Source organism: Lithobates pipiens, unplaced genomic scaffold, assembly GCF_037356315.1.
Source record: "Lithobates pipiens isolate NorthernLeopardFrog02 unplaced genomic scaffold, aLitPip1_a1.2 Scaffold_16, whole genome shotgun sequence".
NCBI lineage: Eukaryota > Metazoa > Chordata > Amphibia > Anura > Ranidae > Lithobates > Lithobates pipiens.
Window position 1 is genome coordinate 319,819,941 of NW_027507748.1, and position 66,252 is coordinate 319,886,192.

The following is a 66,252-nucleotide window of genomic DNA, read 5'->3' on the forward strand; positions in this document are numbered from 1 at the left end:
CATTTGGGTGGAAAAAAACATGAATGCAATCTATACACTGGGGAGGCGGGGGGAAGAACCTCTGGGGGAATCTAGGATGGAAAAGGACCTGGGGGTCCCAGTAGATGATAGGTTCAGCAATGGCATGCAATGCTAAGCTGCTGCTAAAAAAAAAACAAACAGAATATTGGCATGGATTAAAAAAGGGATCAAATCCAGAGATAAAACGATAATTCTCCCGCTCTACAAGACTCTGGTCTGGCCACACCTACAGTATGCTATCCAGTTCTGGGCACCGGTCCTCAGGAAGGATGTACTGTAAATGAAGCAAATACAAAGAAGGGCAACAAAGCTAATAAAGGGTCTGGAGGATATTAGTTATGAGGAAAGGTTACGAGCACTGAACTTATTCTCTCTGGAAAAAAGACGCTTGAGAGGGGATATGATTTCAATTTATAAATACCGTACTGGTGACCCCACAATTGGAATAAAACTTTTTTGCAGAAGGGAGTTTAACAAGACACATGGGCACTCATTAAAATTAGAAGAAAAGAGGATTAACCTTAAACTACATAGAGGGTTATTTACTTTAAGAGTGGCAAGGATGTGGAATTCCCTTCCACAGGCGGTGGTATCGGCAGGGGGGGCATTGATAGTTTAAAAAAACTATTAGATAAGCACCTGAACGAGCACAACATACAGGGCTATACAATGTAATAATGACATATAATCACACACATAGGTTGGACTTGATGGACTTGTGTCTTCTTTTCAACCTCACCCACTATGTAACTTGCTTATAAGCTTGTTGATGTGCGGCATTATTTTGGAGCAAGGCCCTTATCAAGTCCTCCATGTTAAAGATTTAGAAATCACATCATGGTGTTCCACGCCTTTAAGTGGTATACACACAGTCTGCTGTTCTTTTAACACAAGTAGGGATGAGCCGAACACCCCCCGGTTCGGTTCGCACCAGAACTTTCGAACGGACCCCAAATTCGTATGAATGTTAGAACCCCATTGAAGTCTAAGGCCGCGTACACACGGGCGGATTGTCTGCCCAACTAAGTTCGTCAGACAATCCGACAGACAGTCCATTCAACTTTTGAATGAACGGACTTGACCACACACGATGAACAGACAGTCCGCTGAAAACTTGCATGATGTCGTGTACAGCACGTACGACGGGACTAGAAAAACGACGTCCAATACACTGCAATGCAACCTTCGGCCGTGTAAATCCTTTCTGAGCATGCGCCATACTTAGTCCGTCCAACTTGCCTACACACGAGCGGACTGTCCGCTGAAACCAAGTTTGGACGGACAAAACCAAGTTTGGACGGACAAAACCAAGTTTGGACAGACAAAACCAAGTTTGGACGGACAAAACCAAGTTTGGACGGACAAAATTACGGAAATTCCGAAAGACTAAGTCCGTCAGACTGTCCGCTGAAAAAGTCAGCTGAAGCCCACACACGAGCGGATTGTCCGCTGAAACACGGTTCAGCGGACTAAGTTGGGCAGACAATCCGCCCGTGTGTACGCGACCTAAGGGACTCGAACTTTCGAAATTAAAAGTGCTAATTTTAACGGCTAATATGCAAGATGCTGTCCTAAAAAGGGTTTGGGGACCTGGCTCCTGCCCCAGGGGACATGGGTCAATGCCTAAAATGTTTTAACAAAATGGCAGTTTTAGCGGGAGCACTGATTTTAATGATGATTAAAGTGAAAAAAAAAGTGAAATATTCCTTTAAATATCGTGCCGGGGGGGGGGGGGGGGGGTGTCTATAGTATGCCTGTGAAGTGCCACGTGTTTCCCGTGTTTAGAACAGTCCCTGCACAAAATGACATTTAACGGAAATAACGTCATTTCAAACTGCTTGCGGTTTTAATGTTATATCTGGTTCCTGCAATATGGTTGAAAATCATTGAGAAAAATGGCATGGGTAGCCCTCCCTGCCCATTACCAGCCCCTTTGGGTCTTGTACGGATATTAAGGGGAACCCCGTACCCATATTAAAAAAAGGAAATACGTGTGGCCCCCAGGCCCTATATACTCAGAACAGCAGTATACAAGACAGGGACTGTGTAGATTTGTTGTGTTAAGTTGAATCTGTTTGTAATTTTCAACTGGTACATTTTTAAAGTGTAGCTCCAGTCAAAAAAAACTATTTTTAAGCTTTTTGGAAAACATAGGGAAGGGTTATCACCCCTGTATAATTTGTTTTGCCGTCCGTCTTTTTTCATCTCACTTGATGTTGTCTCCTTCCGTTTGCAGTAGGAGATGTTTGTAAGTTGGATGTTTGAAAGTAGGGGCCTGCCCTATATGCTCTGCAGAAATGGCGGAACAAGATGTTGGTTTTGCCACAACATTGTAAGCCCTCAAAGTGACTCTTGGTGGGCGCTGGAGCGCCCTGCTGTGAACGATTATATCAAGAATTGTAATTACATGCCATTGTTGAACAGTGGTAGAAAAATTGACCTTTGGTGGTTGTGGTGCTGGTGCCACAACACTATAAGTCCTCACAGTTACTCTGGGTGGGCACAGGAACGGGCCCTCCTGTGAAATATTATATCAAGAATTGTAATTACATGTCCCTGTTAAACAGGGGCAGAAAAATTGGGCCTTGGGCACTGGTCCTGGTGCCACGACACTGCAACCTCTCCCATATACTCTAGTTTTAGTGCAGGAATTAGCCCTGCCGCAAAGCATTGCATCAAAAATTGTAATTAAACGCCCTGTTAAACAGGTGCAGAAAAATTGGGCCTTAGGCACTGGTGCTGGTGCCACAACACTGCAACCTCTCCCATATACTCTAGTTTTAGTGCAGGAATTAGCCCTGCTGCAAAGCATTGCATCAAAAATTGTAATTAAATGCCCCTGTTAAACAGGGGCAGAAAAATTGGGCCTTAGGCACTGGTGCTGGTGCCATGACACTGCAACCTCTCCCATATACTCTAGTTTTAGTGCAGGAATTAGCCCTGCTGCAAAGCATTGCATCAAAAATTGTAATTAAACAACCCTGTTAAACAGGGGCAGAAAAATTGGGCCTTAGGCACTGGTGCTGGTGCCACGACACTGCAACCTCTCCCATATATTCTAGTTTTAGTGCAGGAATTAGCCCTGCTGCAAAGCATTGCATCAAAAATTGTAATTAAACGCCCCTGTTAAACAGGGGCAGAAAATTTGGGCTGATGGCATCACCCAGAACCAAAAATGTTCTTCCAACATATCAGCGGAGCAGGAAGAGGATAGACAATCAACATAACAGGACAGTCACTCAGCATCAGCATAGGCAGTCTTGAAGGGATGTGATATTTCATAAAAAATTATTCGGTTACATCAGCTTCAGGTGCTTGGTAGCTGTGGGTGATCCAAGACTGATTCATCTTGATGAAGGTCAGTCGATCAACTGATTCGGTGGACAGGCGCACCCTGTGATCGGTAACAAAGCCACCAGCAGCACTGAAGGTGCGTTCCGAAAGAACGCTGGATGCAGGACAGGCCAGTAGCTCAATTGCATACTGTGCAAGCTCTGGCCAGTGATCCATCCTCAAGACCCAGTAAGCCAGAGGATTTTCGGTGGGAAAGGTGTCCAAGTCTGACCTTGCCCCTAGGTATTCCTGCACCATGTAAATCAGACGCTGGCGATGGTTGCTGGAACCGATCATACCTTGGGGCTGCGGACTAAAAAATTGCCTGAAAGCATCGGTCAGATGGCCACCTTCTCCACCGCTCCTCATGGCCGATGCCTCAGCAACACGTTGTCCAGGACCAGGAGTTTGTAACCTCCCAGTCTCTGGAAACGCATTGCACAGACCTTTCTGCAAGGCCTCCCGGAGATGTCTCATCCTCTGCTCCCTCTGCGATGGCAAGATAAGGTCGGCAACCTTACCCTTGTACCGTGGATCAAGGAGAGTGGCCAGCCAGTAATGGTCCCTCTCCTTGATCCTGCAGGATCAGGGAGGCCATGCAGCGTAGGTTAGCTGAGGCATTCGGTCCGGAGTCCTCTGGGTCACTAAGGACAACATTATCCGCAGCTACCTCCTCCCAGCCACGTACAAGTCCACGGGTTTCTTGGGACTGTAAATCATCCCTACAAGACTGCTGCTGCTGCTGATGCTGAGTGCCAGCCTCCACCTCCATGCTGACACAATCATCCTCCTCCTTCTCCTCCTCATCCTCTTCCTGTGTGATGGGTGGCACAGCAGGAACACTGTCTGGATAAAGGGGGCCTTGAGAGGCAAGGAAGTCCTCCTCTTCCTGCCTCTGTTCTGCCTCAAGTGCCCTGTCCATTATTCCACGCAGCTTATGCTCCAAGAGGTGGACAAGAGGTACAGTGTCACTGATGCATGCACTGTCACTGCTCACCATCCTTGTGGCCTCCTCAAACGGTGACAGGACAGTGCATGCATCCCTGATCATGCCCCACTGGGGTGGTGAGAAAAAACCGAGCTCCCCTGACCCTGTCCTGGTGCCGTAGTCGCACAGGTACTCATTGATGGCCCTCTGCTGCGTGTGCAGCCGCTGCAGCATGGCCAACGTTGAGTTCCTCCTGGTGGGCATGTCACATATAAGGCGGTTCTTGGGCAGGTTCAACTCCTTTTGGAGCTCAGCCAGCCAGCACAGGCATTAAATGATCGGCGGAAATGCACACAGACTTTCCTGGCCTGCTTCAGGACATCCTGTAAGCCTGGGTACCTGCTCAAGAACCGCTGCACCACCAGGTTAAGGACTTGAGCCACACAGGGCACATGGGTCAGTTGTCCCTGTCGGAGGGCGGAGAAGAGGTTGGTGCCATTGTCGCAAACCACCATTCCTGGCTTAAGCTGGCGTGGCGTCAACCACCTCTCGGCCTGCCCCTGCAGAGCTGACAAAACATCCGCCCCAGTATGGCTCCTGTCCCCCAAACAAACCAGCGCAAGCACGGCATGGCATCGTTTTGCCTGCGTACTTGCGTAGCCCCTGGAACGCCTATGGAGCACCGCTGGTTCTGAGGACAGAGCACTGGAAGAGGCCATAGAGGAAGAAGAAGAGGAGGGGTTGGAGGAGAGAGGTGTGTCACAACCAATAGTAGCATTTTGGAGGCGTGGTGGCGGAACAACCTCCAACACTACTGCACCTTGTCCTGCATCCTTCCCAGCTGCCAGAAGAGTGACCCAATGGGCCGTGAAAGACAGGTAACGTCCCTGTCCATGCCTGCTGGACCATGAGTCAGCGGTAATATGCACCTTACCGCTGACCGCCCTGTCCAGCGAGGCAAGGACATTGCCTTCCACATGCCGGTAGAGAGCCGGAATCGCCTTCCGTGAGAAAAAGTGGCATTTGGGGACCTGCCACTGAGGAATCGCACATTGTACAAACTCACGGAAGGGGGTCTACCAACTGAAAAGGCAGCAGTTGAAGTGCTAGCAATTTAGCCAAGCTAGCATTCAACCGCTGGGCATGTGGATGGTTGGGAGTGAACTTCTTTCGCTGGTCCAGCAGCTGGGGTAGGGACATTTGCCTGCTATAATCGGACGTGGGTGTACTGCTAGCAGAGTGCCCAGAAGCACTTGGCTGTGACACACCTAATTGTACACCTTCATTCCTCTCAGAGCAGGTTTCAGAGAGGACTGAAGGTCTAGTGGGGTTGGAGATCCCAGCTGATGAGGAGCAAGGAGAGGTCCGCTTTGTTCTTTGGTGTGGGTCTTTGAGGTACGCTTGCCAATGAGCTGCATGGCAGGTCAACATATGTCTGGTCAAGCATGTGGTGCCCAAGCGGCTAATGTTTTGGCCACGCGAGATACGCTTGAGACATATGTTGCAAATAGCAGCGGTGCGATCTGATGCACTCGTCTTAAAAAAGGCCCACACCAAAGAACTTTTAGAATAACGCGCAGAGGCAGCGCCCTGCACAGGCGGAGCTCTGCGGTGTGATTCAGTCGGTGTGCTGCCCCTAAGCTGGCCCCCAGAGGGCATCCTGCCTCGTTGGACATGTGCCTCCTCCTCCTCCTCTCTCCTACCAGGCACCCACGTGGAGTCAGTGCCCTCATCATCCCCTCCCTCTTCATCGCTGGAGCAAACCTGGCAGTATGCTGCAGCTTGTGGAACATGACTGCCAGATTGCTGTCCTTCTTGAGCATCCCCTCTCTCTGCATTCAGGCTACTGCCTTCCTCTAGCTGAGTATCATCATCAGAGCCTACAAAACACTGGGCATCCTCCTGGAGCATGTACCCAACACTGTGCTCAAAGAGTTCAGGAGACTCCTCAGGAGGACGCGGTGGGTCTAGGGAAGGAGTCACTGATGATGACATTGAGAGGAGGGAAGACGATGCGTTGGCAGCTGCGTTGCTAGTACCCTGAGCCTGGGTGAGAGAGGATGAGGAGGATGAAGAGGGCTTGGTCATCCACTCTACCAAGTCGTTGGCATGTTGCGGCTCAACATGTCCAGCTGCCGAAAAGAAGGACAAGCGTGTCCCATGGCCACGTGCTGATGATGACGATGCACCGCATCCACGACCAGCACTGTTGTCTCTAGACACAGAGCCTGCTTGCCCTCTTTTATCGGCTTGCGCCTGTCTGCCTCTCCTACCAGACATGGTAATGGCCTGAAGGGAGTTGGGAAAACCAGCAATTGGGTAGTGTATATTGTGCTGGAGGCACACACAACTTCCACTAACTCCTGCAGATGGCAGATGGCTCAAATAGAGAAGAGCTATGTAGGTGGATATAGCGGTGTATACTGGGTTCAGAGCACGCAGACAGCACACACAATCTCCTATCACTGACTGCAAGCTCTATTAAAAAAGAGAAATATAGCTGGCTATATAGTTGAATATAGCGGTGTATACTGCGGTCAGGGCACGCAGACAGCACACACAATCTCCTACCACTGAATGCAAGCTCTATTTAAAACGAGCAAGATAGTTAGCTATATAGGTGGATATAGCGGTGTATACTGGGTTCAGAGCACGCAGACAGCATGCACAATCTCCTACCACTGACTGCAAGCTCTATTTAAAATGAGAAAGATAGTTAGCTATATAGGTGGATATAGCGGTGTATACTGGGTTCAGAGCACGCACACAGCACGCACAATCTCCTACCACTGACTGCAAGCTCTATTTAAAACGAGCAAGATAGTTAGCTATATAGGTGGGTATATAGCGGTGTATACTGGGTTCAGAGCACGCAGACAGCACGCACAATCTCCTACCACTGACTGCAAGCTCTATTAAAAAAGAGAAATATAACTGGCTATATAGTTGAATATAGCGGTGTATACTGCGGTTAGGTCATGCAGACAGTGCGCACAATCTCCTACCACTGAATGTAAGCTCTATTTAAAACGAGCAAGATAGTTAGCTATATAGGTGGATATAGCGGTGTATACTGGGTTCAGAGCACGCAGACAGCACGCACAATCTCCTACCACTGACTGCGAGCTCTATTTAAAATGAGCAAGATAGTTAGCTATATAGGTGGATATAGCGGTGTATACTGGGTTCAGAGCACGCAGACAGCACGCACAATCTCCTACCACTGACTGCAAGCTCTATTTAAAACGAGCAAGATAGTTAGCTATATAGGTGGATATAGCGGTGTATACTTGGTTCAGAGCACGCAGACAGAACGCACAATCTCCTACCACTGACTGCAAGCTCTATTTAAAATGAGAAAGATAGTTAGCTATATAGGTGGCTATAGCGGTGTATACTGGGTTCAGAGCACGCAGACAGCACGCACAATCTCCTACCACTGACTGCAAGCTCTATTAAAAAAGAGAAATATAGCTAGCTATATAGGTGAATATAGCGGTGTATACTGCGGTCAGGGCACGCAGACAGCACGCACAATCTCCTACCACTGACTGCAAGCTCTATTAAAAAAGAGAAATATAGCTAGCTATATAGGTGAATATAGCGGTGTATACTGCGGTCAGGGCACGCAGACAACAACCACTACAGAAGAGCAAGAACGAAAAATCAGCCGATAACGATCGGTGTATACTGTGTTGAAGGTACACAGAACACCCACTAACTCCTACAGACGCCAACACACTACACAAGGCCGCCGCGCTGGCGGACTTATATAGTGTGGGGCGTGTACTACACAGCCTGAGCTATGATTGGCCACAGGCATCCTGCCTGTGGCCAATCATGGCTCTCCTCGCTGCTGGCGCTGTGATTGGCCAACCATGCAGGGTCATAGTGCATGCTTGACCAATCATGAGCCAGCAATGCACTGCGATGGCGCAGTGCATTGTGGGCCGTGAGCGCCACACGAATTTTGCGCGAACGGCCCATAACGTTCGGAATTCGCCGAACGGGCGAACAGCCGATGTTCGAGTCGAACGTATGCTCGACTCGAACACGAAGCTCATCCCTAAACACAAGGTTCACACAGCTTTTCTCAATGCAGGTTTAACAGCAGGTACATAGTGTAGCCAGCACACTTGCCTGTTGACATGGATCAATAGAGGAATTGCCCGCATCCTCCATCAATTCAGTTGGTGCTTCAAGTGCAGAGTTTTTAAAGAGGTAATCCAAGCCGCATGGAAGGTTAAAGGGATTCCTGCCTGTGTTTATTGGTCAGTGTGTATAACAAAAAAAAAGGATTCTCGCCCGGGGTAGGAAACATAGTTCAAAAGACAAAAGTCCAGGCCTTCTGGTTAGTACATAGACCTCACTGGGTCTGCTCCAGTCCTGCAGGCATGTTCCCTCACAGCCTGCTTGTCTCCTTTCTCAGCACCCACTCTGATTAACCCAGGAAAGACAAATAATACTCCAGGTAGATCGCAAGGTGTGGCCAGTGCTTAACCCCATGCATCCTCTTACTGCCACCCATTTATCTTATGAACCTCAAACTTCTTTGTGACAGATACACACTATCAACAACTGACAGGGGCTGTCTGTCACACTATGTAAAACATTAAAAATAAGTGCCTATATTGTTTTAAATCTACTAATACACTGCTTTGCACATGCTCAGTTGCTCTCTAATTTTAGGTACTGCCAAATTCCTAGAGGGTGATCTGCTGACAGCCTTACAACAGAATTTAACCCTCCTATACTTTACACCCAAGGAAATTGCTTCTGTTTGATTTGCAACTGCCATGGTGCTGCACACTGTGATCAGTTATGACACCAGCCACTTGATGGTTTGACAGTTTGGTTGAGGACACAAGCAAATGTGACAGTTAGCAATCCCGGCATTCCAGAAATGCAAGTGGTTTGTGAAACAGTCAAATCGATGGGTTTAGTTCTGCTTTATGATTTTAAGACACTTTTGCACTGCGGTGGCCATGTTAGCGTAAAGTGCCGCTTGTTTTACTGGAGCTTTAGCGCTGTTTAAGCAGCGCCTTTTGGCCATTAGCGGGGCACTTTTAACCCCAAAGGAGTTAAAGACTCCCGTTTGCGGCACTTCCGAATCGATTTTCAAGCTCTGCAGAAGCGTTGCCCATTAATTCCAATGGGCAGGGTGTTTTGGGAGTGCTAAATACAGCGCTCCCAAACCACCCCAAAGATGCTCCTTGCAGGAATTTTCAGAATGTCCCGCAAGCGCAAAAAAAGGCTGACAATTTTGAAATAAAAAGGCAATATTTATTATGCTACAAAAAAAATTGAAAATTCAAGTGTGAAAAGTCACACTTTAATGAATGTGAGGCGGTTTTCAGGTGCTTAGCAGAGGCTATTTCCAGCGCTAAAGTGCCTGAAAACCACTTCAGTGGGTCAGTTTGGGGTCTTGATTCTAATGAGTGATGACTAGGTCTTAAAGAGGGATTCCACCAAAAAAAAAATATTAAAAGCCAGCAGCTATAAATACTACAGCTGCTGACTTTTAATAAATGGACACTCACCTGTCCCGGGTTCCAGCGATGCCGGCAGCCGAGGCCGATCGATCGCTCGGCTCTCGGCTGCTGTCGCCACCATTCTAGGTGAGGGAATCAGGAAGTGAAGCGAATCGGCTTCACTTCCCGGTTCCCTACTGCGCATGTGCGAGCCGCGCCGCGCAATAGGAAATCTCCGCGCTGTCACTGGGACCCGTGTGTGTCCCAGCAGACAGCGCGGCAGGGCAGGAAATGGCGTAGACTCCCATGGGAGTCTATGCCCGGAAGTGGGTGAAAATACCTGTCTTTGGAGGGATCCGTTCAGCGGAGGTTCCACTTTAGGGTGGAATCCCGCTTTAAAATAAGATTTTGGGTTTATTTGCAAATAGGGAAGTAATACAGTTACACCAATGCCACGTGTTGCGCTACTTCCAATATATCAAACAAGATGTACCGTATGTCATTTTTTCCCCCACAAATAGAGCTTTCTTTTGGTGGTATTTGATAACCTCTGCGGTCTTTATTTTTTGCGCCAATATGTATTCTTCTACATGTTTTTGGTAAAAAAAATCCCAATAAGCGTATATTGATTGGTTTAAGCAAATGTAATAGCATCTACAAAATAGTGTATATATTTAGGGGCTTTTATTTTTTTTAATTGTTTTTACTGGTAATGGCGGCGATCCGTGTTTTTTAGTGGGACTGTGACATTGCTGTAGACAAATCCCTAAGTGACACTTTTTAGAGACCAGTGACACCAATACAGTGATCAGTGCTCTAAAAATGCACTGATCAATGTATAAATTACACTGGCAGGGAAGGGGTTAACACTAGGGGGTGATCAAAGGGTTAACTGTGTTCCCTCAGTGTGTGTTCTAACTATGTGGGGAATGGGCTTACTGGGACAACACAGAGATCGCTGTTCCTGATTATTACGCCAATCTCAGTGTTGTCCCGTCAGAACGGTGACCAGCCCTGTTTACATGCCTGTTCTGTCTCTCCGTGGAGCGATCGCCAGACCCGCATGTGCGCTCCCTCGGCGTGCAGTGTGCATGCCCACAGTATCTTATGCACGAAAGGTACCTTGTTTTGTGCAATCAGGGTGCCTTGCTGCAGTATATTGTGCGGTGGGCAGACCAGAAGTGGTTCTGGTGGAAGTAAATTTTCATCTCTGAATTTTACCAATATTTACTGTACATGCAGCCAGTGACATCACTGGCGCATGCACTCTGAAGGAACTGCCACCCTGGCCGTTCGTTCAGAGACGTAAAACCATTATTTAAAATAGTAACACACATTGGTAATAAAATGGCTTCCCGCAAACTTCCAGTTTTGCAATGACGTCACAGCAGGCCCCGCCCTATGTGTTTCATCACACCTGATGTCTTTCAGGGCACAGACGCCATGCTGGGTCATAATTATTTCCAGAATATGTATTCCTTTAACAAGTAAGGAGTATGGCTATCCAAAGGATATAAAACAAGAACAATATAAAACAAGAAATCTATATTAAAAAATACTGTTTTCCTTAAGACTACTGCAGTGTTAGTCTTACTGTAGATTAAAGGCAGTCTTCCTGGGGATCCAATTAATACCCAAGTATTTCATTTACCTTCTAAGTACCATGGCATGAGGATCTTGATGTGCGATGGTCAATGCAATATCTACAGTACATTGGTTACTTGGTTATGAGAATGAGATGCAGCAAGGTTTTGTTGCTTTTTAAATGTTTTATTTTTATATGCTTTGCAATACCAACACTAGGTTGATATCTCTATTAGAGGTGCGTGAGATCTGTTTAACCATTTTCCTTTTCTATACAAACAACCTGCTGTTACTGTTTTGAGATGTCACTGTTCTTAATGATTTGTCTCTCATATAGATGTGAGATTAATAAGCTAACCGATTGGTGGTTGTGCAGGTTGATCACCCTCTTGTTTTCCTTTTCTTTTTTATTGTGCATGTTTTGTACAAATTTGAAAAAATGTCAATAAAAAGTACTTGTTAAAAAGAAAAATACTGTATTTGTTAATAAAAAAATTAAGAGCATATATAAAAAAGAAATATAAATATAAGTGCTCTGCAAAATTCCCAGGGCTCAATTTTGCCCATAAACCACAAGTTGAATAATAACAGCGCCATCTAGTGACTAAAATAAATAATGCAGTTCACAAAAAATTTAAGTATGGACAATAAAAAGCAGAAACCAAGGGGGTCCAAATATGCATATATCACAAAAATCTGAAAAGTAACACTAAAAGTTACACCCAATAATACAAGTATATTCAAAATTATTATGTGCAAATATATGAAAAAATAATAAAAATACAACTAAAGATGAAAAGGATGTGAAAAAATAGAAAAAAATGACAAAAGAATATATATATATATATATATATATATATATATATATATATATATATATATATACATACAGTGCATCTGGAAAGTATTCACAGTGCTTCACTTCTTTCACATTTTGTTATGTTGCAGCTTTATTCCAAAATTGATTAAATTGACTGTTTTCCTAAAAATTCTACAAACACTAACCCATAATGATGAATGACAGCATGAAAGAAGTTTGTTTGAAATCTTTAGTATTTTTTACTTTTATTAAAAGTAAAATAATAAAAAAATCCCATGTACATAAGTATTCACAGTCTTTGCTCAATACTTTGTTGAAGCACCTTTGGCACCAATTACAGCCTCAAGTTTTTTTTGAGTATGATGCTACAAGATTTAGCATACCTCTTTTTGGGCAGTTTCTTCCATTCACCAGATGATGAGCGGTGCCTGGTTTCCTCCAGACATCACGTTTGCCATTTAGACCAAAGAGTTCAATCCTTGTTTCATCAGACCAGAGAATTTTGTTTCTCATGGTCTGAGAGTCCTTCAGGTGCCTTTTGGCAAACTCATGTGCCTTTTACTGAGGAGTGGCTTCCATCTAGTCACTCTACCATATAGGCCCGATTGGTGGAGTGCTGCAGAGATGGTTTTTCTTCTGTAAGGTTTTCCTCTCTCCACGGAGAAACGCTGGAGCTCTGTCAGAATGACCATTGGGTTCTTGGTCACCGTTCTAAGACCCTTCTCCAAGGATCGCTCAGTTTGGCCAGGCAGCCCGTCCTAGGGAGAGTCCTGGTAGTTCCAAACTTCCTCCATTCATGGATGATGGAGGCCACTGTGCTTGTTGGGACCTTCAATGCTGCAGAAATGTTTCTGTACCCTTCCTCAGATCTGTGAATCAATACAATCCTGTCTCGGAGGTCTACAGACAATCCCTTGGACTTCATGGCTTGGTTTGTGCTCTGACAGGCACTGTTTACTATGGGACCTTATATAGACAAGTGCCTTTCCAAATCATGTCCAATCAACTGAATTTACCACAGGTTGACTCCAATCAAGCTCGGGACACCCACTAATTGGCATAGCAGTTCCTTATAGGCCTCCACCGCGCTGCGTTCCAGCTTGGGCAGACAACATAATTCGTGCATTGACGGTGTGATGACGCGTGATGCAGTCCTGCCCCTCTGTGTGGGGGTGGAATTGCGCAGCACACCGTGATGCCGAGGGACTCCAGGGAGGGTGATCGTGTGATGTCTTTGCACAGTCCCTCCCACCCACTGCACCAGCTGATGGCAATCGTGATCAACATCATGATTGAATGTCAACTATCTCATATGTGCTCTTATACCTCATATGGCCTCTTTTTAGACTCTGAAGGAGCGCTCAGTTAAGAGGCAGCACATTTCATCTTCCGGGTTGGTCTATTTAATCTTACTGTTATCAGCACATATTTCCCTGCGTCCATACTCTTTCTGGATGCAGGGGTAATTGAATGCTCCAACTTTTGACCTTTTTTTTTGGGCACACTCTAAGCCCTTGTACACACGGTCGGAGAATCTGTCAGAATGAGTCTTATCGGACCGTGTCGTCAGATAATCCGACTGTGTGTGGTATGTATCGGACTGATTCCGTCCGAATCTCCGTCCGACCCAATTTTCCAACATGTTGGAAATATTTCCCGACCAACTGGGCCGGACGGACCTAATCCGATCATGTGTAGAGCATTTTCATCAGACCAAGTGCCACGCATGCTCAGATCAAATTCCTACATCGAAGCTATTGGCTACTAGCCTGAATGTAGTCCCATCGTAACGAAATTACGTCATCACGTTCTGAAAGATCGGATTTTTCGCCAACTTCAATGTGCAGTGAAAAATAAAATTAACAATTAAAAAAAAAAAAAAAAAGTAAAACGCCCCTGTCCCCATGAGCTCGTACACAGAAGCGAACGCATACATGAGTCCCGCCCACATATGAAAACGGTGTTCAAACCACACATGTGAGGTATCACCGCGAACGTTAGAGCGAGAGCAATAATTCTAGCTCTAGACCTCCTCTGTAACCCAAAACATGTAACCAGTAAAAAAAATTAAAGCGTCGCTTATGGGGATTTTTAAATACCAAAGTTTGGCGCCATTTCACGAGCATGCAATTTTGAAGCGTGACATGTTGGGTATCTATTTACTCGGCGTATCCTCCTCTTTCACATTATGCAAAAAAATTGGGCTAACTTTACTGTTTTTTTTTTTTTAAGCATGAAACAGTTTTTTTTCCTGAAGAAAAAACGTGTTCGAAAAATTGCTGCGCAAATACCGTGCGAGATAAAAAGTTGCAACGACCGCCATTGTATTCTCTAGGGTCTTTTCTAAAAAAACATATATAATTTTTGGGGGTTCTATGTAATTTTCTAGCAAAAAAATTAGGAATATTACATGTAGGAGAGAAATGTCAGAATTGGCCTGGGCGCGAAGTGGTTAAAGGCTTATATGCAAGTTATTGTGATGAAAGGTGTTTGAGGACCTGGGTCCTGCCCCACGGGACATCTATCAATGCAAACATTTTTTTTTTCGGGAGCAGTGATTTTTTTAATGCTTAAAGTGAAACAATAAAAATGAAATATTCTTTTAAATATCGTTTCTGGGGGGTATCTATAGTATGCCTGTAAAGTGACACATTTTTCCCGTGAAGAACAGTACCACAGCAAAATGACATTTCTAAAGGAAAAATTGTCATTTAAAACTGATCGTGACTGTAATTAATTGTCGGGTCTTGGCAATATAGATAAAACTCATTGAAAAAACGGCATGGGGTCCCCCCCCCCCCAGTCCATTACCATTATTATTTTTTTTCAGCATGTCTCTTCCTCTGCAGCTCCACTCAACTCTGCTAATTCTCTCCATGTGGTCTGATGGATCATTTATATTGTCCCTATCTCCTTACCACCTTCAATAGAGGGTACACAAATAATGTATTAACTACATCTAATTAAGATAGTGTGATTTTAGACTTTAGATCTCAATACACAAATACAAGATACATCAACACATTTATTAATATAAAGCATTTATTTGTAAAAAAAAAAGAAAAAGAAAATGAAGATTCAGTTTTACAGTTCCTTCTTAGGGAGTACTCCAATAGTCTGGAGGATTTCTCTTGTGGTTGCATTCTGCTAGCAGCCTGAAAGTGCAAAAAAAAAAAAAAAAAATACATAATTGATAGCAAGTATGAGGACAGTACATGTAATAAAGAAAGGTAAGTTAGTTGCTCCATAGAAAGTAGACCTTTGGCAGACCTCCAAACCTCATCTCAATCAATAAAGCGATCATACTGGATATCAGCACACTAAAAAGTTTTATTGCGACTGTACAATGAGATAAACAGCAATATCACTCTTTGTCAACCATAAAAGCAGAACTAAAATCTCACAATCAACATTAACTCTTTTTAATCCTTATGCTGCTAGCATTAGAGTCCATTCACACAGGGGCAACTTTGGATACGACTTGAAGTCATCCCTAGTTGCCTCAAGTCGTGCAACATTATAAATTCAATGTAAGTGAATGAGAGCCGTCTTAATGCACACTACTTCAGAAAAGGTTCCTGTACTACTTCAATCCGACTTCTAGGCAACTTGTACCCATTGATTTCAATGGAAGTTTCTCCTAAGTCGGATCCCCTGTCTTAAAGCGGAGCTCCACCCTAAAGTGGACCTTCCGCTCATCGGAACCCTCCTCCCCTCCGGCGCCACAATTGGCACCTTTCAGGGGGGAGGGGGGTGCAGGTACCTGTACAGTACAGGTATCTGCACCCACTTCCGGGATAGCTCTCTGCGGAAAGGGGCGTAGATTACGCCCCTTTCCGAAAGTCCCCCGCTGCCTGCTGGGAAACACACAGATCCCAGAGGCAGCGGGTCCATCCTTATTGCGCAGCGCGACTCGCGCATGCGCAGTAGGGAACCAGGAAATGAAGCCGAAAGGCTCCACTTCCTGTTTCCCATACCCAAGATGGCGGCGGCAGCACCCGAGAGACGATCGAGAGATCGGCTTCGGGTGCCGACATCGCGGGCGCGCTGGACAGGTAAGTGTCACTATTTTAAAAGTCAGCAGCTGCAGTATTTGTAGCTGCTGGCTTTAAAAAAAAAAAAAAAAACGCGGAGTCCCGGCGGACCCCCTGCTTTAACTGAAGCAACTTTCCAGGAAGTAAAAATAGTTTTCTAGGCAAACCCCTCCCTCCCACAGGGCTGATTATTATGTGATTGGCCACTGGTAAAGTCTCCTATTCTGGAGGCAACTTCAAGTTGCCTGCCTTGTAAGTTGCCTCAAGTCGCGCTGTGATTCATACTCAAGTCGTGTCCAAGTTGCCTCCCAAAGTCTCGCTGGAAGTCGTGTTGCCCCTGTGTGAATGGCGTCTTGTCGTGTTGCCCCTGTGTGAATGGAGTCTTGTCGTGTTGCCCCTGTGTGAATGGAGTCTTGATAAACGGAAAAATGAGGGATATCTCAATCACTTTGTGGTACAAGTGGATATCCCAAATATATTTACTGGGTGAACAAGTGCCATCGTCCGCAATGAATGTATACAAAGAACGAGACTGGAGGGACTTATGGACTTTATAGACACCAATATAGCACAAATGTTTTTCATTAAATAATTTATTGTTATTCCAAAAATATACAAAAATAATAAAAAATCAGAAATAGATGGTACATTCATTCACCGAGACCTTAATCAGCAAAAAATATATCATACTACAACTCATATAATTATTTAGTATAGTAAAATAGCCAACAAGAAGCCATTGAGAATTAGAGTGTAGATATAAATTCACAGTGATGATATGCTGATATAGGGTTCCGTGCTCATGCCCAGCATGAGCACGGGACCCTATATTTTTTGCTGATTAAGGTCTCGGTGAATGAATGTACCATCTATTTCAGATTTTTAATCATTTTTGTATATTTTTGGAATAACAATAAATTATTTAATGAAAAACATTTGTGCTATATTGGTGCCTATAAAGTCCATAAGTCCCTCCAGTCTCGTTCTGTGAATGGAGTCTTGTCGTGTTGCCCCTGTGCGAATGGAGTCTTAGTAATGTAGCACCCTCCTCTAGTCAGACTGCTGGCTACATTTAGTTCTTGGCTTCACTGCAGTCAGTGGAGCAGCAATTGATTGTTTTTGTCTGGTCAAGGTTTTCAGGCTGGGTGTTTGATTTCTTCAACCTGCTTCTGCAAGATGAATATATAGGACAGTGATGGCGAACCTTGGCACCCCAGATGTTTTGCAACTACGTTTCCCATGATTCTCAACTACACTGCAGTGAGCAAGAGCATCATGGGAAATGTAGTTCCAAAACATCTGGGGTGCCAAGGTTCGCCATCACTGATATAGGACATGGAGAGTCAAATGACCAGCATGAGGTTCCAGTTCTTCCAGGGCTGCTGCTCCTAGGAAAGAGCTACTGAGACAAGAGATTTTGGCCTGGGCCTCAGCAGGAGCTGAGCTGAGGACCTGGAGGAGTTTGCTAATGGACTTTTTCTGGAGGGCACATTCCTGTAGCCCTGGTCTGGAGAAGGATTTTTTTTATCTCTCTCACTGACAATGATGGGTGGCAGACAGCTCCTGAGACATTGTAAGACCTAATTTGGGATTGTAGTGTGTGCTGCTCCCGTAAGGATTTTCTACTAAGTAGTGCATCCTCCCCTTGATTGCTATTAATGTTTTGGACTAGTATCCTGTGGCCTAAAAACCCTCTCATGTTTCAAGTTCTTCAGCATCCCTTAGACTGATCTTCTATTGTTGGTTTTCATGGAACTGTGCTTGTAGATGGCAGCCTCTGTACTAGGGAGACCCGGGTCATATTTAGCAGTCCCCCTGGGAATAAGCACTACAGTAAAAAGATAGAAAGGTATCTTATACTTATTTGTTTTTTTTTTGCAGTTGCTTCTTGGTTTCTGGTAATTTCAGACAATCGCTCCAAAAAAATTTTTTTTGTTTGCGCAAACAAACTGTATTTCGATTTCTGACCAAAAAAGAATGTTAAAGTGGGGATATTAAAGTAGGGATAGGATACATTTTAAGGCTTATGTGCACCTTTATCCACTGCCTTTCCAGCTTAAGGGGAAGTGGTTGGGTGCAGTAAAAATATGGCTCAGCCCAATGTTTTTACTGCCCCCTCAACTATAAGTGTAAACAAAGCCTTAGGCCCCTTTCTCACTTGTGTGACCTGAAAGACAAAACTTGTAAAGTATGTGCATTTTAATATTCTAATTGAGTTACATAAAAAAAATTATCTTTTCATTTGACTGAAATTGTGGAAGCAGATGTTTGCCAAAGATGCAACCGCACGAGTTTTGATGCTGTATATTTTAAAGAGTTTGATGTCTTTTGGAACTTTGAAAGCCTGCACAAAGCAGTTCCCATACGTTTGAGGCCCATCATGACAAAAGAGCGCCACCAGTGACAAGAATTTTTACAAGTCGCTACAAAGCCATGCCATTGAAAGGTAAGAGAGAACATTGAACAAATAATCATTCACATGTTTTAAATGTTGCTTAAAGAGGAAGTAAACCCTGATGAGTTTACTTCCTCTTTCATTCCCTGCAAAGGTAAAGCATAATGGGCTACTATGCATCGCTTAACTGACACAGGAGCCAGCGATGTCACCGCTGTGTCCCCTGTAGTCCGGCGCATCCATCTTCTCGGTGGGTCTCGCTGCTCCGCCGCTGTCATTCGGCGAAGCCGCGATGATGTCATTCCCACGCATGCGCACGGGAGCCGCCACACGCGGCGTATCACCGTTGACGGGTGCCGCGTTCAGTGCGCCTGCGCGCCGCTGTCTACGCCGCATGCGCCGTAGACAGCGGTGCCTGTCTTTCGGCAAATATCTCCTAAACCGTGTAGGTTTAGGAGATATTTCTTGGACCTACAGGTAAGCCTTAATCTGTAAGGGTTTAAAACCACTTTAACATACCATCCAAAATGTTTATTTTATTTGCCGATTAATATCTTTATAATAAATGGACATATACGTCCATTGTATACACCTATTAAGACAACTCACTTGTGCGCATGCAAAGTTTGCACTTATTGCATTCTGCAGAACGCAACCAAAATGCAGGGTGAGGGAACGGCAGTTGTTAGGCTTAAAAACTATTTTGTACCACAAAAATGAATGTTTCAGCTGGTTTGGTTTTGGGGACTGATGTGAATAAACAATGTATATGTAAAGCGCTCCGTAAATTGACGGTGCTATATAAGTACTTGAAATAAATAAGTTAATGTATGTGTTCCTAACTTAAACTTTTCTTGAAACTGGAAAAATTGAGTTGGCTTTACTTGAACCTCTGGTCTATAAACTGGAAAAATTTAATTGGCTTTACTTAGACCCCTTTCACACTGGGGCGCTTTGCAGGCGCTATAGCGTTATAAATAGTGCATGCAAAGCACCCTGAAACAGCAGCTCCATTCACTCCAGTGTGAAAGCCGAGGGCTTTCACACTGGAGCGGTGTGCTGGCAGGGTGTCAGAAAAAGTCCTGCCAGCAGCTTCTTTGGAGCGCATTATAAGCCCTGAACTGCAGATATCGGGTGAAAATTGCAGCTAAAACAACGGTCGATAGCGGGGCTGCTCAGTGTGAAAGGGGTCTTAAACCTATGGTCTATAAACTTGAAAAATTGAGTTGGCTTTACTTAAAAATATAGTTCCAGACAAGTTAAGGTATGCATTCCTAACTTAAAACACTATGGTCTATGAATTGAAAAAAAATTCAGTTGGCTTTACTTAAAACAACTAAGTTTAAAACATGAAAAGTCTAATGAGTCAGACAAAAATAAGTTTAGTTGACTTAAAAAGCTAATACAAAAAGTTGCCTCAATTTTTTTTGAGTAGATCCAGCACAATGTTTTTTATAGTGTAGATATGAACGCGCATCATGGGAAAGCATGTTAAATGGACTGTAGTGCGTTTCTGAAAACTGCAAAACACACTAAAAAATGCATAGGTGTGAACCTAGGGTAAATACATGTATTATATTACAAAGAAAGGATTGTGACATGGGGCTGTGCAGTGCCAAGGATGCCACACAACTGACATTTTTAGCAGATCAGCAACAGAGGTGTAAAAGATGGGCTGAGTGTGAGAGACAGTTATAGTTATACGAGGCTTTAATAAATCTGCTTGATACTTTGCAAATTCTTGTTCAATCTGAGGCTTATTGGTGTGTTTAAAACCCACAATTAAATATTGTCTATGTTTTCTTATAGTATACATGTTCCTAGAACTGCGTCAGCCATATATATACTTATACATTATAGGAACACAAGGGTAAAAGCCGATTAACCTGTCAGTATATTTTTGGATTGTAGGGAAAATTTCACACAAGTAGGTTAAAACCTTGCTATGTAACACCAGTATATAAGATTACTTTTCTATATTAACATATGCTGGAATTGAGGTTCGTTTTTAAAGACTTACCACGTAGTTTAACGACGATAACGTTTAATTTCCCGAGCCATTCTACACACTTCACACCATCCACAGAAAAGCATCATAAGGCCATCATTGCATATAGTACCCTAAAAGAGGCAACATACAGTAGTATTTAGCAAGCTAAAGCACATAAATGTATTCCTCTAGCTTAAGAAATTGTATACGATTTGTGCGTATTTAAAGATTACAGTGTCATTAAACCCACATCATTAAAAAACTATCAATAAATGCTGTAATGCTTGATCATACGTACTCGATCACTATAGGATTTGTTTTCTGTATTCTGCAAAAAAAAATGGTTGATCCTGCTGTTCTTTGTCTCTCCCTCCTGTCCATGTCCCCACTGCAGTTGGGGATTTTGCTGAGCAATGTTGGCAGCTAGTGCACATGCTCAGTTTTCAGTGTATTTTCTACTCTGAACATTTCCTCTCTAACACATCTGAACAGATCATGACAGCCCACTCCCTCCTTCCTCCTCCATGCTCACTAAACAGCTAAACACAAAGGGGTTGGGGCATTACATCTTGATTGATGGAGACTTCATCTCCCTGTTATTCTGAGACACAGACTGGGACTGGCAGAAATCTGCCTACACCATGTTATTGCCAAAAAATAATAAAGATATTATTTCAAATATATATTTGTATGACAATTTAACTACTTGACCTCCGGAAGAGTTTACCTCCCTCATGACCGAGGCCAGAGTTGTGCACACAGGGTGTGCCAGGTGTGCCTGGGCACACTCTAATCACCCTATGTGGTGCAGATTCCTCCTGTTTAGGCCCCTGATATTTCACCAAAGCCCCTTATATTGTAAAAAACAAATAAAAACTACTGACACTGTCCACTACCCTACTGACACCAATTTCTGCCATACTGACAACACCACTGCTCTGCTGACACTGTCAGTATACTGTGTATATATACATGCACACACACACAAATATGTTTAACTAGTTTACAACCAGCCACCGTCGTTATACGGCGGCAGCTTGGCTCCCCTGTGCGAATCATCGTAGATGTACGGCGGCCACTTTAAGGGCTATAGGGGGCGGCTAAAGGGCTATAAGGGCGCACCAGATAGAGCCAGAACAGGGATCATACAATGTAAACAGACAGATCTCCGTTCTGACAGGGAAGTAGAAAGTGATCTGCTGTTTCTATTGATCAGCAACAGTGATCTCTCCCCTTCTCTAGTTAGTACACTGCCCCTACAGTTAGAAACACCTTTCTAGGACACAGTTAACCCCTTGTTCGCAGTCCTGCTAAAAATCGCTGGTCATCACCATTACTAGTAAAAAAAAATAATAATAAAAATGCGATAAATATATTCCCTATTTTGTCGACGCTATAACTTTTGCACATATCACTTAATATACGCTTATTGCAAAAAAAAGTTATTTTTTTTTTACCAAAAATATGTAGGATTTTGTTTTGGTACAGCCTTGAATGAATCAATTTTCAGTTAAAGCATCGCAGTGCCGTATCGCAAAAAATGGCCTAGTCATTAGAGGGGGGGGGGGAATCTTTCGGTGGTTAAGCTTTGAGGTGCACACCCTAATGCAATAGGCTGTGCACACCTATGACCAGGGCGATTTTTGCTATTCAGCATTGCGCTACTTTAACTGGCAATTGCTCAGTCATGCTACACTGTAAGCAAATTAAATTTATATAATTTTTTTTCACAAAAATAGAGCTTTTTTGGTGGTATTTAATCATCACTGAGTTCTTTGGAGTTGTGATGTTTTGTCACTTTTTTTGGAAAACAAAGAAGTTAAATAAAATGTTTTTTTTTTCTTTCTTACATACTGTCACCAGTGCAGTACAGCATCATCATATGACTGGTGTGATGGTGATCAGGGATACTGACTTGATAAGAGTATGTAATTAAAATGATAATCATTCTAACAGCAAATGTTTGAACTTTTATGAATGGCTTTTGTTCATGATTGATTACTATTGTAATACTGTGCTTGGCCACAGCTATCACATGGTACAGGGTGCTGTGATTGTCCCAGGTACCATGTGATCAATCACAGCTCGCACACAGTAGTAAACAATGAATGGATGCTATTCATGACTTTTGTTTACTAGGTGAGATTGAGCACCACAATCCCCTGTGTCCGTTTGACATAACAGTCACAGACCATGCCACTGAGTGGGGGGGATGTACTGACACATCAAGGTGCCTGCCAGCAGTAATGTTATTGTTTGCTGGTCAGCAAGTGGTAAAACAATTTATTTATATTAATAACTTATTTTTACTCTGTATCCCAAAGCTTGTTTTTTTCAATTGAACGTGTGACCAGTAGGAGAAGACTAGAAACTCCTCCTGCCACTGTTTCCCTAAAGGCTGGGAAAGAGCTTGGTCATGTGACAGGAAAAAAGGTACTTTGATTTTTTTTTTGTTAAATAAAAATAATTAGAGTGCCATCATCCACATACAGAAAGAGAAGGGATAATATAAATTAAACAGCATGTGTTTAGTATCACTTTAACTCCAGGAATCCCTGTTTATAACTAAACTACTTCTTAAAGGCCAACTCGAGGCAAAAATTAAGTTTAAATAGTGTATTGTTCATCAGTCCTCTTACTCCTCAGTCCTGATTACAAACACCTATTCCTAAGCCACCCTGGAGTGTTATGGATCAAAGTCTCTCTGAGCCATGCTAATTTTCTGCCCTGGGGATCAGATGTTTTTTCCTGCTTCTTATCTTCTGGGACATTGGTCCCTTCACCACCTCTATGAGTTCTCCTGTCTTGCCACCCCCAATAAGAAATGTCCATATCAATCATGCAGTGATGTGGACACCTGAAAAAGGACCTCAGGAAGTAAACTGAGCAACCTTACACATGATGTATCTAGAGTAACCTTACACATGATGTAACTAGAGTAACCTTACACGTGATGTAACTAGAGTAACCTTACACACGATGCAACTAGAGTAACCTTACACGTGATGTAACTAGAGTAACCTTACACATGATGTAACTAGAGTAACCTTACACGTGATGTAACTAGAGTAACCTTACACATGATGTAAATAGAGTAACCTTACACATGATGTAACTAGAGTAACCTTACACGTGATGTAACTAGAGTAACCTTACACATGATGCAACTAGAGTAACCTTACACGTGATGTAACTAGAGTAACCTTACACATGATGTAACTAGAGTAACCTTACACGTGATGTAACTAGAGTAACCTTACACATGATGTAAATAGAGTAACCTTACACATGATGTAACTAGAGTAACCTTACACATGATGTAACTAGAGTAACCTTACACATGATGTAACTAGAGTAACCTTACACATGATGTAACTAGAGTAACCTTACACATGATGTAACTAGAGTAACCTTACACATGATGTAACTAGAGTAACATGATGTAACTAGACTGGTGAATGTTCAGTTGCACTGCACATTATATCACTGTGCTTTGTGATGCCTGTATGAATTTAGTTTGCCGAAATACTTACTCGAATGCCATAAGTCAAGCGCATGTGTGTTCGCATTGCAGTCATCCCTCCTGGGACAAGGGGCAAACAGCAGCTTTCACCGTATTGATCAGCTACATAACACGCTAAGCATGTTGGGAAACAGAATCCAAAGAGACCTGAAACATAGAAAAATATGTTAATTCTGTATGTGTGTATGTGTGCTGTATTGTATGTAGAAAGTTGTCCCTGGGTCCTGTATGGGCTGTCTAGGTGCAGTGCATCCCCCCTGGTGTTTTAGGGTGCCTGGGATAGACAGGTGAACCATTCAACCCCCAGCCTGTCTGAGAGATAGTGGGTCCTGTGCGTTCAGGGACGAAGGTCTACAATGTAGGTTCTCTGCGTTCCAGACTTTCATCCCTGAACACATAGGGCCCTAGTCACTTTTTACAGATTTTAGTCCCTTCCAGCCATAGACGAAGGTTATTTTTTTATCTTAATGCCTAAAGCATTTAAATAAAAAACCTTCTGATTTTACAACCACTTTAAAGCCTAGCTCCAGTTTTGCCATCACTTTAAACAGCTTGTTTCTTTACTAAGAAATGTGACTGCTGTCAGAGCTATGAAGCACTATGTTCCGGCAGTGCTACAGGAACTGCCCCTCCCTATCCCAGAACAAGACTGAGTTGGGCTGAGTGCTGCTCAGCCATTCACAAGATACCTTGTTTTTTTATCAATAAATACAAGTTTTTTTTATTCTGATTGGCTGAAGTGGAGAGGCAGGTGGAAGCTAAAAAGAGAAAGCCTTGTATTCATTCATAATGAATTCATTCATGTGAATGGCTAAGCAGCACTAAGCCCGACTCAATTCTTGTTCTGGAAAGGGGATTGGAAGTCCCCACACCCCTGTAAGACATAGTACTCTATACTGTATGTATCTGACAACATGTGCCTGTATATTAGGGATGGAAATTCTTCTTTGGGGCCAGCTTTGCCCAAACAAAATATGCAAACCTAGAGTAAGGCTTTACGGGTCTTCTTTGCAGGGAGATTATCAGAAACTTTTTCAAAAACTGAAGTATTTTTTTTTTGTTTACAAACGTTTTTTATTAGAAAGTATTAAGACAAGTACAAGAGAAAGGTCAACGAGTACAAATGTTTCCATAGAGAATAGCATACAAAGGAACATCAGTAAAACCGTTAATGCACAGATAAGTTAAAATTTTGATATGCTAAACCCAACCTGGTGATAGCAAAAGAAGATTCTGGTGAGCAAAAGTACATCATTGAGGGAAAGAAACAAAAACAAAAGAAAGTAGTGAGTAGGAAAATAAAAGAAAAACCAAAAGATAACAAAAATACTACCACAAGTGAGTGCTATCAAAAGTGTTCACATACCCTGCCATTAGACACTGTGCCCAGCCAAACTGTCAGGCCTAGGGGCTATCCATTGCAGAGGCCCATTTACGATCAAAAATATGCACGGAGTCTTGCAAAGTGTGGTGTAAACGCTCCATGAGTTTGATCGACTCCATGCGTTGCAGTACTTGTTCCCAGGGGACAACCGGGGATCTCCAGTGTAACGCCGCAGTCCAATGGACCGCATTGACAAGCGTATGAGCTAATTTCTGAGCCGGGGGAGTCAGTCCCGGGATGTCAGCATACAAAAGGCCAATCCGGCACGTGATAAAAAACTGAAGTATTTTTAAATTAAAGTGGTTGGAAACCCTCACATATACACAGTGAAGTAAACAGCCTCAGATAATACACAGATGAAACAAATCTCCCTACATAAGTTTTATTTGTTTATCTGCAGTCTTCTCTTCTCTACATCCCTTCAAAGGGCAGAAAAGTGTTAAAATCCTTCTTCATCTGTCAGTAGCACAGAGGAGAGGGCAGAAAGGCTGCAGTAACAATGTGTGAGAGCTGACTGGAGAAAAGGCTTGATTAGTCTAGAGAGCCGGTTTCTTGTTGAATACTGTCCCTCGTCGGATCGCGTCCGCCCTGTACTGTGCTTGTGCGCTAGTACCTTCTGCCCTGAGTTCAGGTTCAAGCCTCACCATCCAAGTGGACATGGAGTTAGAATAAAAATTTGCCGAGTGTAGCGAGGCCATGCCTGAAGTGTGGCGAGCGAAGCGAGCCGGCGAGGGGCCCTGTTACTAAGTGCTGTTTTACATCTTCTATGTCCACTTGGATGGTGGGGCTTGAACATGGCCTCAGGGCAGAAGGTCCTATTAAGTGGGCAGGCATCTTCAGAGACCTTCGGCTTGCGCAGTACGGGGGCGGACACTATCCGATGGGGGGACACTTCTCGTCAGAACACAGGCAGCCTCCTATTGCTTTCAATGGGGCTGCCTACTGGCAGCTAATCGTGGGAACTTCCACTGGGGTTCTCTCATGTAATTGAAGGTAGGAGGCATTCGCAGGTGTGAATGCACCCCAGTTCACACATCTCCGGGGCATCCGGGGCCCTATGCGTCTTTGGCTCTGTTTCAGGTCCGAAGTCAGCCAAAAATTCTGACCTAATTCAGACTTGAACCGGTCCCCCTGCTGTGCCCTGTGGCCGCACATATTGTGAACCCAGCCTCATACAAGAACAGACTGCAGTGAAAAACACTTCCCAAGTTTTGTTCAAACTAAAAACATTGATTGGTGTTTGACTGTTGGTTCCCACATTACCACAGGACACAGCAATGACACAGAGGACTGCAAACTGAACCCCAGTATGCAATAGGCAACCACAAAATCAACATTAAGCCTGGGTTCACACCATCGCCGCATGCAGCTCCCAGCAGGAGTCTAGTGTGTCCTGGTTCACTGTTTCAGGTCTGATTTCAGGCCGCATTTTTGGCTGAATTCGGACCTGAAATGGACCAAAAGACACACAGAGCTCCTGCGCAAATTCGCACCGGAGATATGTGGTGGTCAAAATCTCCTGCTATTGCAAACTGGATGCAGAGAATACACTTTCAATTCGCAATGGTGTGAACCCAGCCAGGGGCGGACTGACAACTCTGGGGGCCCCCGGGCAATAGAAGATTATGGGGCCTCCAGGCAATAGATTATGGGGCCACACAGTATACACACACACACACATACAATATACACACACAGACACACAATATACACACACAGTATACACACAGAGAATACACATACACACACTGAAAAGGTACTGGAGAGGTGGGGCAGCTATAATCTTGGGATTTTAAAAAAAAAAACTGATTTTTACTTACTGTCCCTGGTTTTATTGAGGCTGGCAACCCTGATGGGGCCCCTTGGTGGCATGGGGCCCTCGGGCAGTGCCCGAGTGCCCCGAATGGTCAGTCAGTCAGCCCCTGAACCCAGCCTTATGGAAGTTTCAGATTTTTGGGGATCCTCAAGCACTGATACTTCTCCACCAATACATAGTGGAGCAGATAGCAGAAGCGGTGAGTATTTATTGTTTTCTTTCCCTTTATTGGAAGGTTGCATTTTAGCAACAGAGTCACTTTAAGGCTGGGTTGTCACCGCTGCGGGTGGGAGACCCGGATGTGATTCGCACCGCACTGCAGTGCAAATCACATCCGATCTCTGTGCGATGCGAGTTCAGCCATACAGATAGTATGGCTGAATTCGCATCGCACCCGCCGCAAACTCGCACAGGACCCTTTTGGGTGTTCACACCATGCGATCCGATTCCTGTCCGAGTTTGCAGATCGCACTGCGATATGCGGACTGATCTGGGGGTGTCATTAAAGCCGCGTACACACGTAGCCGTCTGTCCGACGTACTTAGTCTTGCGGACGTCCGCCAAACTGTCCGTCGGAATTTTCGAACGGGCTACTTACCCACACACGGCACTTTTTCGGCGGATTAATACGGCGTACTAAGTCCGCCGTACTTTCGAAATGAACGGACTCGCCCACACACGCGGAGGAAAGTCCGCTCATTTCGAGCGGGTCTCCAGGTAGGCGGGGGCCGCGAAGGAGACGTCGCTGGCCCCGCCGCCTGGTATGGACTTAAAGGGGAACCCCCAACGCCGAAAAAAATCGGCGTGGGGGTCCCCCCCAAGTCCACAACAGACCCTTGTCCGAGCACGCTACCCGGCCGGCCAGGAAAGGGGGGCGAGCGAGCGCCCCCCCTCCTTAGCCGTACCAGGCCGCGTGCCCTCAACATGGGGGGTGCCTTGGGGAAGGGGGGGCCGCGCGGCCCCCCCACCCCAAAGCACCTTGTCCCCATGTTGATGAGGACAAGGGCCTCTTCCCGACAACCCTGGCCGTTGGTTGTCGGGGTCTGCGGGCGGGGGGCTTATCGGAATCCGGGAGCCCCCTTTAATAAGGGGGCCCCCGGATACCGGTCCCCCACCCTATGTGCATGAGTATGGGGTACAATGTACACCTACCCATTCACCTGTAAAAAAAAAGTACAAAAAAAACACAACACACGAGATAAAATACTTTATTGCACAGCTCCGGGGGTCTTCCATCTTCGGGGGTCTTCTCGCCGGACTCCTCCGCTATCTTCTTGTAGCTCTTTTGCTAGCGGAGGAGTCCGGCTTTCTTCCTCGCCGCCGGCCTCTTCTCCCGACTTCGGGGGTCTTGTCCCCCTCTTCGGTTCTTCTGCCGGGCCACCGCGCCTTCTTATAGCTCTTTTACAGGCGGTGGCCCGGTCTTCTGTCGCCGCTGCCGCCTTCCGTTCTTCTTCTTCTTCTTCTCCTTCTTCTCCTGGAGATGTTGACTCGACGCTCTCTCCGGCCACAATGCCAGGGACGCGCTGCGCGGCCACTTATATAGGGACAAGGGGCGGTGTCACATGGCTTTATGTCACATGGGTTGGTGTCACATGGTGACCCCGCCCCCTTACGATGTCACAGTCCCCATGTGACATCAACTCATGTGACCAACCCATGTGACATAAAGCCATGTGACACCGCCCCTTGTCCCTATATAAGTGGCCGCGCAGCGCGTCCCTGGCATTGTGGCCGGAGAGAGCGTCGAGTCAACATCTCCAGGAGAAGAAGGAGAAGAAGAAGAAGAAGAAGAACGGAAGGCGGCAGCGGCGACAGAAGACCGGGCCACCGCCTGTAAAAGAGCTATAAGAAGGCGCGGTGGCCCGACAGAAGAACCGAATTGGGGACAAGACCCCCAAAGTCGGGAGAAGAGGCCGGCGGCGAGGAAGAAAGCCGGACTCCTCCGCTAGCAAAAGAGCTACAAGAAGATAGCGGAGGAGTCCGACGAGAAGACCCCGAAGACGGAAGACCCCCGGAGCTGTGCAATAAAGTATTTTATCTCGTGTGTTGTGTTTTTTTTTTGTACTTTCTTTTACAGGTGAATGGGTAGGGGTACATTGTACCCCATACTCATTCACATAGGGTGGGGGGCCATGTATTAATAAGGGGGCCCCCGGATTCCGATAAGCCCCCCGCCCGCAGACCCCGACAACCAACGGCCAGGGTTGTCGGGAAGAGGCCCTTGTCCTCATCAACATGGGGACAAGGTGCTTTGGGGTGGGGGGGCCGCGCGGCCCCCCCTTCCCCAAGGCACCCCCCATGTTGAGGGCACGCGGCCTGGTACGGCTAAGGAGGGGGGGCGCTCGCTCGCCCCCCTTTCCTGGCCGGCCGGGTAGCGTGCTCGGACAAGGGTCTGTTGTGGACTTGGGGGGGACCCCCACGCAGATTTTTTTCGGCGTTGGGGTTCCCCTTTAAGTCCATACCAGGCGGCGGGGCCAGCGACGTCTCCTTCGCGGGCCCCGTCTACCTGGATACCCGCTCGAAATGAGCGGACTTTTCTCCGGGCGGGAAAAGTCCGCTCATTTCAAAAGTACGGCGGACTTGCATACACACGGCCGGATTGTCCGCCGAAATGCGAGTACGGCGTGAAAATTTTTGTGCAAACCGAAATTCTAAGTCCGCCGTACTGTCGGGTCAAAAAAGTATGCCGGAGGCTACACACGGGGGGATTGTTTGGCGGACTTGAGTTTGCCGGACTTTTCCACCGGATTGTTTGATCGTGTGTACGCGGCATAAGATTTCATTGACACTCCCAGCAGTCCGCATAGGGCAGTGTGAACTGCCGGCGGGAGGCATGCGATGCGGGAAAACGCTGCGGATTCGCGGCGTTCCCACATCGCTCCGGTGTGAACCTAGCCTAAAGCTGATATTTAAAAAAAATCTTTTAATCTAGTTTTGTATTTATTAAAATATCCTTGTATATCCGTGTATCTATGGTCAAGATTTAAAATCATATATTAATTCTGCAATGTATTTCAGTCATTTTCTAGCCTACTCCTGGTAATATGAACAATAGTAAAGTTCATAAACTTACTTTGTGAAGCTCCCCACACATTTACTTCCCTGAATTCTGTGACACATATTCACTACGTTGTGTGCGTAAGCAATGCTGTGTCACACATTTCATAGAGTCTGCCTTCTGAACTACAGGCTGCACAGGCAGAGTCAGTAGAGGAATCACAGCTTGCAGGCAGCAAGATACCATGAGATATGTAGTCCTTAGAAACTGAAGGTAAATGGCAGAGTAGAACCTGCAAAGCATGCAGGGAATCCAGGAAGCTATGAAAAGATGTGGCCAGCAGATAGGCAGAACTAACAACATGAAAGGAGTATTTTTAAAGTAAGCTTATATTAGATTGTCAGAAATAACAGTTTGCCTTGCTTTTACAATACTGCCATTCTAAAATGAAAGAGTATGCTATGACCATGGATTTGCTTTAATGTATTTTTAAAGCAGCAAGAGAATTGGAGCCCAGAACTCTAAACCAATAAGGATTCTTCTGCTTTGCACAATGCATAATTTATTAGAATTACAGAAAGGTTAAGGAGGGGCAATCTCATCAGTGTTGTGCTGATCCATGATGTCTGAGTGCAGTATAGTGTACAAGGCAATCCAGGACCTACCTGTGCTGCCTGGCACATTCTAATAATGGGTAGCTCAGAGGCTGTTTACCCAACAACTGTTGGCTAAAGATGTCTCATGAGGTCAAAAGTACTCAAAGACATCCTGACAATTGCCCAATCACACAGAAAATCTCATGATATGATTGAGCTCTGAAGAAGGGGGCACGCCCCCCGAAACAAGTTAGCCTACCAACTTTCACATTATGGTCAGATGACATTGCCCCACAGCTGGAGTTTTTATTTTGATATGCCTCTTCCATGCTATGTTTGTATGTTTTTGGCTTTTTGATTTAAAAAAAGGTGGTGGTGGTAATACACTAGGTGCTTATGCCCTCCTATGTGTTTTTACAGTTACCTCACAGATTTCCCTGTCTGGAGAGGGCTGCCCTGTGTGTAGCATTACAAGCTGTGTGTTCTGCTGGGGTTTTTTGCCTTCCTGTGGATCAATTGTGGGTATAGAATTAGGTATATGGGATTGTATGATATTATTATTATTTTTTTTTGTGATTGAACTGGATGGACTTGTGTTTTTTTTTCAACCTAACTATGTAACTATGTAACCTCCGGATGTAACACCATCTGAACGCTGGACTGTTTGACTATTCTTGAAGATATTAACCTATAACTGTCTGAGGTCCACAAGTACCCAAAGACATCTTGACAATTGCCCAGTCACCCAGAAAACATCATGATACGATTGATCACCTAAGATTTACAGGTACATTACATTTCATGTTAAATCATTGTCCAGAGAATATTATGTAATTTATTGTCACAAATCAGAAATTTAAAATGAATCTGATAACAATAAAGTGCAGAGAGAGAATCTTTGATGGGTTACATAACTTAACTGACGTTTGCACAAGGCTGCTAATTGTGAAATTCAATATGCTTACACATTATATCGTGATCACATTTTTTAAAATTCTGTTATAATTTTAGCAACCAAACAGCAACATAAAAAATATGTTATGAGATATTTTAGCTCACACATACATCCTAATGTTTCATTTATTTTCTACATATTTGATTGTGGTAAAACAATAAAGAAAAGTTGTATTCATACTTACAGGTGCCGCAGTCCGAACAACAGTCACAGAGCTCGCTGCTCCACTCGCCAGTTGGAGACATGGCTGCATAGGTGCCGTATCCAGGCTGCTGGGTGATCACTGGCACTGCCATGGTATTTCTAGTATAAAAGCATACAAATTGTGAGCTTCATATTGCTTCCACATGAACACTCACAAATTTAGAAGCACATATACAAGTACAATAAAGTAGAGAAAAACCTACTGTTCCCATACGACTGGAGATACTGAGTCTGTTTTTTTGGGGGACGGCACTACATAAAGTCTAGAAAAGGAGAAGTGAATTAGATTACAAAATGAGAAAGCAGTATTTCATGTGGATTGCTAAGGTTTACCACATGTGGTTTCCTCCTGCAAACTTTAGCTAAAACGATGCACGTGTCTTTGTATCTATTAAAGTATATTTCTATCTAAAACTTTATTTTTTTAGTTTTGGATAGATAAAACCTCTGTCGGATTTTTTTTTTTGCTGTCTGTGCACCTAATGGGGAGATTTGTATTTGTACTTGGATACAAAGTAGCTCCCAACTTTTGGACATATTGGCTTGGGTACCGAGATTGCTGGATCCTTGGACAGGTAAGTGTGCTTTATAGCATTTGTAGCTGCTGACTTTACATTTTTTGGGGGGGAAACTGGAACTCCTCTTTAAATTACACTGAATATTGGACACAAATTTAAGCATTACTAAACTGCTGGTGGAACTAGATGGACTTGTGTCTTTTCTCAAACAGACTAACTAACTATGTAATCCACAGGTGTCAAACTAGCGGCCCTCCAGCTGTTGCGAAACTACAAGTCCCATGAGGCAGTGCAAGGCTGACAGTTACAAGCATGACTCCCTTAGGCAGAGGCATGATGGGACTTGTAGTTCCACAACAGCTGGAGGGCCGCCAGTTTGACACCCCTAATGTAACCCATTGATTTAACAGTTTCAAGAAACAGTTACATTCCTGGCATGCCGAGAATGGTAACTGTCAAATTTGCTTATGCTGTCAACCAAACTTTCAAACCCCCAAATAGCTGGTGTCATAAATAATCACATGGGCAGTTGCAGATCAAACAGAAGTTAAGATGGCAGCTTCCTTGGCTGATGAGGAGAGGAGGGTTTACTTCTGCTTTAATAAAGTTTTTGTCGATTTGAGGTATACAGCACACATGTACACTATATTACCAAAACTATTGTGATGCTTGCCTTTACACATACATGAACTTAGATGGCACACCAGTCTTAGTCCATAGGGTTCAATATTGCATTGGCCCACCCTTTGCAGCTATAACAGCTTCAACTCCTCTTTCTGGGAAGGCTGTCCACAAGGTTTAGGAATGTGTCTGTGGAATGTTTGACCATTTTTCCAGAACCACATTTGTGAGGCCAGGCACTGATGTGGACGAGAAGGTCTGTCTCACAGTCTGCGCTCTAATTCACCCCAAAGTTCCTCCATCCCAAACTCACTCATCCATGTCTTTATAGACCTTGTTTGTGCAGTGGTGGGCAGTCATGTTGGAACAGGAAGGGGCCTATCCCCAAACTGTTACCACAAAGTTGGGTGCATGAAATTGTCCAAAATGACTTGGTAGGCTGATGCCTTAAGAGTTCTCTTCACTGGAACTAAGGGGCCAAGCCCAACCCCTGGAAAACAACCCCACACCCTATTTCCCCTCCACCAAATGATTTGGACCAGTGAACAAAGCAAGGTCCACAAATACATGAATGAGTGAGTTTGGGGGGGGGGGGGACTTGACTGGTCTGCACAGAGTCCTGACCTCAATCCAATAGAACACCTTTGGGATGAATTAGAGCGGAGACTGCAAGCCAGGCATTCTTGTCCAAAATCAGTGCCTGAGCACACAAATGTGCTGTGTGTCAAACATTCCCATAGACACACTCCTATACCTTGTGGACAGCCTTTCCAGACGAGCTGTTATAGCTGCAAAGGGTGGGCCAACTCAATTTTGAACCCTACGGACTAAGAATGGGATGTCATTAAAGTTAATGTGTGTGTAAAGGCAGGTGCCCCAATACTTTTGGTAATATAGTGTATGTCTCTTCCACACACTCACAAAGTACTCCTTAACCACTTGGGTACCGCGCTATTGCCGAATGACGGCATTAGCGCGGACCTAGATTTCCGGGACTACGTCTATTGATGTCGTCCCGGTTACGAGCGGCCTGCGCGCCCCCTGAGGGGCGCGCGCGGCGCGCTCTGTGATCGGCGAGTCCGTGAGACTCGCCTGATCACCGATCCGTGTAAGGGGTCGATCCCGACCCCTTATCACGTGATCAGCTGTCAGCCAATGACAGCTGATCATGTGATAGAACGGAGCCGGTAATCGGCTATTATTCCTCCTCGCGCTGACAGCGCGAGGAGAAAAAAAAAAAGCCGATCACCGGCGGCCGTGATCGGGACATCAGTCCCGATCACGGCCAGCAATGCAAGGCACCACATGCCACCTGCCAGTGCCCACCTGCCTCCCGCAGTGCCATCCTGAAGTATAAATAAAAGTAAAAGTAAGTGCCCCCCGTCTGTGCCCATAGTACCCACAGTGCCACCCACAGTGCCACCCACAGTGCCACCCACAGTGCCACCCCACAGTGCCACCCACAGTGCCACCCACAGTGCCACCCAATCTGCCTCAAAGGTGCTACACCCCAGTGCCGCCCATCAGTGCCCAGCAGTGCCGCCCATCAGTGCCCAGCAGTGCCACCTATCAGAGCCACCTATCAGTGCCACCTATCAGTGCCCATCAGTCCCATCTATCTGTGGTACCTATCAGTGCCCATCCGTGCCACCCATCCGTGCCACTTATCCGTGCCACCCATCCGTGCCATCTTATCTGTGCCCATCTTTGCCCATCAGTGCCGCCTTATCTGTGCCCATCGGTGCCGCCTTATCTGTGCCTATTAGTGCCGCCTTAACTATGCCTATCAGTGCCCACCAGTGCAGCCTATCAGTGCCCACCAATGCAGCCTATCAGTGCCCACCAATGTAGCCCATCAGTGCCCACCAATGCAGCCTATCAGTGCCGCCTTATCAGCGCACTTCAATGAAGGAGAAAAATTACCCGTTTGCAAAATTTTATAACAAACTATTAAAACATGATTTTTTTTTTTGCATTTTTTTTGTTTGTTTAGCAAAAAATAAAACTCCGAGCTGTAACTAAATACCACCAAAAGAAAGCTCTATTTGTGGGAAAAAAATGATAAAAATTTCATTTGGGTACAGTGTTGTATGCCCGCGCAATTGTCATTCAAAGTGCATCAGCGCTGAAAGCTGAAAATTGGTCTGGGACTGAGGGGGGTTTAAGTGCCCAGTAAGCAAGTGGTTAAAGAGGTTGTAAAGTCTTAGGCCGCGTACACACGCGCGGACTGTTGGCCCAACCTTGTCCGCTGAACAGTGTTTGGGCGGACAGTCCGCTCGTGTGTGGGGCTTCAGCGGACAGTTTCAGCGGACAGTTGGCCGAACAAGGTCTTACGGAAATTCCGAAAAACTGTCCGCTGAAACAAGGTTTCAGCGGACTGTTCGCTCGTGTGTAGGCTTGTTCGGCCAACTAAGTCTCGCGCATGCTCAGAAAGGATTTCCACGTCGGAAGGTTGCATTGCAGTGTATAGGACGTCGTATTTTTCGTCCCGTCGTACGTGCCGTTCACGTCATCGCGCACGGTTTCAGCAAACTGTTCGTCCGTCGTGTGTGGCCATGTCCGTCCATGCTAAGTTTGAGCGGACTGTTCGCTCAAACTGTTGGACGGACAAAGTTGGGCCAACAGTCCGCGCGTGTGTACGCGGCCTTAAGGTTTTTCACCTTAATGCATTTGTAGCAGATGACATTTTGGACAAAGTGTCATTCATGTGTAAATTTCGTTTTTGCCTCAGAGCAGTAGTGGGGTTCTGAGGGTTAATTATGTAGGTTAACTTTGACATCAGTTTGGCTGGGCTGTGTTAGATTTCTGCCTGGTCATGTGTACGGTGAGGTGCACATGACAGGCCAGAACCAGGCCTGGTTGGATGTTTTGGGTATCAACTTCCTCTGAGCCAATCAGTGGGTGTGCCGGGCCCCGCTGAGGAGTCTGGGGAGGGGTACTTAAGATGTTGAGGTCACGTGTTACGGGTGGTTTGTTTGTGAGGCCCCAGCGGTCTGTTCCTGTTTTCCTGGACCGGGGGAAGCCCCGCATGGGGTCCCGGTCACGGAGAGTTCGACGCTCCGCAACATGCTTCTGTTGGTTACCCCCAATAGACCCGCCTGGACTGGGGTAGTCGTCTGTTCCCGAGTCTCGGAACCGGCTGGTCCGAGGTGCAGTAACTGAGGGAGGATTCAAGGTGTCCGGGTGTGCTCTCGGCTTGAAGAGGTGCCACAGCTTGTGCAAGTGACCGGGGGAGGACTCTTCGGAGGAGGGCCAACAAGCTGGCATCCTGAGAAGTGCCTGGTTACTGAGTTGGGAAGGACATTGACGAATCCACACTTTTCCCAGTACTATCAAGGAGACAGAGGACGTTCCAGGTACTGAGGAAAAAGGTTCCTGTTCACTTTCAATTACAACTTGTTCAAGCTCAGAGATTTTACAATTTCTGAAATCAAAGTGCTGACTGTCATAATCTCTGGCTAGAGGTCTGTTCAGCCTTGAAGCACCCAGCTGCGAGTGGCTACTCTCTGGGTAGTATTAGAGACTTTGTTATGTCTGCAGTTCAAGGTGCCTGAGTTCTTCACCCTTGCCCTCTGTTCCTATACGAGACTGTGTTGTTGGATGTTACCCCTGCAAAATAAAAACTTTCAAAAGGACTTTATTGGTGTCAGCATCCACAGTTGTTGGTTATCAACCCTGGGAACCCGTAGACGTGAAAGTACAAGCCAAGCGGAAGTAACCGGTAAGCCCAAAAGGTTAAGGCCGCCCTGCAAAGGGTTATGGCCGCTACACATTATATATGCAATAAGGTGAAAAACAGGAACAGTAAGAGATATATATTCAGTTTAGAAGATAAACACCTAACCATCTTTTCTCCACAGTTTTAGCATAGGTTGACCCCTATTGTGGTCTGTTCCAATGTACATAGATAGTAAAAAATAAGGAAATAAGGAACTGGCAGGTGTAGAGTCGTACAGTTATTCATGAGTTCATAAAAGGAGGAAGTACACAAATTCCACATACCTCATGTTTTTCCACACCCACCTACAGTCAAGCCAATATTATAGGTAGTGCATGTGGCACACACATGTACACAGATAATGAGAAATAAGGAAATAAAGAATAGCAGGTGTAGAGTCATACGGTTATTCATGAGTTTAAAAAAGGAGGAAGTGCCAAAAATCTATATACCTCATGTTTTTCCACAGCCATCTACAGTCAAGCCAATATTATAGGAAGTGGATATGGCACACAAGCATAGCATGGACTAATGTATGTATACAGTGCCTTGAAAAAGTATTCATATCCCTTGATATTTTTTAACATTTTGTCATGTTATAACCAGAAACGTAAATGTATTTCATTGGGATTTTATGTGATAGACCAACACAAAGTGGCACATAATTGTGAAGTGGAAGGAAAATAATAAATGGTTTTCAAAATTTTTACACATTTTTGAAAAGTGTTGCATGCATTTATATTCAGCCCCCGAGTCAATACTTTGTAGAACCACCTTTTGGTGGAATTACAACTGCAAGTCTTTTTGGGGATGTCTCTACCAGCTTTGCACATCTAGAGAGTGACATTTTTGCCCATTCTTCTTTTGCAAAATAGCTCAAACTCTGTCAGGTTAGATGGAGAGCATCTGTGAACAGCAATTTTCAAGTCTTGCCACAGATTCTCAATTGGATTTATGTCTGGACTTTGACTGGGTCATTCTAACACATGAATATGCTTTGATCTAAACCATTCCATTGTAGCTCTGGCTGTATGTTTAGGATCATTGTCCTGCTGGAAGGGTAACCTCCGCCCCAGTCTCAAGTCTTTTGCAGACTAACAGTATTTCTTCTAATGCTGCGGACACATGATCAGACTATTCAGCAGACTTAGTCTGGCACACAAACCGCCGTAAAGTCTGCCGGACTGTCCAAATGAGCAGACCTGCCCACACACGGGACTTTTCCGGTGGACTAGGTCCGCCGGACTATCCGTCGTATGGTCCGCCGGACTATCCGCCGTATAGTCCACCAGACTATCCGCCGTATAGTCCGCCGGACTATCTGCCTTAGTTGAAATGAACGGACTTGCCCACACACGGAGGAAAGTCCGTTAATTTTGAACACGGCTCCAGGTAGCCGGGACTAGCGAAGGAAGTCAATGTCGCCACCTTTGGCGGCGAGATTGACACGTCGCTAGCCCTGTCACCTGGTATGGACTTAAAGGGGAAGCCCTATGCCGAAAAAACAGAGTGGGGGCCCCCCCAGGTCCATATTAGACCCTTATCCGAGCACGCAACCCGGCCGGTCAGGAAAGGGGTGGGGACGAGCGAGCGCCCCCCCCCCCCTCCTGAGCCATACCAGGCCACGTGCCCTCAACATGGGGGGGTGATTTGGGGAAGGGGAGGCCGCGCACCCTCCCCACCCCAAAGCACCTTGTCCCCATGTTGATGAGGACAAGGGCCTCTTCCTGACAGCCCTGGCCGTTGGTTGTCGAGGTCTTCTCGCCGGACTCCTCCGCTATCTTCTGCTCTTTTACTAGCTCTTTTACTAGCAGAGGAGCCTGGCTTTTTTCTTCGCTGCTGCCCGGGGGTCTTGTCCCCCTCTTCGGTTCTTCTTGCCGGGCCTCCGCTCCTTCTTCCAGCTCTTTTACTGGCGGTGGCCCGGTCTTCTGTCACCGCTGTCTCCACTGCCTTCTGTTCTTTTCTTCTTGAGATGTTGACTCGTCGCCGATAAAAGAGGGCAAGCAGGCTCTGTGTCTAGAGACAACAGTGCTGGTCGTGGACGCAGTGCATCGTCATCAGCATGTGGCCATGGGACACGCTTGTCCTTATTTTCTGCAGCTGGACGTGTTGAGCCGCATCATGCCGAAGACTTGGTAGAGTGGATGACCAAGCCTTCTTCATCCTCCTCATCCTTTCTCACCCAGGCTCAGGGTACTAGCAAAGCAGCTGCCAACGCATTGTCTTCCCTCGTCTCAATGTCATCATCAGTGACTCCTTCTCTAGACCCACCACGTCCTCCTGAGGAGTCTCCTGAACTCTTTGAGCACAGTGTTGGGTACATGCTCCAGGAGGATGCCCAGTGTTTTGTAGGCTCTGATGATGATACTCAGCTAGAGCAAGGCAGTAGTGTTAGCACAGAGAGAGGGGATGCCCAAGAAGGACAGCAATCTGGCAGTCATGTTCCACAAGCTGCAGCATACTGCCAGGTTTGCTCCAACGATGAAGAGGGAGGGGATGATGAGGGCACTGACTCCACGTGGGTGCCTGGTAGGAGAGAGGAGGAGGAGGCACACCTCCAACGAGGCAGGGTGCCCTCCGGGGGCCAGCTTGGGGGCAGCACACCGACTGAATCACACCGCAGAGCTCCGCCTGTGCAGGGCGCTGCCTCTGTGCGTTATTATAAAAGTTCTTTGGTGTGGGCCTTTTTGAGACGAGTGCATCAGATCGCACCGCTGCTATTTGCAACATATGTCTCAAGCGTATCTCGCGTGGCCAAAACATCAGCCGCTTGGGCACCACATGCTTGACCAGACATATGTTGACCTGCCATGCAGCTCATTGGCAAGCGTACCTCAAAGACCCACACCAAAGAACAAAGCGGACCTCTCCTTGCTCCTCATAAGCTAGGATCTCCAACCCCACTAGACCTTCAGTCCTCTCTGAAACCTGCTCTGAGAGGAATGAAGGTGTAGAATTAGGTGTGTCACAGCCAAGTGCTTCCGGGCACTCTGCTAGCAGTACACCCACGTCTGATTATAGCAGGCAAATTTCCCTGCCCCAAGCTGCTGGACCGTCGAAAGAAGTTCACTCCCAGCCATCCACATACCCAGCGGTTGAATGCTAGCTTGGCTAAATTGCTAGCACTTCAACTGCTGCCTTTTCAGTTGTTAGACTCGGCCCCCTTCCGTGAGTTTGTACAATGTGTGGCTCCTCAGTGGCAGGTCCCCAAACGCCACTTTTTCTCACGGAAGGCGATTCCGACTCTCTACCGGCATGTGGAAGGCAATGTCCTTGCCTCGCTGGACAGGGCGGTCAGCGGTAAGGTGCATATTACTGCTGACTCATGGTCCAGCAGGCATGGAGAGGGATGTTACCTGTCTTTCACGGCCCATTGGGTCACTCTTCTGGCAGCTGGGAAGGATGCAGGACAAGGTGCAGTAGTGTTGGAGGTTGTTCCGCCACCACGCCTCCAAAATGCTACTACTGGTTGTGACACACCTCTCTCCTCCGCCCCCTTCTCTTCTTCTTCCTCCATGGCCTCTTCCAGTGCTCTGTCCTCAGAACAAACGGTGCTCCGTAGGTGTTCAAGGGGCTACGCAAGTACGCAGGCAAAACGATGCCATGTCGTGTTTGCGCTGGTTTGTTTGGGGGACAGGAGCCACACTGGGGCAGATATTTTGTCAGCTCTGCAGGGGCAGGCCGAGAGGTGGTTGATGCCACGCCAGCTTAAGCCAGGATTGGTGGTTTTCGACAATGGCACCAACCTCCTCTCTGCCCTCCGACAGGGACAACTGACCCATGTGCCCTGTGTGGCTCACGTCCTTAACCTGGTGGTGCAGCGGTTCTTGGGCAGGTACCCGGGCTTACAGGATGTCCTGAAGCAGGCCAGGAAAGTCTGTGTGCATTTCCGCTGATCATTTAATGCCTGTGCTCGGCTGGCTGAGCTCCAAAAGGAGTTGACCTTGCCCAAGAACCGCCTTATATGTGACATGCCCACCAGGTGGAACTCAACGTTGGCCATGCTGCAGCGGCTGCACATGCAGCAGAGGGCCATCAATGAGTACCTGTGCGACTACAGCACCAGGACAGGGTCAGGGGAGCTTGGTTTTTTCTCACCACACCAGTGGGGCATGATCAGGGATGCATGCACTGTCCTGTCACCGTTTGAGGAGGCCACAAGGATGGTGAGCAGTGACAGTGCATGCATCAGTGACACTGTACCTCTTGTCCACCTGTTGGAGCATACGCTGCATGGAATAATGGACATGGCACTTGAGGCAGAACAGAGGCAGCAAGAGGACACCAGAGGGTGCCATACTAAGTACAGTATATAAGGTAATGGCAAAAATTCTCAGTCTGCAGTTATCTGTATGTATTTTTGGATGGGAAAGCATTCTCCACATGCATTATAGAGCTGCGGACCTAGACTTTCTTACAGTACATGTACTGATTCCTCCACATTCATATGTGTTGTCTACTGTGTGAATGTTTGCAATTATCCTATATACTGCCCTAAACCCCATACACATGATCAGAAAATCGTATGAAAAATACCGCTTTCGAACCGATCGTAAGATAATCAGATCGTTAGTACAGAGCTTTCGAGAGACGATCATGGTAGTTCGTCTGAAATCATTTGGACATGAACGAAAAAAAAAATTCGTATGATACCAGATCGCACAATTTTTGTTTTAATCAGTACAGCTGTTGTTTGAAAATGTAATACGAATGCACTACAACACATGACATAACTTACGAATTTTTATTCTTCCGTATGAGAATTTTCGTGACATTAGTAAACTCATCAGATTCGAACTGCAATTATCATGCAAAAAAAAAAAAATGCACGATCATTCGTCCGATAATCCTATTGGGTGTACCGGGCATTAGTCTGGCACCCTCTGGTGTCCTTTTGGCCTCATAAGTACATCCAGCTGAGACAGCCTTATGTATACCATGTTCCTGGACTGGTTTGTTGAGATCCACACCACTATATGCCTTATTTTGATGATCAGCAAGTTTTTACCGTTTACATGTGAATTGCCAATCTATTTTCCTTATAATAATTATGTGCTATTTACTACACTCAGATCACGCCCTCTATCCACGTTTAAATGATGCTAGATATCGCCCCAAATATTCACTTTGGACTGTATCTTACATAATGACTGAATGTTCTCTTATTCAAAAAATGCCCTTCAAAAATAATGCGGTACAATATTAAAGCGCAATTCAAGCATCTCTGTCCTCCATTTAGGAATTCATATGTATACAGTATATGACCTTTATGATGCTTTTGGGCACTGCAGGCTTACTCAGCTAAATTCTAAATCCAACAGTCAAACAAAAATATGTAAGTTGGTTAATTGTGTTTCAGAGCATTGATCCTTTACTCAGTAACGATTGTAGTTTGTTGAGTTCAGTGTATACCCTAAAAAGGAGGAAGTATTAATAAGAATTGTGTGTTGAGGAAGGGAGAAGTGGGGAGGGCAGGAAATATATATAAAAATATATTTTTAAATTCCATGTAGCTATGTGTCAACCACCAATAAGGGCTGTAATTCTACTTTCTTCACACAATGCAAAATGAAAAAAGGATCTGTTTTTCGTCCATATTAACTGGTTCCCGACCAGCGCACTCCGATGTACGTTGGCAGAATGGCACAGGCAGACAAATGGGCGTACCTGTACGTCCCTTTAAATGTGCTGCCCTGCCATCACGAGAGCGCCGCCGGCGGCGTGCTCGTCGGGACCCCCGTGAGTCCGGTCGTGGGTCCCGCGGACTCGATCGCCGCGGGCATTCCCGCGATCGTCTCATGGGGCGGCTGAACGTAGAGATGTCATTGTAAACAGCATCTCCCCGTTCTGCCTAGCAACTAGTGATGCTGATCTCTGCTCCATGTGATTGGAGCAGAGATCAGTATTCGCTAAATGAAAGCCCAGCCCCCAACAGTTAGTTAAACACCCCTAGGAACACTTAACCCCTACACTGCCACCCACTGGTTAACCCCTTCACTGCCAGTGTCATTTACACAGGAATCACTGCATTTATATAGCAGTGATTGTTGTATAAATGACAATTAGGGATGAGCCGAACACCCCCCGGTTCGGTTCGCACTAGAACTTGCGAACGACCCCCGCGTTCGTTACGAACGTTAGAACCCCATTGAAGTCTATGGGACTCGAACGTTCGAAATGGAAAGTGCTAATTTTAACGGCTAATATGCAAGATAGTGTCCTAAAAAGGGTTTGGGGACCTGCCTCCTGCCTCAGGGGACATGGGTCACTGCAAAAAAAAGTTTTAAAAACTGCCGTTTTGGCGGGAGCACTGATTTTAATGACGATTAAAGTGAAAAAAAAAGGTGAAATATTCCTTTAAATATGGTGCCTGGGGGGTGTCTGTAGTATGCCTGTGAAGTGCCACGTGTTTCCCGTGTTTAGAACAGTCCCTGCACAAAATGACATTAAACGGAAATAACACCATTTAAAACTGCTTGCGGTTTTAATGTTATATCTGGTTCCTGCAATATGGTTGAAAATCATTCAGAAAAATGGCATGGGTAGCCCTCCCTGCCCATTACCAGCCTATTTGGGTCTTGTACGCATATTAAGGGGAACCCCGTACCCATATTAAAAAAAGGAAATGCGTGTGGCCCCCAGGCCCTATATACTCAGAACAGCAGTATACAGGCGGTGCAAACAAGACAGGGACTGTGTAGGTTTGTTGTGTTAAGTTGAATCTGTTTGTAATTTTCAACCGGTACATTTTTAAAGTGTAGCTCCAGTCAAAAAAACTATTTTTAAGCTTTTTGGAAAACATAGGGAAGGGTTATCACCCCTGTATAATTTGTTTTGTTGTCCATCTTTTTTCATCTCACTTGCTGCTGTCTCCTTGCGTTTGCAAGTAGGAGATGTTTGTAAGTTGGATGTTTGAAAGTAGGGGCCTGCCCTATATTATAGCGGTATGTACTGGGTACAGAGCACGCAGACAGCACGCACTATCTCCTAACACTACTGACTGCAAGCTCTATTATTAACCACTTGACCACTGGGCACTTAAACACCCTTAATAACCAGACCAATTTTCAGCTTTCGGTGCCCTCACATTTTGAATGACAATTACTCAGTCATGCAACACTGGACCTATAGGAAATGTTTGTCCTTTTTTTCACACAAATAGAGCTTTCTTTTGGTGGTATTTAATCACCTCTCAGTTTTTTATTTTTTGTGCTATAAAGGAAAAAAGACCGAAAATTCTGCGAAAAAATGAATTTTTCTTCGTTTCTGTTATAAAATTTAGCAGATTAGTAATTTTTTCTTCATAAATTTTGGCCAAAATTCATACTACTACATATCTTTGGTAAAAATAAGTACAAATTGGTGGATATTATTTGGTCTTTGTGAAAGTTATAGAGTCCACAAGCTATGGTGCCAATATCTGAAAATTGATCACACCTGAAGTACTGACGGCCTATTTCCTTTTTTTTTTTTTTCCACAAAATTGTCATATTATCAGGTTATTTCACACACACAGCATATGCATACCACAAATTACACCCCAAAACACATTCTGCTATTACTCCCGAGTACGGCGATACCACATGTGTGAGACTTTTACACAGCGTGGCCACATACAGAGGCCCAACATGCAGGGAGCGCCATCAGGCGTTCTGGAGCACCCAGGCCAATTCTGACATTTCTCTCCTACATGTAAAAATCATCATTTATTTGCTAGAAAATTACAGAGAACCCCAAAACATTATATATATTTTTTTTTTTAGCAAAGACCCTGGAGAATACAATGGTGGTCGTTGCAAATTTTTATCTCACACGGTATTTGCACAGCAATTTTTCAAACGCGTTTTTTTGGGGGAAAAAACAGTTTTGTGCTTAAAAAACAAAAAAAAAAACAGTAAAGTTAGCCCTATGTTTGCATAAAGTGAAAGATGAAGTTATGCTGAGTAAATAGAAATCAAACATGTCACTCTTCAAAATTGCACATGCCCGTGGAAAGGCGCCAAACGTCGCTACTTAAAAAATCCCCATAGGCGACGCTTTAAATTTTTTTTTATTGGTTACATGTTTTGAGTTGCAGAGGAGGTCTAGGACTAGAATTATTGCTCTCGCTCTAACGTTCTCGGCGATACCTCACATGTGTGGTTTGAACACCGTTTTCATATGTGGGCGGGGCTTACGCATGCGTTCGCTTCTGCATGCGAGCACATGGGGACATGGGCGCTTTAAAAAAATTTTTTTTTTTTTTTATTGTTCATTTTACTTTATTTATTTTAGTTTGACATTTTTTTCCCCAAAAATATATTTTTGATCACTTTTATTCCTATTACAAGGAATGTAAACATCCCTTGTAATAGGAATATGGGGTGACAGGTCCTCTTTACAGTGAAATCTGGGGGTCAATATGACCCCACATCTCACCTCTAGGCTGGGAAGCCTGAAATAAAAAATAAAAAAAAGATTCTGGCTTTGATCGTACTGGCGAGTTGGTAGAAGCACCGGAGGGCGGTGAGGGGTGGGGGGCGTCTATGGCTGGGTATTTCAGGGTATCACCGAGTATGGCTGGTATCTCCGAGTATGGCTGGGTATGGCAATTTATGGCAGGGTATTGCAGAGTATTGGCGGGGTACTACAGAGTAATAGCAGGGTACTGCAGAGTATTGGGGGGTACTCCAGAGTAATGGCAGGGTACTGCAGAGTAATGGGGGATACTGCAGAGTAATGGGGGGTACTGCAGAGTAATGGCAGGGTACTGCAGAGTAATGGCAGGGTACTGCACTGCAGAGTAATGGCGGGGTACTGCAGAGTAATGGCGGGTACTGCAGAGTATTGGGGGGTACTGCAGAGTATTGGGGGGTACTGCAGAGTAATGGGGGGTACTGCAGAGTAATGGCAGGGTACTGCAGAGTAATGGGGGGTACTGCAGAGTAATGGCAGGGTACTGCACTGCAGAGTAATGGCGGGGTACTGCAGAGTAATGGCGGGGTACTGCAGAGTAATGGCAGGGTACTGCAGAGTATGCACTGGTATTGCAGAGTATTGGCAGGGAATTGAGGGGTTAAATTCGGTGAGCAGCGATGTGGGCACTGCAGATGCAGCCCACATCGCTGCTGACACCGATCTCTTTCCCCTCCGCTGTACCGATCGGTACAGAGAGGGGAGGGAGGAACCGGCGTCATAACATGACGCCGGTTTGCTTACAAGTGATCACTCCGTCATTTGACGGAGCGATCAAGTGGTAAACGGCCGCAACGAGCGGCTGTTTACCGTGATCCGTGATGCGCCGAGTCCTGTGGACCCGGCGGTCACGTGTGCTCTCGAGTGCGCGCCCCAGGGGGCGCGCGAGAGCAGAATTCTGGGAGGCCGTTAATTAACGGCCTCTCAGAGTTAAACAACCGCCCTGAAGCCGTTAATCGGCAATGGGCAGTTGTTAAGTGGTTAAAGCTAGATCACTAGCTATATAGGTGAGGTGAATATAGTGGTGTATACTGTGGTCAGGGCACAGACAAAAACCACTACACAGCAGCAAGATAGGAAATCAGCCAAAAATGATCGGTGTGTACTGTGTTGAAGGTACACAGAACACCCACTGCTTCAGATGCTAACACACTACACGAGGCCGCCTCAAAGGCGGCCTTATATAGTGTGGGGCGTGCACTACACAGCCTGAGCTATGATTGGCCACAGGCAGGATGCCTGTGGCCAATCATGGCTCTCCTCGCTGCTGGCGCTACGATTGGCCAAACATGCAGGGTCACAGTGCATGCTTGGCCAATCATGAGCCAGCAATGCACTGCGCCACCGCAGTGCATTGTGGTCCGCGCGCGCCACTCGAATTTTGACGCGAACGGCCGAACAGCCAATGTTCGAGTCGAACGTACGTTCGACTCGAACACGAAGCTCATCCCTAATGACAATGGTCCCAAAAATGTGTCAAAAATGTCCGATGTGTCCGCCATAATGTCGCAGTCACAATAAAAATCGCTGATCGCCGTCATTACTAGTAAAAAAAAAATTATTAATAAAAATGCCATAAAACTATCCCCTATTTTGTAAACGCTATAACTTTTGCGCAAACCAATCAATAATCGCTTATTGCGATTTTTTTTACCAAAAATATGTAGAAGAATACGTATCGGCCTAAACTGAGGGAAAAAATGTTTTTTTAAAATATATTTTTGGGGGATATTTATTATAACAAAAAGTAAAAAATAATGCGTTTTTTTCTAAATTGTCGCTCTATTTTTGTTTATAGCGCAAAACATAAAAACCGCAGGGGTGATCAAATACCACCAAAAGAAATCTCTATTTGTGGGAAAAAAAGGACATCAATTTTGTTTGGGAGCCACATCGCATGACCGTGCAATTGTCAGTTAAAGCGACGCACTGCTGAATCTCAAAAAGTGGTCTGGTCTTTGGCCAGCAAAATGGCCCGGGGCTGAAGTGGTTAAACAGTAGTTTTTTGGGGGGGGTTTTTGCAGAAAATTAATTCATTTACAATACAGGCATGTTTACTGTTTCTCCTACCAATGGATTTGTTGCACTGTAAGGTAATCTTGTGATTTACACACATTCTTACACTGCACAGACAGATGGTTGACACACGTGGTTCCTGGTTACGCCATTTATTTTTTGACTCAGCAGTTCAGCTCTCATTGTCACTTCTCTGTCTCTCACCTGATATTTGGACAGTAGATCAGCATGTTTACTAAGGATGAGCTCAGGAGGGTTTGGAACCCTCCTGAGCTACAGTATATTGTCAGAAATTTGTCACTGTGCACCACCAGGGGCCCAGGCATTCCCCACACCACAGCTGCATGTATACAAGGGGCGTGAAGGCCTCTTGGGCCCCCCTCCCTAGGGAAAGAGAGCCTTGACTGATGGGGGCATGGCTAGGTGCATGCCAAGGGGAATGATTGGTTTGAAACATGTGGGATGGGCCTGAGCTCAGGAAACATGTGCCACAGGGAATTCTGGGTCTTTCGGAAGAGTCGGTTGGAAGAGCTGCCCACCCTCCCGCCCTTTTTTTCCTATGTTATGGTATGCCACAGCTTGCTGTGGTTTTCTTGACCTTGCCAGCAGTTAAAGTTGCTGTAATGGGCTATGCCCTTGATGGAAAATTGGAATTAGGCTGTCTCTCTAGTACTCATGGTAAGGACAGGCCCCACTTCCCTCTTTTGGTTGAGTGCTCACAGTACGACTATGACTGGCACTGGTTAAATATGTTCACATGTTATGTGTTGACATTTAATAAAGCTGTGGCCTTGCTTTTTCCAACCTAATGGTTGTAAGTGTCTTATTCAATGGGGTAAAGGGTGAGGGTGTTGGGGGATTTGATCCCATTGTGTTACATTAATTGGAATCTAGGCCCATTGCGCCTCAGCAGTCATGTATATGTGCGCCTGTGGGGCGAGGTCTAGTAGCTGACAAAGAACCTTGTAGGGCTACAACATTTTACATCAAAAGTGACATCTCTCTACTGGGATTGCCTATTTTCTTGATTAACTGGACCTGTTTCAGAGCATTTTAATTGTGTAAATATACTTGTGCAATGACTGTATGATGGCGAGTGAAAGGCATAACTTACAAGTTCACAGGTAAACGTCACTTCTTTGGCCTTGCCATCTATGGGCACAGGCCTACTGTAAATCTGGGCCTGCCTAGAAGGCAAGAAAACTGAACCAAAAGCCGTTATACTAAACCAGGTGTAAGAGAGTGATCCTACTGACTATCAAGAGAGATGGGTTTCATAGGAACAACTGGTCAAGATTGCAAGTCAGGTAAAACAGTAATTACACACAGTCATGAGAACAAGTACACCTCCTGGGAATTGTTGAATTTTATAAACATATTTGAACAGGCAGACATTAGATCTTTTAATGGTGACTTAATGCCCAGCTGTAGGAGAGACAGATACCAGAGCCTCCTTAGCCAAAATGTTATAATTGCAATTATCGATACTGGAAGTTCCTCTGACAGCCTAAGAATTCTACCCTTCCACTGCTGTCTAGGCAAAGTACAACTCTTGTTCCTCTTATAAAAGGAGTGAATGACAGAAGGGCTTTGAACACTGCTCTGAGTTCAAGAGTGTTCAATACTATGCCTTGTAAGCTAAACATCCCAAGACCTTGAGCAGCTTGCTCTTTGAAATGCATCCCCCAACCTTTCTGGGTGGGGTCTGATGTGATAATGTTCCATCTGAAAACAATTGGTGTATCCAAAAATGCCCCCAAGAACCTTATTCTTTCTTCCAATTAGCTATCAGGATTTTGTAAATCGTGTAACAGAGCTTCCCGATGAATCTCAATTGCTGGCTAGAAGAATGCTGTTCAAGTAGTGGTGTATTTTCACCCCCGCCCGTGCTATTGCAGACAGTAGCAGTAGGAGCTTTATGAATGTTCTGGGGGAGGTGGACAGACTGAAGGGGAGGCATGGAAATTGGTAGTGGCACTGGAATGCAGGATGGATTGGGACAAGTAGGCATCTGATAAACCTACAGAGAGCATCCAATATCCCAGATTTATCAATAATATAATTGATAGGAGGTCTTCCATCTTGCACAACTCCAACTTTCTGTGCTTGTTTTTGGATTTTTTTTTCCTACCAGTGAACTGGATCCTCATCTAGTCTGGGCACTTGGAACTTCCACGGTCGCTCCTTTTTTGTTTTATTAGACTACCAACTGGACCAGAATTTTTTGCTTTTACATAAAATCTGGTAGCCTGGCTGGCTGGAAGTGACATCCCTTAAACTTCCACCAATGACACTCTGATATACAGTGAGGGAAAAGGTATTTGGTCCCCTGCTGATTTTGTACATTTGCCCACTGACAAAGAAATGATCAGTCTATAGTTTTACTGGTAGGTTTATTTTAACAGTGAGAGGCAGAATAGCAACATAAATATCCAGAAAAATACATTTAAAAAAAGTTAGAAATTGACTTGCATTTTAATGAGTGAAATAAGTATTTGATCCCCTATCAATCATCAAGATTTCTGTCTCCCCGGTGTCTTCTATACAGGTAACGAGCTGAGATTGGGACCACTTGCTAAAAGGAGTGCTCCTAATCTCAGCTTGTTACCTGTATAAAAGACACCTGTCCACAGAAACAATCAGATTCCAATCTCTCCACCATGGCCAAGACTTAGGCCCCTTTCACACGGAGGCTGTTTTCAGGCACTACAGCACTAAAAATAGTGCCTGTATAGCACCTGAAAAAAAACAGCCCCTTTCACTCCGGAGCGGTGAAGGAGCGGTGAATACTAAACCGCTCCTACCCACTGAAATCAATGGGGCAGCGCGGCTATACCCCTGGCAAAGCACCGATGTAGCGGCGCTTTGCGGGTGGTTTCAACCCTTTTTTGCCTGCTAACGGGGGTTAAAACCACACAGCCAATGGCTGAATACCGCCGCTAAAACGACGGTAAAGCGGCGCAAAAAATGGCGCCGCTTTAACGACGACTCCGCTCCCACCCCAGTGTGAAAGGGGCCTAAAGAGCTGTCCAAAGATGTCAGGGACAAGATTGTAGACCTACACAAAGTTGGAATGAGCTACAAGACCATCGCCAAGCAGCTCTGGTGAGAGGGTTACAACAGTTGGTGCTATTATTCGCAAATGGAAGAAACATAAAATAACTGTCAATCTCCTTTGGTCTGGGGCTCCATGCAAGATCTCACCTCACGGAGTTTCAATGATTATGAGAACAGTGAGGAATCAGCCCAAAACTATACGGGAGAATCTTGTCAATGATCTCAAGGCAGCTGGGACCATAGTCACCAAGAAAACAATTGATAACACACTACGCCGCAAAGGACTGAAATTCCGAAGCACCCGCAAGGTCCCCCTGCTCAAGAAAGCACATGTACAGGCCCGTCTGAAGTTTGCTAATGAATATCTGAATGATTCAGAGGAGAACTGGGTGAAAGTGTTGTGTTCAGATGAGACCAAAATCAAGCTCTTTGGCATCAACTCAGCTCACCGTGTTTGGAGGAGGAGGAGGAATGCTGCCCATGACTCCAAGAACACCATCCCCACCTTCAAACAGAGGTGGAAACATTATGCTTTGGAGGTGTTTTTCTGCTAAGGGGACAGGACAACTCACTGCATCAAAGGGACGATGGACGAGATCATGTACCGTCAAATCTTGGGTGAGAACCTCCTTCCCTCGGCCAGGGCATTAAAAATGGATGAGTATTCCTGCATGACGACCAAAAACACGGCCAAGGCTACAAAGGAGTGGCTCAAGAAGAAGCACATTAAGGTCCTGGAGTGGCCTAGCCAGTCTGCAGACCTTAATTCCATAGAAAATATATGGACTGAGCTGAAGGTTCAAATTACCAAACCTCAGCCTCAAGACCTTAATGACTTGGAGAGGATCTACAATGAGGAGTTGGACAAAATCCCTCCTGAGATGTGTGCAAACCTAATGGCCAATTAGAAAAACATCTGACCTGTGATTGCCAACAAGGTTTTTGTCACCAAGGACTAAGTCATGTTTTGCAAAAGGGTCAAATATTTTTTTTTACTCATTAAAATGCAAATTGATTCATAACTTTTTTGAAATGTGTTTTTCTGAATTTTGTTGTTGTTCTGTCTCTCCCTGTTAAAATAAACTTACCATTGAAATTATCATTTCTTTGTCAGTGGGCAACCGTACAAAACAGCAAGGGATCAGATACTTTTTTCCTCACTGTTGCTGATATGGCCCACTGATCCTGAATATTTTTCATCCATGTGTGTGTGCAGAGCTTCATCTGGCTCCCACAGGCACCCCCTGGATGAGGGCACCCTTAAAAGGACTTCTTGCTGTTCTCCCAAGTCAGGTGCCTTAGCCCATTTTTAAGGCTTCAGTAATGAAGACTGGGTACTTCTCTAGTTCCTTTTGTAATCATTTCCCAGTCCCCTCCTCATATCTACCTGGGAGGTGCTGCCTATATGCTGGACCTTTCTGATTTCCTGTTTTTTTTGTCAGATGATATGCACCCTGACCTGCAAGTGGTCACTCTTGAGATGGCTGTATCCAGTCTCCTCCCAAATAGATTGGAGTCATCGTCTGGTATCTTGCACTAGTTTGATTTTAAGGTGGGATCCAGCGACCATGGCTTTCGACATAATGCCCTCCTTGGCATGACTGCAGGCAACATCACTCTTGAAGAACTTCAAATGATATCTACTGATGCCTCCGCTACAGAGTCTCCTGCCAATTTCAGCTCTTACAAAACTGTTACCACCTTGTCTCTCTCCATTTCCTCCAGAAAGGCTTCTTTCATTTTCACCGTCTAACTCAATATTGCTCTACCACTGCAAATGTTATTGCTGGTCTGCAGGCACTTGCAGATGCTACAGTACATAAGAGCACTTCATATCTAATTTTTGGACTAGAGCGTCCTTGAATGGAAGTGTCTTGTCATTTGCATTAACAATGCATCCACCATCAGAGGCAACAGCAGCAGACTGACCTGGTCCTCTTTCAGGGGATACAGTTTTGACAAATTTTTGTTTATACAGACCTTTTTTTTCTGGCCCCTGCCATTCTTCCTGGATTGACTCCTTCAGTCCTTCAATAAAGGGAAATTAGTATTTTCTAACCTTGTGGAGAGTTTCTTTCACTTCACCCCAGGAAGATTTGCCTCCTTCACTGCCCTTGCAAAAGGCTCTTTTAAGCAAAAGTCAAAGCCTGTGGCCCCTTTAAGGTCTCTTTACCCTGACAAGCTCTCCAATTCGGACACTGCCTGCTGGCTCTGGTTGGCAATTCAACTGCAGACTGAGAAATAGAGACTTCATGCATCGCCTCCTTGGCCGATTCTTTAATCAGTTGCTGCTTCCTCCAAGTGGACTAGCTTGTCAGGCAATGACTTCCCACCACAAATACAGAAACCATTAGGGCTTGTAACCTGTGATATTTGTACATAGGGAGCAAAATTAATGAGAGGCGAGATGATGACCTTGATCAACGTAGCCTGAATGCCTACACCTAAAATGGCGACTGTTCTGGCCTTTAGAGGGCTCCCTCTACCTTGAGATCCTTGCAGGGCTGTATGCTGCTTGTTTCAGGCAAACTTGACATACTGACTTGTCAGGCAATGACTTTCCACCATTATTAAGGCTGGTAACCTGTGATCTTTGTAGACAGGGAGCAATGATAATGAGAGGTGAGATGATGACCTTCAGCCTGGATATCTGCTCTTAGATGGCAAAAAATAAAGCACTAAAATATAATTTAGCGCTCAAGGCAGTGAATGAATAAACAAATATTGAGATAAAATAAACTAAACCATATGTGAAATGGAAAACAGAAAATAACCCAACATATTAGTCCATTTTGGTGGAAAAAATGCTGAAACAAATTTGTAATAAGCTAACCCACGTGCAAGTACACAACATATTAGTCCATCTTTGTAAGAATCTTCAAATGAAGTGAATGAATATCAACACAAGTGCATAGGTTAAAATGGAGAAACTTGAAAGTGTTTGATCATGGAGGGAAGTAGCCTACAGCACATGGGTCAAACAGGCATGGTGAGGACTCTGCCTCATTGGAGTATGAAGTGGTAAAGTTGGAGGTGGACCTCGAGGATGGATAGTCCCACTTTCAAACAAATGAACTCCAAAGCGTGTGTAAATGTTAAACCATTCCAGCAGCATTAGACATGAAAAACATATGGATCCACATAGTGTAATATCTTAAGGTCTTTTTTTTTTAAAAAAAAAGAGGTGTTCACACTTACAGATTTGTGGATAAAAACATGCTTGTTCTTTAGATAGGTAAAAAGTGATTGTCACGATCATCCAACGCATTTCGTCCACACAGACATCATCTGGGGTGTGAATATCGTGCAATAGCTAGGTATTTATAGAAAGACTCACCAATGAATGATTTGTCTTCAAATTGGTCACAGGGGACAACTGGGACCATTACTACAGTAGACCAAGATGGCGTCGGCATGTGTTCCATGCCCCACTGACAAGGTCCGCCATTACTGGATAAACAGACCGAAGTGGCATCAGCGTGTGTTCCAAGCCTCACTCATGCGGTCCGTCAACGTTGGATAAAGGGCGGAACTGACGTCATGCGCTCCGCACTTCCCACAAAGGCACAACGTAGAGCGGATGTGAAGCAATGCGCTCCACACCTCACTCACGCAGTTGCCTGTTGACAAGTACGGAAGTGATGTAGAGTGATCTACGTCTCACACTAAATCTCCTATCAATGAATGAAAGGCGTAAACATCACAGATATGCTCAGCAATGCCATTCGAGTCTCATTGGTCTACAGCAAAAGTTTAGGAGGGCAGATGCACATAACATCAACTGCTCACCACACAGTGAACCATAGATGTACAATGTTCAACCCCGTGATCCGCCGCACATCTTCCCCCATGAATTAAACATGGAAACAGATATTGGCAGAATAACTGGGCGAAAGGCTAGGAGGATGATAATCTCTGAATATAAAAATATGTTTAAAATTAAGCAAATAACTAGAGTGTACCAAAAGACATGTATCAATTAATGAGTCATTGGTCTTGGAAGGTAAATATAGAATAGTATAAATGCATAGCAGCATTGGATGTAATAGAATACAGATGAAATGTTCATATATGGTCAAATGGTCATGATAAATTAAATGAATCATGATAAATTAAATTTAAATTAAAAACCTTAAAGCAAAATTGGATAAAGTGAGAGCATAATGGAAGAACATCAAGCAAAAGCATTGATGTCCCACTCTACATTCATACCGCATGGAAAATATGAGTTGATTTCATACAGTGGTGTGAAAAAGTGTTTGCCCCCTTCCTCATTTCCTGTTCCTTTGCATGTTTGTCACACTTAAGTGTTTCGGAACATCAAACCAATTTAAACAATAGTCAAGGACAACACAAGTAAACACAAAATGCAATTTGTAAATGAAGGTGTTTATTATTAAAGGTGAAAAAAAATCCAAACCATCATGGCCCTGTGTGAAAAAGTGATTGCCCCCTAAACCTAATAACTGGTTGGGCCACCCTTAGCAGCAACAACTGCAACCAAGCGTTTGCGATAACGTGCAATGAGGCTTTTACAGCGTCCTGGAGGAATTTTGGCCCACTCATCTTTGCAGAATTGTCCTAATTCAGTTACATTAGAGGGTTTTCGAGCATGAACGGCCTTTTTAAGGTCATACCACAACATCTCAATAGGATTCAGGTCAGGACTTTGGCTAGGCCACTCCAAAGTCTTCATTTTGTTTTTCTTCAGCCATTCGGTGGTGGACTTGCTGGTGTGTTTAGGATCATTGTCCTGCTGCAGAACCCAAGTTCGTTTCAGCTTGAGTACACGAACAGATGGTCGGACATTCTCCTTCAGGATCTCTTGGTAGACAGCAGAATTCATAGTTCCTTTTATCACGGCAAGTCTTCCAGGTCCTGAAGCAGCAAAACAGCCCCAGACCATCACACTACCACCACCATATTTTACTGTTGGTATAATGTTCTTTTTATGAAATGCAGTGTTCCTTCTACGCCAGATATACTTGGACACACACCTTCCAAAGAGTTCCACTTTTCTCTCATCGGTCCACAGAATGTTGTCCCAAAAGTCTTGGGGATCATCAAGATGTGTTGTGGAGAAATTCAGACGAGCTTTGATGTTCTTTTTGCTCAGCAGTGGTTTTCTCCTTGGAACTCTGCCATGCAGGCCATTTTTGCCCAGTCTTTTCCTGATGGTGGAGGCATGAACGCTGACCTTAACTGAGGCAAGTGAGGCCTGCAGTTCCTTGGACGTTGTTGTGGGGTCTTTTGTGACCTCTTGGATGAGTCGTCGCTGTGCTCTTGGGGTAATTTTGGGCGGCCGGCCACTCCTGGGAAGGTTCACCACTGTTCCATGTCTTCGCCATTTGTGGATAATGGCTCTCACTGTGGTTCGCTGGATTCCCAAAGCTTTGGAAATGGCTTTATAACCCTTTCCAGACTGATAGATCTCAATTACTTTCTTTCTCAATTGTTCCTGAATTTCTTTGGGTCTCGGCATGATGTGTAGCTTTTAAGGATCTTCTGGTGGACCTTACTGTGTCAAGCAGCTCCTATTTAAGTGATGCCTTGATTGTGAACAGGTGTGGCAATAATCAGGCCTGGGTGTGGCTAGAGAAATTGAACTCAGGTGTGGACAACCACAGTTATAGTATGTTTTAACAAGGGGGGCAATCACTTTTTCACACAGGGCCATGATGGTTTGGATTTTTTTTCACCTTTAATAATAAACACCTTCATTTACAAATTGCATTTTGTGTTTACTTGTGTTGTCCTTGACTATTGTTTAAATTGGTTTGATGTTCCGAAACACTTAAGTGTGACAAACATGCAAAGGAACAGGAAATGAGGAAGGGGGCAAACACTTTTTCACACCACTGTATATCCAATAAATTTCAAGTTTGGACACCCCACGTTTAGCTGAACCTCCCCTCCATGGAGAGATAAACTGGTCTATTGCTAGAAACTGAGTACCAGTTGGGTCCTTATGATGAAAACATGCATAGTGTTTAACAACGCTGTGTTTCTTTTTTTCCCAATCTTATATTGGAAATATGTTTGCCAACCCTGATTGAAAACAGTCTGTGGTCCTCCCCACGTAGTGTTTCCCACATGGGCAAGTAATCAGCTAAACAAAGTGGTTAGTGGAACACGTGATAAATGGTTTGATGGGATAAGATCTATGAGTAACATTTTCAATTGTATTATGGAGACTGTCGTTACATTTTTTGCATAGAAAGTAGCTCTTCAGATCATGAAAAAACGTGGGTTGAGAAGGGGGATTAATAATATTAGGAGAAATCTGGATTTGGAGTGATGGAGCCCAACTGTAGATTATATCAGCCTTATCTGGTAACAACGGCCCAATAATATGGTCATTCTTCAGTACCCTCCAGGGTTTACTGAACATGTGTTTAATTTCTCAATGTTGAATGGAGAAGGTTGTGAAGAGTGACATTTAAAATCACTTGATTGCCTATTGATTCTAGACTGGAGATTGTTGTGACACAATTCTCCTCTGTCCAAATTTCTAATATTCCAATATACTCTGTGTATTTCTTGGTCAAGATCACATGACATGATCACATGTTGTGTATTTGCACATGATTTAGCTTATTACAAATTTTTTTCAGTATTTTTTCTACCAAAATGGACTAATGTTTTATTTTCTGTTTTCCATTTCCCATATGGTTTAGTTTATTTTATCTTATTATTTGTTAATTCATTCACTGCCTTGAGCGCTAAACTATAGTTTTATTTTTCGTCATTTCACTTTGTGTCTAGTGGAGTGTTGGCTGCTTACCTACATATAGTTTTTCCCTTGCGCAATTTTTCTCCCATTTTATTGCTCTTAGATGGCGAATTGTCTTGACCTCTCAGGGTCTCCCTCCGTCTTGAGGTCCTTACAGGGTTGTAGAGATTGGTTCTCTTTTTTCCAATATCTACACTACTTACCTAATCCCTTTACATTACAAGCAATGGGTGGTCTGACTGGGCAGCATTCCCTATAGCAGTGATGGCGAACCTTGGTACCCCAGATGTTTTGGAACTACATTTCCCATGATGCTCAACTACACTGCAGAGTGGATGAGCATCATGGGAAATGTAGTTCCAAAACATCTGGGGTGCCAAGGTTCGCCATCACTGCCCTTTAGAAACAGAGCAAAGCAGCAGACTGAAATGAAAAACATGAGACAGTGACCCCATAGCAAGCATTGAGATGGAAATAGGAAAAGCCCAGGTGAATGCCATGAAAAGGGAAAACATACCTGCAAACAATGAGCACATAAGCAGAGAACACCACCATATGTTGCCCAAAAATGCCTTAATACCCATTTAAAAACCCTTGGCAATTCGGGATATCAGAGCCTGAGCATGCTCAGATTGCAGTCTTTGGGCTCCCAGTACCATCTTGGAAAAAGGCAAGTCAGGAAACTGACCACAGAGGCTGTATCAATTCCTGCCATTAATGCTCAGAGTGTACTTGCCCTGCCGCAGCCATCTTGGAAATAGCAAACACCCACAACAGAGACAGGTGCAGGAAAGCACCGAAACAGAGAAAATATGGAAAGACAAGGGAAAATGCTGCCACTTACGCCAAACCTTATTTAAAGCTTTCTTTGACAGGCCTGCACCACCAGAAAGGGGCTCCAACCATATAGTTAATTTAGAGGCTGTATAGGAAGTACGATGGGCTCGGGTGTGTTCAGATCGAACCTGCCAGGTAGCTGGCACTGCACACCGCCAATCATAGGCAGTGTGTATGTGCAGGTGACGCTCCGGAAACTCCTCACTGCCTATGATTGGCGGTGTGCAGCGATGGCTTCCTGGCAGGCTCGATCCGAACACATCATTAATGAGAAGGACTTCCACCCAAGAGAGACTGAACCATGCCTCCCAGACCACCAGAATGGGGCTCCAATCATATAGATCATTTAGAGGCTATACAGGAAGGTCTTACACCTAGGAGATGCTGAACCGGGCTGGAGCGACAAGCAATAAGGGTTACCTAGTACTGATCAGGCGAGGACAAAAAAAAAAAAGGAGAATGCTGTGAACTGGGTCTATCTTTGATTTATAGTTAACCAGTTATATCAGATTGTGGGGGCAGAGCCACAATCCACTGTATGCTGCGTCAGGAAAAATGTTTGCCTCAAGTGGCTTTGCTATTACTAAGGTTTAAAGCTCCTATAAGATTTTTTTATTTTTTTTTAAAGTGAGCAAAGTCCTTTCCTGTATTAAGAGAGGTATGGACTCCAGAGAGAGAGAGAGATATCATTTTGCCCCTGTTCAAATCATTAGCAAGGCCTCATCAGGAATATGCAGTTCAGTTTTGGGCACCAGTTCTCAAGAAGGATATCAGAACTGGAGAAAGTGCAGAGAAGGGCAACCAGACTGATAAGAGGCATGGAGGAGCTCAGCTATGAGGAAAGATTAGAGGAACTGAATTCATTCACTCTTGATAAGAGGAGATTAAGGGGGGATATGATCAACATGTACAAATATATATGGGGTCCATATAGTGAACTTGGTGTCGAGTTATTCACTTTACAGTCAACAAAGAGGACAAGGGGGCACTCTTTACGTCTAGAGGAAAAGAGATTTCATCTCCAAATACGGAAAGGTTTCTTCACAGTAAAGCCCCATACACACTATCAGATTATCTGATGAGTTTTTCCTTCAGATTTACCAAAACCATGTAGTAGAAGGGCCTGCCTGATTGCATACACATTGAAACTCCTAAGGTTTGTCCTCATATTATATGGTTTTGGTAAATCTGAAGGAAAAACTCAGCAGATAATCTGATAGTGTGTATGGGGCTTAAGAGCTGTGAAAATGTGGAATAGACTCCCTCCAGAGGTGGTTCTGGGCAGCTCAGTGGATTGCTTTAAGAAGAGCCTGGATTATTTCCCAAGTGTACATAATACAACAACTGGGTACTAACATTTATAGGTAAAGTTGATCCAGGGAAAATCTGATTACCTCTCAGGGGATTAGGAAGGATTTTTTTCCCCTGCTTTAGCAAATTGGATCATGCTCTGCTGGTGTTTTTTGCCTTCCTCTGGATCAACTATGGGTATAGAATTGGGTATATGAGATTGTATGATATATTTTTTTTTTTTTTTTTGTGGTTGAACTGGATGGACTTGTGTCTTTTTTCAACCTGACTAACTATGTAACTATGTGACTTCAATGTCCCATTGGGGAGATTTCACTTAGTTGCCCCTCTGATTCTCTAATCCTGTTCCAGTGACAACTAAAAGTGTAGGATTTTTTTTTCTCCGTACTTTTGGTCCTGGTTTAAGTAATTGCCAGGACAAATAGATGTGATAAAAACCTGAACTTAAAGTGTTTCTAAACCTTAAAAAGTGTAATATATTTCAGCTTTCTAGGCCTTAGGTGTGGTGGCTGGATTAGTTATAATTTTCAGGCTAAGAACATTTTCAGAAAGTACAGAAAATGCCTGATCTTTCCAGAAGTGAAGTGTCCTTTTTACTTCCTTTGAGCTTAAAATAAAGCACAAACATCTTTTTTGCTATTCTGATTAATCCATCATGTAAGAGAAACTGTAAGCCTGTGTGACAATCATAGCTCCCTCTATAGAAACAGTAGAGAAATTTGTGTAGACAAGTATCAACAAATTTACACAAACATCAGCTAAAAATAAATGGAAAAAAATAATTTAAAAAGAAAACGAATGCAGCCACCACAGGTAAGGACTGGTAAGCTGTAACACATTACAGGTACCGGTACATTTTTGTTTTTGGATTTAAATATGCTTTATCTGACACCACTCTATTATTTGTGGGAGGCGCAATCCCCTAAAGATATATATATATACACATCTATTATTTTTTTGTTTTGTTTTTTTGAAAGTGTGTAGCAATAACTCAATTTCCCAGATAAATTATGAAATGAGTTATGAACAGCACATGATGACCTTACAGAGTTTCTTCACTCCTGTAGCTGCTGACTTAATTAAAGAACACTTATCTGTTCAGGGATGAAGTGCCATCCTCACCCAGGCTAATTCTTCATTAGTGTCTGGCTGTAACTCCTTGCATCTTCTCAGTCCGCTTCCTATTGGGCATGCGCAAGCATTAGCTTTATGAATGGTCTTGCAGCCTTCTGGGACCTGAGACACGTCCCCCAAAGAAATAACATGCAAAATGTGTTTCCCCTTTTGGGTGAAGTCTCGCTTTAAGCCATACTACTGTACCCAGAACAACCAAACACAAATATCTTCCTCAAACAGAAGTGGCATTAGCTGTCATATGATTGATGATGTGCAAATATTGATCAGAAATATTTTTGGGGAACTGACACATGATTTACGCAATTTTCCTGAAAGTGTAAATTAGTCATGGATAAAGCTCTGTGTAAGCATTTCATAAAAATGATGTGTCCGTATACAGTTATGTGAAAAAGTAAGTACAGCCCATGGAATTCGTTGAGCTTTTAACATATTTGAACAGTCAAACATTAGATCTTTATTCACACATTGCCTACAGATAACGGTGATATACTTAGATGAAAATCTTTTTTTTTTTTTTTTTTTTGTAAGCGCAGTGTAGTGTGATTTCAGCTCATTCATTTGAATGCACTGCACTAAAAGTAGTGCATGCACTACTTTATAAAATGCACAGAAACCAGATCACATGCTACGACTGTACCATGCGAACTAGTGTAAGCAAGCACACCATTTGCAACCTGAGTTTGGGGTGTCATTAACGTAACATTAGTGGTATCGATAGTCTATTAGCACCCTTTCCTGGATAAGGCTTTAGGAGTAACAGGTGCTGCAGCAACAACCAGCTGGAACTGGAGACATCACAGATCAAATGCACGTTTACCAGTACACCATGGATTGTCAAATATGTCCAAAATGTTATTGAAGAATGATAACATCACAGAAGGCATATTGCAACACTTTGGATCCACAAAAGGACCCCTTCATCAGGCATACGACTACATCAATAAAGATTTGGACGTTATTTGACAATCTGTGGTGTGCTGGCAAATATGTGCTTTTGATCTATTAAATTAAAGGGATTGTAAGAGTCCATTCACACAGGGGCAACTTTGGATCCGACTTCAAGTCGCACTACATGAAAAAAAAAAATCAATGCAAGTGAATGAATCCGTCTTAATGCACACTACTGCAGTCGCTCCAACTTCAGAAAAGGTTCCTGTACTACTTTAATCCGTACATTTAAAAAACAAAACAAAACATGTATATTCTATAATTGCATAGAGCTGCAGGGTCCCCTGCCGGCGCTCCTGGCCCCTCGTTTATGGCCAGGGGCCCCATGGGAAGCCGATTTCCATGGCGGCACTCGGGCCTGCTCGCACCCAAGTCCTTTTGCTGAGTCCATTGACAAAGACATTATTGAAAGCACTGAGAGTCAATGGCTCCCGATGCCCCAGCAAGACCCAGAAGTGAGGGAGAAAAGATCTGCAGCTGTGCACGGCGCTGGATGGAATGAGGCAAGGAATGCATTAAGGTAAAAAATGTTTAGACTTTACAACCACTTTAACACAGACACCTGCTGGAGTGCAATTTAAATGCACTGTGGAAAATGCGCATGGAACTTGTGTTTCCTGTACCGCATTCTAGTGTGAACCTAGCCTAAATGATTTGTTAACATTAAACACAAATTGCCACTGTAAACAAAATGGAAGTTTTATTATTCTGGACTAGAAAAATTGTAATTGTACATTTGAAACCTTATGTCTACCTTCAGAAGTAAGCAGTTTTGGTCAGACATCACTCTTAAATAGTATATAAGAAGTGTTTACACAGTAGAATGTGACTGAAGGTATATGGACAAAATGAAAAGAACATGATATTTATCTTTTACAGTGAAAAGTACAGTAGAAATGAAGGTATCCATCACGCTTCTACTGGAACAGGCCTGGCTCTGGATTGTCTAGGCTTCTTCTCTTTTATCAAGCCTTCAGCTTTCTGCTGCTTAACTTCTGCATATACCTATTAAAAAAAAAGAGGGAAAATCATTGAGAAACTGGCAGGGACAAATACATTTACATGTAAAATAGATATCTTGTTTTCTTACAGAAAGAAAAATACCTGAACCAGAAGGATTTGACAAAAGCTGCAATTCTTGGACCTACAAAAGCACATGTCAATCCCAGTCCAGTTAAGACTATTAAAGCTTTTCTGTGAATGAAGTTATTGCCCCAGATCTAAAATGTGGCTGGTAGTTAGACAACAGTTGCTTTCATCACATGATATTTGCTTCAGAACACTTTCAATTGCTTTTATTTCATAATATTTCCTTTCCATTCTGGAAAACAAGTTGTAACGCAACTGAATAGCAGGAATCCTACAAATACATTTTTCAGTGTCCTGTAATTCGGGAGGTTATGATTAAATATGAAGCTAGCAATGAACAACAGACTGTGATCACACAATGGGGCTACTGTCAAGCCTTACTTTCCCACAACACATGCATACACACGAATACTCTTGCTCTAACTGCTTTCAAAGCAGTCAATAATGCAGATCACACCTTGCAAAATACCCTTCCTACTCTAATATATACTACTCTGTTTCCCAAAAATAAGACCTAGTGTGATTGTCGGTGATGGCTGCAATATAAGCCCTACCCCCCAAATAAGCCCTAGTTAAAGTACTTGTAGGTCTTATTTTCAGGAAAACAGGGTAGGGGTTATTTGGGGGTAGGGCTTATATTGCAGCCATCACCGACAATGACGCTTATTTTCAGGGAAACAGGGTAATTGGTAACTGCTTATTTAAAACAAAGACTGAAAGTTTGCATTGCATTACAGGAGCTGAATATTATTTTCTAAGCACGTTATTGAGAATGAGTGGGTACATACACGGAGGAAACAATCACATTTAGGCCCTATTCACACCATGGTACAGAGAAGTCAGTTTTTATGGGCACAAAAAAAAATATATATATATATATATTGTTCTCTATGTGCTTTGTTCACACCACTAGTATCACGTGGCTGCACAGGGGGAAAAAAAAACTGACATGACATCAACATAGGTGTGAATAGGGCACATAACTGACGCTCATGAAAACTGATTAATGCAATCTACTCACAGACTGGGAGAACTTCTGAGGGAATCTAAGATGGAAAAGGACCAGGGGGATCCTAGTAGATGATAATTCTCACGCTCTACAAGACTCTGGTCCAGCCGCACCAGCAGTCCTCAGGAAGGATGTACTGGAAATGGAGAGAGTACCAAGAAGGGCAACTAAGCTAATAAAGGGTCTGGAGGATATTAGTTATGAGGAAAGGTTGTGAGCACTGAACTTATTCTCTCTGAAGAAGAGACGCTTGAGAGGGAATATGATTTCAATTTATATATACCATACTGGTGACCCCACAATAGGGATAAAAACTTTTTCACGGAAGGGAGTTTAACAAGACTCGTGGCCACTCATTAAAATTAGAAGAAAAGAGGTTTAACCTTAAACTACGTAGAGAGTTCTTTACTGTAAGGGCGGAAAGGGTGTGGAATTCCCTTCCACAGGTGGTGGTCTCAGCGAGGAGCATTGATAGCTTAAAAAAAAACTATTAGATAAGCACCTGAATGACTGAACCATACAGGGATACACAATGTAATACTGACATATAATAACACACATAGGTTGGACTTGTGTCTTTTTTCAACCGCACAAGTTTGAACAAGACTAAGTGTGGATCTCCAAAGGGATTTAACAAGCTTATAAAATTCTGGTGAACCCTTCATGCAACAACAGTGAAAACGCACCTTCAAGCATAAAGCTTTCTTTGCCTGCCATCTCTTGGTTGCACGTCTGTAGTACTCTGGAGGGAAAGTGTATTCAATGTTCAGCTGTTTGCATACATGCTCAAAAGTGTCATAACGAGTCAGCCGCAGCTCTTTTAACATCTTTTTGCGCCGATCTATTGACATTAGCATCTTTCTCTTGTTTGCCTTGTCCTACATAAAAAAAAAAAAAAAAAAAAAAAAAAAAAAAAACACATAAACAGTGTTGAACAGCATCAAGGTCAAAAGATGTTCTGCACCCTTCTCGAGCTTAGCTATAAAGAAAAGCTTACATATTAGTGGAGAGAACTTTTAGCACTCACACAGCTTTCCTGTCTGCAGTAATGCAATATGCTTATGCTAGTCTACACAGCTTTTTTTTTCTGGCTACTGGAATCACTACTACTATCACCACTACTCAGCAGAGGCATTTAACGATTTCTGGTTGAGGAAGGAAAGTAGTCTCACCCCTCGATTTTTTGTGTGTATGACATTGAGGTGAAACGTTTTTTGCACACAACTCCTTTGGGCTCATGCACACTATCCACATTGATCTACATAGATCAGCATAGATCAGCATAGATTCAATGCAAAGGGACATGGAAAGAAATGGTTTCCTAGGTGCCGTGTTCACACCACAGCACTGTAGCCATGCTGCATTTGTATGCAGTACAAAGCACCAAACTGCATGTGACTGCACCGCAATCACAAAGACTTGAATGAAGTGTCATTTTGGGACACTTCAATACATTTAAGCACTTGACCTCTGGAAGGTTTCACACCCATGACCAGGACATGTTTTGCTGTTCGACATTGCTACTTTAACTGGCAATTGCTTAGTCATGCAACATTCTACATAAATTAAATTTATATAATTTTTTCACACAAATTGAGCTGTCTTTTGGTGGCATTTAATCACAACTTTTTTTTTTTTGTGTTATATAAAGAAAAACAATACTGAAAAAAAAAGTTTTTTTTTGTTAATCACCATGAAATCCCTTTTTCAGAGTTCACTGACAGACACAGCAGGGGTTATTTACTATAGGCAAATCCACAACATTTTAGCTTGCACATGATTGGATGATAAAATCAGCAGAGCTTCCACTCATTTCAGATCTACCCCTTAGATTTAGAGCGACTGCATTTCCAAGTGCACTTGCAGTGCAAACTGATTCGCCTTTCCTAAATAACCCCCAGCGTCTTCTATTCCTCAATCATAGGCTTATTTGCCACCTACAGGTGTAGGACACTAGGCAGTAAAAAAGAAGGTGGGCAATGTCCTCATTCCAAAGAAAAGCAGGGCACTGACGGAGAACCATCTTATCCCCGTGAACAACCAAATAAGGAGACCTGCAGGACAAGGCCTCGGACTCAGAACTCTGAGCAGAAGTTACAGCCACTAAAAAAAGGGCACCTTGTGGGAGAGTGCAAGAAAGGGAATCTCCCTAATACTCTCAAAAGAAAGTAGTTGAACAGAGAACCAAATTCAGAACCCAAGGCGGCATGGGGAAGCGCACTGGAGGCACCACATGCTGAACTCCTTGAACAAAAAGTACAGATCAAAGAGTGTGTGGCAGGGGGACATTGAAAGAAAATATCCAGAGCAGAAACCTGGCTCTAGATGGCACTTAAATGACAAATTATTCTCTCCACGCCCCGTTGAAGAAAGGCTAATATCCTAGCCACCAAGAAAGAATGCGGATAAACACCTGCAGCTTCATACCACGATAAGCCTTCCAAGTGCGATGGTATATTTTCCTGGAAGTAAACTTTGGGCTTTCAACATGATAGGGAGGATGACTGACAATACCCTAACCTTTAGAACCTGGCTATCAATAACCAAGCCACTAAAGCCAGCGACTGGAAAGCAGGGTGCAAGATCATCCCTCGATACAGAAGACCTGCCATGAGCGGCAGACACCAAGGGCATCCCGCGACCAACCATGTCAGAACCAATCCAGAGCCACGAAAATGACCGGAATGCTTTTGGCCTCTATCCTTCGCAGGAGTCGAATAGAAGTTGGAGAGGTGGGAAGACATGTAATAAG

General features: G+C 44.4%; 2 protein-coding genes across 2 annotated transcripts in view; both read right to left on the reverse strand.

The window, feature by feature from the left end:
- Positions 1-15,181: 15,181 nt before the first annotated feature.
- LOC143982728 (cornifelin homolog B-like) lies at positions 15,182-60,547 on the reverse strand. Its single transcript, XM_077481689.1, has 6 exons — positions 60,440-60,547; positions 32,256-32,315; positions 32,033-32,151; positions 24,110-24,246; positions 20,607-20,707; positions 15,182-15,312 (listed from the first exon to the last, which is right to left on the reverse strand). The coding sequence occupies exons 3-5, from the start codon at positions 32,142-32,144 to the stop codon at positions 20,615-20,617; spliced, it is 342 nt and encodes a 113-aa protein (XP_077337815.1). The 5' UTR covers positions 32,145-32,151; positions 32,256-32,315; positions 60,440-60,547; the 3' UTR covers positions 15,182-15,312; positions 20,607-20,614.
- A 1,533-nt stretch (positions 60,548-62,080) lies between these two features.
- MRPS15 (mitochondrial ribosomal protein S15) overlaps positions 62,081-66,252 on the reverse strand; it is a gene marked incomplete in the record, with an annotated part of 38,563 nt that continues 34,391 nt past the window's right edge. The window contains 2 exon segments of the mRNA XM_077481690.1: positions 62,081-62,407; positions 64,187-64,378. Of these exon segments, the coding sequence (XP_077337816.1) occupies positions 62,312-62,407; positions 64,187-64,378 (288 nt within the window).

Excerpts from the sequence above, each read along its gene's own strand:
- LOC143982728 (XM_077481689.1), bottom strand. The coding sequence starts at position 32,144 with ATGGCAGTGCCAGTGATCACCCAGCAGCCTGGATACGGCACCTATGCA. Across the intron at positions 24,247-32,032 it reads TTGTTCGGACTGCGGCACCT|GTCTCTTTGGATTCTGTTTC; the intron begins GTAAGTATGAAT and ends TCTATGTTTCAG. Across the intron at positions 20,708-24,109 it reads GCTTGACTTATGGCATTCGA|GGTACTATATGCAATGATGG; the intron begins GTAAGTATTTCG and ends TGCCTCTTTTAG.